This window comes from Zingiber officinale, chromosome 6B, assembly GCF_018446385.1.
Source record: "Zingiber officinale cultivar Zhangliang chromosome 6B, Zo_v1.1, whole genome shotgun sequence".
NCBI lineage: Eukaryota > Viridiplantae > Streptophyta > Magnoliopsida > Zingiberales > Zingiberaceae > Zingiber > Zingiber officinale.
The window spans coordinates 17,103,661-17,175,749 of record NC_055996.1 but is presented as its reverse complement, the minus strand read 5'-3'; the positions used below and the strand labels follow the sequence as shown (position 1 = coordinate 17,175,749).

The 72,089-nt window shown below is 40.8% G+C and overlaps 1 protein-coding gene across 1 annotated transcript; it reads right to left on the bottom strand.

The window, feature by feature from the left end:
- Positions 1 to 41,069: 41,069 nt before the first annotated feature.
- On the bottom strand, positions 41,070 to 42,781 carry LOC121992155 (fasciclin-like arabinogalactan protein 8). Its single transcript, XM_042546327.1, has one exon. The coding sequence runs from the start codon at positions 42,623 to 42,625 to the stop codon at positions 41,336 to 41,338; it is 1,290 nt and encodes a 429-aa protein (XP_042402261.1). The 5' UTR covers positions 42,626 to 42,781; the 3' UTR covers positions 41,070 to 41,335.
- Positions 42,782 to 72,089: the final 29,308 nt, after the last annotated feature.

Below are 72,089 nucleotides of genomic sequence, written 5' to 3'. Positions count from 1 at the left end.
TAAAGTCTTGTAAATTTGTTTTCAACTCTAACTAAGTTATGACTTAAACAAAATGAGTGTTGTTATGCTTGAAAAATAAAATAGGACAGCAGTTATTGTTCATTGATTACAAATCAGGTGCATTGTTCTATGCCAACTGGTACAGCACAAGAACTTCATAGTTAAAATTAAATTTTGATATTATATCTAGCTTCTCCTCTCTCAAACCTTCCTAGGAAACGTGAATTTGAACAAATCCAAATAGCCTAAGGTCATTAGTGGATTTCGGCTAAAATCCACTGACGGACCTAGAAAGATCCAATTGCATCCATTTTAAGTCTTATGAGTTTCTGGTATTGTGAGGACTCCAATGGTGATATATATTACTTATTTAAAACTCTCCAGAGGTGCTCCAACTTGACAATAAATTTCAGTATGATTATGGGCATGATATTAAAAAAGGAGTAATATATAAAATAAAATAAATAGATAAAATAGAAAATAAATAAATTAAAATTTTAAAAATTAATAAAAATTCAAATAAAATATGAATATATATATATATATATATATATATATATATTAAAAATAAAATTAAAGAAAAATAAAATAGAAAAAAAATAAAGTATATAGATTAAAAAAAATCATATAATGAAATGAAATATATCTATAAAATATAAAATGCATTTTTATAATTGATATGGCGGTAAAGGGGGGTCGTCCAATTCAAGTCAGAAGTGGGGTTAGCTACCAACATAGAGGTCAAAGTCAAGGTGATCAACGCTAGAGAGTCAACGAGCTCACCTATAGTGGCCGAGCGGAGATCGACTACAATTACCGACTAGGGCAGGCAATGTCCAATCTGTAGATGGCTTGTCCGAACGAAATGCTACGGCCAAATCGTCGGGCACTCAGTACGGATCGAGGAACGAGACCGTAGCGCTTGTCTGTTCGGGCGGAGACATTCTATTGAACCCAGTTACCGCAAGGAAGAGTAGCCGAGGCTGACCGAGTGGAGGGGTCCCCAGCCGAGCGACTACCCCGCTCGGCCAAGCAGAGGGATCATTGACGTATCTCTCAATATCCTTCTGGGAGATAGTATCGCTTACACAAGACATGGTCAACAGGAGGATCATACGGCGGAAGCTTCCACTGTCTCATCAGAAATTTGCATGTCTTGTTAAGGTATGGTGTCAAAAATACTTTTCTGACATGTCCTTTTATGAGATGGTTGGGAAAGCGTGCATGTGCCTTGGGGAGCGTGTGCGTCACCCGCTAGGGCACTATATAAAGGGGGGTCCATGCACCGATGGAGGTACGCGTTATTCACTATTCATGAAAATATGTACATATATATATATAAATCAGTTTGAGAGGTAAGACTCTCAAACCGCATGTCAAAACCATACAAACATCAAGAGTTTAACCCTCAACATCTGAGGTAAACTCCACAATCAGCCCTCTCTCTTGTCACAAGACCAACACCACATGAGCACATGACACCCAATGTGGTGGACACACATCACACTTGCATGTAATCAAAAACAAACCACACATGACATGTCGTACACGTTCTTAAGCCCACAATCGGACTTTGCATTCACACTTTCATCAAGAAAAACTACAAAATCAAGTACCATGTAGTTACCAAGCCATGCACGGATGCAAGCCAAAGCCTCAAGCAAAGTTTGGACAACAAGCCAAAGCCATGGATGAAAGCCAAATCCAAATGCAATCTCCGGACAGCAAGCACAATTAGCTCTAAAACAACAACATCAACATTGTAGCTTCCGTTTCCTTCATGTTCAATCAACATTATACCTTCAAACACCATCCAACAGCGGCCTACAACCTGCAAATGAAGAGCTTTGAGGAGGTTTCAAGTCCACAAACTGATGGGTATATATTTGGACCTTTCGAAATAGCCAATCCACACCTGGTGTAATGCCTTGGTACATGCACCTATTTCTAGCTTCCCATATATAATAGATTGAGCTAGAGATGGCTAGATGTCGGGCTTTCATCTTTCTACCACCACCCTTGTAATGTCTTCTAAAAATTTGATGCAACTCCTCAAAGGATTTGAAGTTGTGCTTGATCTCCAACCATCGCTTCACCTTGCACCAAAGTTCACAAACCACCGGGCATTCAAAGAAGACATGTTAATTTGATTCTTCTTGTTGTTGGCACATGACACAATCCTTGTTTGGCTCATACTCCATTCTATCTATGGTCCTCAACCTCCCATGAGCTAGCATCCATAGTGTGAAGTGATATTTTGGCATGATTTCCGACTTTCACACCATAGATTTCCATGCAACTTCTGGCCTCCTTGGCATGAAGAAATTGTATGCATTTTTAACTCTATTTTCTATCCCAATAAACCAATCCATCATTCTCATATTTGCACTTCCAACACCATTTGAGGTTCTTAAGACCTTATTCCGAATTTCTATAAGCCTCTTGATCAAAGGGGAGTCCGAAGCTTTGCTTTCCCATGCCCAAAAATCTGTATCTTTCATATAATGATGGTGTACCCACTTAATCCATATAGATTCTATTTTGGACTTGATATCCCATAAGATTTTGCTCAACAAAGCCTCATTCTATGCAAGTAGATCTCTAAGGCCATATCCCCCTTCTTGCTTTGGTAGATAAATTTTTTTCCAAGATATAGGAGGGTATTTGGAGGACCAAACAAATGTACGACAAATGGCTTTAATCTTATCTACAACTCCACTAGGAATTAGAAACATTAAAATCCAAAAGCATTCCATTCCTTGTAGAACTGTACCTATCAATTCCAATCTTCAAGCATATGACAGAATATGTTTGGGCCAAGCATTTATCTTTCTTGTAATAGCATCTAGGAGTAGCTCATAATTAGCAATCCTCAATTTTTCCTCCACCAATGGAATACCCAAATATCGGAAAGGGAAGAAACCTTCTTGAAAACCCAAAAGATCAAGAATTTGGGCCTTCACTCTTGCATCTACACCTGTCATAAAAATCTACATTTTTTGTGGATTTGCTTTTAGTTCTGAGGTCCTTCCAAAGCAATCCAAGCAATCCACTAAATGTTGTGTAAAAGATATATCCGCTCGGCAAAATAACATAAGATCATCCACATAAACAAGGTGTGTGATGCCCACCTCCTTGCACATTGGGTGGAAGTGAAAGGATGGCAATTTGGAAGTGGCTTTGAGTTTCCTTGATAACACCTCAATACATAATCCAAACAATAGGGGAGAAAGGGGATCCCCTTGCCTAACTCCTCTCCACTATTAAGAGATAAAGTAAGAGACCGTTGTGACACATTCCTTGATCCAATTGCAATATCGTTGGGGAAAATCAAAATCAACGAGTGTCGATATAAGGAAATCTCAATCCACCATGTCAAAAGCTTTTTTCAAATCCACTTTGATCATGCATCTAGGAGAAACTCTTTTCCTTGCATATTTCCGGAGCAATTCATGAGTCAAATATATGTTGTCACCTATGGAACACCCCTTTATAAACGCTACTTGAGCCGGATCCAATAAGAAATCCATAACTTCCGATAATCGACCAGCAAGTATCTTCAACATAACTTTGTAGAATACATTTCAACATAAAATTGATCTATAGTCCGCTACCCCCACTACATGGTCTCCTTTTAGCACAAGTGAGATTAAGGAGTGATTCCATTGTTTTAGTAACTTGCCACTTTGAAAAAAATTCCTGCACAACTGCAATAAAATTGTTACCAATAATATCCCAAGATAAAGTAAAGAATTTCAAACCGTAGCCATCCGACCCCAGAGCTTTTCCACACCCAATATCATGCAAATACGACTTTTATTTCTTCTATCATGATCGACTTGCTTAGATTCTTAGTTTGCCCCAAGGTAAGCTTCCTTCCGGTGATTTCATTGTTGTCCAAAAATCTGTACACCTCTTTTTGACCAAGTAAGCCATGAAAGTAGTCAACAAATTCCTCCGCTACTTCACCTATACTTATGGTTTGATCCCCATTTCATTTCTTGAGCGTGATGATTGCATTCCTCTTGTTGTTTCTTTTCACCACATCATGAAAAAACTTTGTGCATTTATCCGTACTCTTCAAGTATACATTCTTGTCTCTTTGTTGGTAGAATTATCTTTCCGCTTCGGTTAATAGATTTGCTTTCTTCCTTATGTGAGTGAACTCTATAGGAGTTGGGCCACCATCTAGAATGTCTCTTTAGACCTCCTCTAATTCTTCTTTTGCTCTTTTTGCCTTCTTTGAGATATGTCCAAAGTTATTCTTGTTTAGCTCCTTTAAGCATCTTTTCAAGCGGAACATCTTTGCCTTGAGAGCATATTGAGCATTTCCTTGTATAGGGGCTGCCCATGAGTCCTTCACAATCTTCTCAAAGTCTTCATGCAATGCCCACATGTTAATAAATTTAAAAGCTCTATTTGGAGGTCTATCTTTGGACAATGTGTGCACAATAGTATATGAATGGTCTGAGAGACAACCCGTTGCCGTAAACTCTACATATGCATCAAAATCTGTTGTCAACCAAAAAGAATTAACCAAAGCTCTATCTAGCTTGCAAGAAACGTTACCATTAGACCATGTAAAGCGGCATCCAATGGAACAGAGATCCACCAACCCATAAGCTTGTGTAAAAATTTGCATAACTCTCATTTCATGATTTGTGACTGGAGAACTATCTTTCTTTTCATTAATAGACAAGAATGAGTTGAAATCACTCATAACCATCGAAGCATAAGTAATATTATCTCCCAAATCTGCAAGTGCCTCCCATAAAGGTCTTCTTGTGACAATTGAATAAAACCCATAGACAAAAGTTATAAAGAAGCTCCTGCTAGAGATGCGACATCGAATATGACAATGTATATATTGATTGGTAGTCATAACAATATCCAAATCAACCTTATGCAAATTCCAAAGAAGTAGTATGTGGCCATGATTAGAAAGATTGAAATTATGTGCATGCGTCATACCTGAGAACCTCCTTTATAATATAGGACTTAGTGACTCTTCCTTGAGTTTTATTTCCATCGATGTCATGACTTGAATGTCTTTTTGTTGAAGGAGATGTTGTACCCCTCCATGCTTTAGGGGTTTGTGAAAGACCCTAATATTCCAAGAGGCAACCTTCGTTTTTTACCATTGCGGGCTGCTCGCACCCGTAGTCTTGTACCAATTGTAGGGGCAGGCATACTACTTTCCGTATCCCCACTTGCAAATGATGTAGCAGTAGGCAATGAGGAAGATGTTGATGCCTCCAATACCGTATGAATGGTCTCACTTGCTGCCCCATCTTCTTGTGATGCCGTGGAGGAAGTAGAGGAGGATGAGCTCCCTTCACTTGAAAGTGGCGACTGTTGGACTACTTTCGATGGCTTCCCTTGCTCGGTTTCTCTAGGTACCTCTTCATTTTTTTCCACCTCTTGAGGGGATTGTTGTTGTGGCATTTGATCCTCTCCTTGGTGGCCTTCATTCTTACAATTTGGAGGAATTATATCCACCGGTATAGGACTGTTCACAACGATGATTGCAAGCTCTTGTTGATCAACCGACCCCTCAACATTTGGTCCTTGTTGCATTGGTCGACATTGTTGTCTTGTACGATTCCTATACCTCATTCTTGTCCTCCCACGACCTCTAGCTGATTAAGATCTTGGTCTCCCATATCCTTGCACATTTGGATCATTTGCTGTTCTCCAACCGGTGTAGCCTTTCCATGACAATTCTCCAATTGATTACCCAATTTGTTACATATTTGGCAAAAGCCCGGAACCATTTCATATATGATTTTCAAATCCACTTGAACACCAGTAGGGAGGGTGATAGGGACTTCACGAACACGTTCACCAATAGCTGGAATCTCCACCATAAGCCTTGCATACTCCAATCGTTCCCTTGTCCTTGTCAAATTGTCGGTGTATAATGACTTGCCAACTTCCAATCCAATCTTGCTTAGGATAAGTTGACTCCAACAATCTAGTGGGAGGCCATGAATTTGTATCCACGCTGGCATAAATTGTCCATCTTCATCAAACAGAAAACACTTGGTCATTATCTTCAAGAATATCGGAACACCGAAGATAAAGTAAGGTCCTCCTTGAAGAACTCTTTGACGGTCTTCATCTTTATCAAACTTATAAACCACCAAACCACTCTTGTGTAGGAAGAATTTGTGAGGGGTCTTCCATTGAGAACCAATGTATCAGACTCCATATCTGCCCAGATGATGACCCATGAAGCATCTAACCAAACAAAACCCCATTGCATCCTCCACATTGTCTATGTCTTCAAAACGGAAGGCTAACCTTTCTCCTTTTGCTTCGTATTGATCTAGGTCCATAGAAAGCTTAGTTTTGTGATTGTTTTTGAAAAGCCTAGCCCAATCTTGCTTCTTTGGTGGCTGATCGGTCCTCACATTGTTCACAACATCATTCCTTCGGTCCGGCAGAGTGTTAGGCGCCGGAGCTTGCTGTTCTTCCACCTCCGACAAGGTCTCCACCTCCACCGGTGGTGGTGGTGGTGGTGGAGGGCTTCCTTGGGCGTGTGATGGTTGAGGAGAAGCCCCTACACATTGTGGGATGGCCACCTCATCAGATTCCTTAGCCACATCAACATGATCATCCAACTCAGCAATGCCCAATTTGTCCACTTGGCCACTTGTGCTTGCCACATAGGATGTTTCATTTGCCACCTCCCTAGGCCCCTTTTGACCAGAGTGTCTCTTGCTCTTCCCCTTGCCTTTAACCATGAAGAAGAGAAGACCAGCTGTACCTTGGAAATGCTTCACCACCCAAGTTGGCCAATGAGAGCCCTTGGCATTTGTTGTCTTTGACCAAACCTTAGGTGAGTTGGTAGCCTCCAAACCTCCCCCAACCATTTGGCAGCACAAGAGTGGAGGGGAGGGCCGGCCCTGGCTGGAGAAGATGGCCAGAGCTGGAGCAGTTTGTCGGAAATTCGCTGGAGATGCAAAAATCTACCGTATGACACTAGAGTGAGGGAAAATCAACTATAGGGGCACTTACCTTGATGTTTTAGCCTCAAAACGTCCACAAGAAAACCCTCCACAGGTTGTGGAAGACACCCACAGTGAGAACGAGCCCTCGTCCTACCAGTGAGGAGGAAGGAAACCTACTCCGATCATGATGGAGTGTTGTCCACGCAAAGAAACCACCGGAGCACCAAGAATCCTAGAGAGAAGTTGGAGCTTCTCTCACTAAAACCTCCCGACCCTCCCGCTTGCGCTTATTGTTGCTCCATTTTCTTCCATCTTTTCAGTGACTAACTTAAGTGTCGGAGGGCCAACGCAGAGACCCCTTCCCTGGCTCGGCACTGACATTTCTTATTTTGTAGAGCGGAGCGAGGTCTACATGCGGTCAACCCAGAAGCCACATCCCCAGTTAGTCTTCTTCATGATTTTTGGATAGGATCATATTGGCGTCATCTGTGAGAACATAGCCTACATTCGATACGTGAAGATGGAGGACGCTGAATGACTCACCACGGTGATCCTAACAAAGGAGGAGCTAGATATGTTGATACAAGCTCGAGCAGCAAAAATGGTGGAGCAACAACAGCAACAAGTGTTGTCCGAGCGCTAGGTACATGAGCCCACGACATCAGCAGTGGGTCAGTAAGCCGGATACGAGGACCGAGCATATCATGTGTCCGTTCGGGGATAGAATAAAAAGTCGATCGGCACATACGAGGAAGCGCCCAATGTGTCGATCCCCTTTCATCACGCGTTGTTTCAGACTCCCTCAGAGGAACAGTGTCGTATGGAGAGAGAACCGGGATCCTCTTCAAACGACAAGCTCGTTTGAGATTCAAGGAAAGGGAAAGCACCCAGAAATGATGATTCGCCCAAACGGATCAACTAACAATTCTCTCAGGAGATTCTTGACGGCCCCTTGCCCTGACATTAGACCCCGTTGATGATCGAGAAATACAATGGAACGACTGATTCGAATGACCACCTGGCGAAGTTCGATAATGCGGCCATGCTCTATCAGTACACCGAAGGAGTAAAGTGCCAGATCTTCCTTAACACTCTTTCCGGATCAGCGCAACGCTGGTTCAGACTCCTATCGATCAGATCAATTCACAGTTTTAAAGATTTTCGAGCGACGTTCTTGCACCACTTCGCCAGCAGTCGCCACTACTAGAAGACAAGTGTTAATTGTTAGGACCAAAAGTAGCTAGAGGGGGGGTGAATAGCTCGTCGCGTTCGCTCGTTGCTCGGCGTTGCTTGTTTCTTCAAAGATATGCAGCGGAAATACAAAGAAACAATCACACAACACTAACACGGTTGGTTTACTTGGTATCCACCTCACAAGAGGTGACTAATCCAAGGATCCACACCAACACACACACCCTCCACTAAATAAAACTCTCCTTTATGGTAACTACCAAGGGCGGAGAAGCCCTACAAGACTCAATACAAGTAGAGAGGGAAAGGATACAAGAAAAATAAGCTTACAAGCTTACATTGAGTATAAACCCTAACCCTAGCTTCTCTTCTTGGCTTTGATCCGCCTCTTGACTTGGAGAACTTCCAAGATCCTTCAAGAACTGGCGATCTGAGCTTTGTGAGTGCTGTGGAGGAGCTGGCGAGAAATTTGGAGTGAATCGGAGAAGAGATGCAGAAGGAATCGTGCGCCTGCGGCCTTTATCGACGCCAACGGTCGGATCCCGATCGATTCGAATGTTCCCAATCGATCGGGGAGGCTTTGGATCGATCCACGGATCGATCCAGAGCGCCTCTGTGCTCTGGAAAAAACGCCTGGATCGATCCATGGATCGATCCAGCGCTTATCGCGCGAAACAGCCGCGTCCCAATCGATTGGGACATCTGGATCGATCCACGGATCGATCCAGAGGCTCTCTGTTCGCTAGGAAAGGCTTGGATCGATTCACTGATCGATCCAGCTCCTGGATCGATCCACTGATCGATCCAACACCTGGTTTTTGCCCAAAACCAAGTTCCAAGCCTCTCAAACCAACTTCCGGTCAACCTTGACCTGTTGGTACATCATGCCTAGCATCTGGTCACTCCTTTGACCTGCTAGGACTTCCCACCAAGTGTCTGGTCAATCCCTTTGACCTATCTGTATTTCCTCGTGCCAAGTATCCAGTCAATCCTTTGACCTACTTGGACTTCCCAACGCCAGATGTCCGATCATCCTTGATCCATCTGGATTTTCCCTTGCCTGGCTTCACTCACCAGGACTTTCACCTAGCTTCACTCACTAGGGTTTTCCATCTGCCTAGCTTCACTCACTAGGGCTTTCACCTGGCTTCACTCACCAGGACTTTCACCTAGCTTCACTCACTAGGGTTTTCCATCTGCCTAGCTTCACTCACTAGGGCTTTCACCTGGCTTCACTCACCAGGACTTTCACCTAGCTTCACTCACTAGGATTTTCCATCTGCCTAGCTTCACTCACTAGGACTTCCATTCTACCTAACATCCTAGTTAGGACTTCCCAGTCAAGTATCCGGTCAACCTTGACCTACTTGACTCTTCTTCAATCAATTTCTTATTGTCAAACATTTAAACTCAAACCAAGACTCAGCTTGGTCAACCAGGTCAACCTTGACCTGAGGGATGTTGCACCAACAATCTCCCCCTTTTTGATGTTTGACAATACCACAATAACACTTATAATACCACATGTAAGTTAGGCTAATCCTATAGCCTCAAACTTTATGCCACTAGGTAATGAACACATAAATTAAGCTCTTCATTCTCCTCCTAAAAGGGCACACTCCCTCTAGGTAATGAAAGTCTAACTTACACCCATTCACAGGTCCTTTCATTCTCCCCCTATTGGCACACATCAACCCATCTTTGGGCACATATCAACCCATGTCCCAATTTTGGGTACACATCAACGAATCCATTTGTTGACGACTCTCCCCCTTAAGAGTTGCTCCTCGTTGTTCACAACATCACTCGTTGTGATCAACACGATAATGAAGGTCTCATACCCTTCATTTATCCTTAACTTCTCCCTCAATGTAGACAAATACCCAACCTTGAGCATTTTCTAACCACTTGAGTTCCCACTTGAAATAATGAGGATATCCACTCCCCATTTCAAGTTCAAAAGCTCATACATGAGCATTTTCTTTAAAGAAGGTTAACCACCTTCCAATGGTTCATGAAAAATAATTTTTCATGTCTTTAAAGAGTCCCTCCCCCTAAAGACATGGTGGTAGCTTCTGTCATTGCACCAACAATGACTTGGAATCCCTAAACCTTTAGGAAACCCAAATTTAGAAGTTTTGAGGTTCAAATACTCAAAAATTGAAACAAACCTCAACCTAAACTTCAATGAAGCCTTCCTTAACCAATCCATCCTTGTTTTCACATGAAAACACCCTTGTATGTATACAAATGTATTTTGGGGGGTTTGGAATGGTTACCTAGACTCAAAGGGGTTCAAAGATGCTGAAATCAGGCCTTCCCAGCCAAAATCAGCAACTTGGATCGATTGGAGTTGGGTTCCAATCGATTGAACCTTTCTGAATCGATCCACTGATCGATTCAGACTACCTGGATCGATGGGCTGATCGATCCAGCGAGCTTCTGCTCGCGGGGGACTTGCCTTCTGAATCGATCCACGGATCGATTCAGGCACTCCAATCGATCCATGGATCGATCGGAGCTCTGATAGTTGCTGAAATTCCATTTCAGTCAACTTCAGAAACCCCTAGAAAATTCTACAAAAATCCAAAAATCATGAAATTTCGTGTGACATTATTTAGGGCATACTTAATCATGGAAAAATAGTTTTCTATGAAAATACATCATATTTTCAAAGATTGACACAAGCTTGAAAACTTGCTAAAACTTTAGCGTTTTCTTCAAGTTTGTGTCTAACTATTCAATGGTGATTACTATCAAAAGATAGCCTTCACCAAGGTTTTCCAAAATCACTTTGAAAACATTTTCAAAACCAATATTCCATCATGTTCCTTGGGCATAATGCACATGACTTGTACATTAGCTTTCCCAATGATGGGAAAAACACATAACTATGTGTTTTGATGAACCTAAAAACTCAAAAGAATGCACTAAATCAACATCTTAAGCTTTGTTCATCATCCTAACATCTCACTTGTATCTAATGTGCACTAAACCACATACAAGTCACCTTATAGTCTTTGTGAGATGTAGATTTTGGTTTTGCCCTAATCTAGGGATCATGCATATCTATCTAGGCATTTTAAAGATATTAGACATCCACCTAGGATGTCACTTGTTAATAAGTGTTGCTAAAATGTCATTTGTCCTTAATTACAAGGAATTAAACTAATGCATGATAATGTTATGGCATACATCAAAACAAAATAACTTTCAAAAGAAAGATTCCTATAACTACATGATGTATGAATGTCATGACATGGTATTTTTGGATTTTGCATAATAAAACATAAATGCAAAAATAGACATGATGTCATGGCATATAATGGGCAAACAATCATGGCAAGATTTAGCATAAATAAAATATACCTAGATTAACTATCTAAGTATCCTTAAAATCTTAGCTAAACTTACAACTTAAACCTAGATTGCCCTAAAGTGCTTCAAGAAAATGCCAAAGCCTAAATTGGCATTTCTAATTTCCTTGATTAATTTATGCCAGTCGAAATTAAGCATATCCTCAAATGTTGGCATATTTCATTTTTCACAAGAGTAGCACTTTTAAATTAAGGCCCGAATTGCCTTAAATTTCCTAAGAACATACCAAAATCCCAACTTGGTAGTTCTTCTGAATTTCCCAATATGTGCCATTTAAGATTAAAATCAATTCTTCCACCATTAGGCACATTTTACTCTTTCAAGGAGTAAATAAAACTTCCATTTCATTTTCAAAGTTTAACAAAACCTTGAAAATGCTCCTTGAGTGTCAATTTCCTCAAAGTTGGGTTAACTACCCTTCTAATCGGAGTTGACACTCTCTAACCCATTTATGGGGTAGAGAAAATGCTCCTAGGAACCCAACACCTATTGGTGCTCCTTGGATGCTCTAGGTACTCCCTAGGGATAACTTCCCTAGATACCTTCCTAGTGCCCTTGTTGGGCTTCTTAGAAGCCTTGGTCACATTTTCTAGGTCAACTCTAGGGATAGCCTCCCTAGTGACCCTGTTAGTGACTTTCTTAGACTTCTTAGAAGTCTTAGTCACTTTGGTTGCAAAGAGACTTCTAGGGATATCTTCCCTTGTATCTTTGACTTGACCTCTAGACTTAGGGTTTGTTCCATAGCTATATGGAACCCTATGATAACTAGGCACATCCCTTTTAGCTTTGGGTTTGTATCCCAAACCTAGGTTATGCTCATTTTGCCCTTTTAGGATATTTTCCATCCTTTTTAGGGTCTTTTCCATTTTATCAAGTCTTGATCTCAAGACTTGATTTTCTATCATTAAATCCTTAGATTTTGATTTTTCATTACACTCATGAGCATTTTTGTTTTTGGGCTTGTATCTATTATCCTTAGTGTTCTTGCCCAAGTGTCCATCTACCTTCATAACCTTAGGTTGGGTAGTTTTGGCATGTAGAGCCACATGCTTTTCCTTAAAGCCCTCATGCTTCCTATTCTTATGATAAATCGCATTAAAATGATAAAAATTTGAACTATGATGCTTTTTACCATAATGTAAAGGGGTAGGCTCAATAAAAGATACCTTCTTCTTTACCTTGGAGGCTTCCCCTTGACTAGTGCCTCCTTGAGCCTTGACCACCTTCTTCCCCTTGGGGCATTGACTTCGGTAATGCCCCTTTTGATTGCAAGAGAAGCATATAATATGCTCCTTGCTCTTCTTTGTGTTGGGGATGATCTCCTTGGGCTTCACCTTGTCTTTTTGTGCCACTTGGCCCTTTTTCTTGGCCAATTTAGGGCACTTGCTCTTGTAATGCCCATGCTCCCTACACTCAAAACATATAATATGATTTTTATTATTAATTGAAATATTTATACCTTTGCTTGTAGGGGTGGCATTTTCTTTGGATCCGGAGGTAGAAGCTTCCTCTTGATCGGACCTTGATTCTCCTCCATTTGATTTTTCTTGACTTGTGGAGGTAGAATCTTCTTCCTCCTCTTTGTCTCTTGACCCAGATGTAGAAGCTTCTCCTTCTTCTTGATCCGGCGTCACCAGGGATTGCTCCCCCTCAATCCTAGAGGTGGAGGCTTCACCATCTTGAATATGAAACAAGGAGTATGCTCCCTCCTTGTTCCCTTCGTTGCATTCCCTTGAGGATGAAGCTTCTTGGATTTCCTCTTCTTCGGAGGTTGAGCATCTCTCAACCTCGGAGTCCTCCTCTTGGTCTTGCTCCAAAGAGTCACCCTCTCTGGATACTTCTTGCTCTTGTACAGTGGAGGGTATCTCTTCATGAAGCTTGGCCAATTTGCTCCATAATTCCTTTGCATCTTCAAATTCTCCAATTTTGCAAAGGATGGTGCTTGGCAGTAAATTGACCAAAAGCTTGGTCACTTTGTCATTTGCATCGCACCTTTGGACTTGCTCCGAGCTCCATTTGCTTTTCTTGAGAAGCTTGCCCTTGGAGTTTGTTGGAGCTTCAAATCCTTCCATTAGAACAAACCATTGCTCTATCTCCATCATAAGAAAGTTTTCGATTCTTGATTTCCAAGAATCGAAGCTCGTGGAAGTGTATGGTGGAGCCACCCTTGTGTCAAATCCAAGTCCATCTTGGAGTTGCATCTTGAAGTTGAGCTTCTTGAAATCTTTGACTTTTGATGAATTTACTTCAACTTCTTCACCCTCTAGCTTTTCTTGTTATGCTTGACCCTTCCGGCGATGATTCCGGTGAAGAGCGGCCTCGCTCTGATACCACTTGTTAGGACCAAAAGTAGCTAGAGGGGGGGTGAATAGCTCGTCGCGTTCGCTCGTTGCTCGGCGTTGCTTGTTTCTTCAAAGATATGCAGCGGAAATACAAAGAAACAATCACACAATGCTAACACGGTTGGTTTACTTTGTATCCACCTCACAAGAGGTGACTAATCCAAGGATCCACACCAACACACACACCCTCCACTAAATAAAACTCTCCTTTATGGTAACTACCAAGGGCGGAGAAGCCCTACAAGACTCAATACAAGTAGAGAGGGAAAGGATACAAGAAAAATAAGCTTACAAGCTTACATTGAGTATAAACCCTAACCCTAGCTTCTCTTCTTGGCTTTGATCCGCCTCTTGACTTGGAGAACTTCCAAGATCCTTCAAGAACTGGCGATCTGAGCTTTGTGAGTGCTGTGGAGGAGCTGGCGAGAAATTTGGAGTGAATCGGTGAAGAGATACCGAAGGAATGTACGCCTGCGGCCTTTATCGACGCCAACGGTGATCCCGATCGATTCGAATGTTCCAATCGATCGGGAGGCTTTGGATCGATCCACGGATCGATCCGGAGCGCCTCGTGCTCGAAACGCTGGATCGATCCATGGATCGATCCAGCGCTTATCGCGCGAAACAGCCGCGTCCCAATCGATCCACTGATTGATTGGGACATCTGGATCGATCCACGGATCGATCCAGAGGCTCTCTGTTCGCTAGGAAAGGCTTGGATCGATTCACTGATCGATCCAGCTCCTGGATCGATCCACTGATCGATCCAACACTTGGTTTTTGCCCAAAACCAAGTTCCAAGCCTCTCAAACCAACATCCGGTCAACCTTGACCTGTTGGTACATCATGCCTAGCATCTGGTCACTCCTTTGACCTGCTAGGACTTCCCACCAAGTGTCTGGTCAATCCCTTTGACCTATCTGTATTTCCTCGTGCCAAGTATCCAGTCAATCCTTTGACCTACTTGGACTTCCCAACGCCAGATGTCCGATCATCCTTGATCCATCTGGATTTTCCCTTGCCTGGCTTCACTCACCAGGACTTTCACCTAGCTTCACTCACTAGGGTTTTCCATCTGCCTAGCTTCACTCACTAGGGCTTTCACCTGGCTTCACTCACCAGGACTTTCACCTAGCTTCACTCACTAGGGTTTTCCATCTGCCTAGCTTCACTCACTAGGGCTTTCACCTGGCTTCACTCACCAGGACTTTCACCTAGCTTCACTCACTAGGGTTTTCCATCTGCCTAGCTTCACTCACTAGGGCTTTCACCTGGCTTCACTCACCAGGACTTTCACCTAGCTTCACTCACTAGGGTTTTCCATCTGCCTAGCTTCACTCACTAGGGCTTTCACCTGGCTTCACTCACCAGGACTTTCACCTAGCTTCACTCACTAGTATTTTCCATCTGCCTAGCTTCACTCACTAGGACTTCCATTCTACCTAACATCCTAGTTAGGACTTCCCAGTCAAGTATCCGGTCAACCTTGACCTACTTGACTCTTCTTCAATCAATTTCTTATTGTCAAACATCTAAACTCAAACCAAGACTCAGCTTGGTCAACCAGGTCAACCTTGACCTGAGGGATGTTGCACCAAGGCATTGAGGGCTTACATTAAGCGGTTCAACCAGGTGGCCATGGATATTCCATCGGTCTCACTGGATATATTGATAAATTCCTTCGCCTAAAGGCTTACCAAGGGGGGATTCTTCCGATCCCTCATCCGTAGACCGCCAAAAGACTTCGACCACCTACTCAGGAGGGACACTAAATACATAAATGTGGAGAAAGCTCAAGTGGCACTGAGGAAGGAAGCACCTACCGAGCATACTGCTCCCACGGAACGACGGTCGATCGCCAATCATCAACCGTCGAAAGGCCCCCAATCGGAAGCAACATTGTCACACCAGGAGGCAAGAACACATGTTGTGTAGCATGTAGAAGCAAGTCGCCCGAAAGTTACAAAAGGCAAGTCATGGATGTCATTGTTTTTCTCCTTCCATCAATCAGCGACACACAACACGTGTGACTGCTATAACCTGACACTAATTTCAAGCAGACCGACTCCACAGGGATATCATCGTCGGTCACCATCTCTCGATCGGCATCATCGACGCCGATCAACTGAGCAATGGGATGAAGACAGGCTGGAGGACAAATAACACCATCGTCAGCCTCAAAGAAGAAATAACATAAGTCTGGTCCGAGCTTCTGCTGAACGGAATAGACCCTCGACTCGAGAGGAAGAAAACATGAGCAATGCCACTCAGGGTGAAATTGGAATGATTGCCAATGGGCCTACCAACAGTTATTCCAACTGAGCGAGAAAGTCACACAGCCAGCGGCTGGAGATACATGTTGTTTAATGCAGCAAGGAGAAGGCCGAGGGACCCGAGGTCAACTTCGACCCACGAGACTTAGAGGGAGTGGAGATCCCTCATGATGATGCCTTGATCATCCGAATGGTAATAGCTAACTATACCATTCACCAAACTTTTATTGATACAGGTAGCTCGGTGAATATAATCTTCAAGAAGGCGTTTGATCAGCTGCAAATCGACAGGAGCGAACTGTAGCCCATGACGATCCCGCTCTATGGTTTCACAAGCAATGAAGTGTTGTCGATCGGCCAGGCTTAGGGATAACAATGGGGCAAGGTAGGGCCGGATTTACCATCCCCATCCCCGTCCCCGAATTCCATCCTCACCCCCATCCCCACTTTTTCGGGTTTGGGGAATCCTCGAACCCGAGAACCAACGGGGATCAAATCCCTATCCCCGCCCCCATCCCCGCTCTCATCCTAAAAATAATTTTATATTATTATTATTTTACTATTAATATTAATATTAATATTAATATTAATTTTATTATTAATATTTTAAAAAATATTAATATTAATATTATTATCAATATTATTTAATGACACTATTATTATTATTATTATTATTATTATTATTATTATTATTATTATTATTAGGGCGGGTTCGGAGATGAGGACAATATCCTCATACCTGCCTCGAACCCGCCCCCATCCCCGAATAAATCGAGGATCCCCGTCCTCGTTTCGAGTTTTCCCAGCGGGGCCCGAACCCGTGAGGAAAATTATCATCCCTAGCCAAGCTCGACTGGTCATATCACTAGGAGAGGAACCTCTCAAGAGGATCAGAACTACCAACTTTACTGTGGTGGACGCGTCGTCGGCCTACAATGTCATATTGGGTCGATCGGCCCTTAATGAGTTCCGAGTGGTGGTGTCAACCTTCTACTAGAAGATGAAGTTTCCGATGGACAACGAAGTGGGCGAAGTTAAAGGCGACCAGTTGGTCGCTCGGCTATGCTATGTCGAGATGGTGAAATCCGAAGCAAGGGCCCCACGGAAAGTCCCGCGTCTGGAAGTGAACAACATTATGGAAGAAACTCCCACGTTGGTCTATGAGGAAAAGAAGGAGGTTCAGATCCATCCCATTCGATCGGAAGCCACTACATTTGTCACCACCGACCTGACAGATGAAAAGAAGGCAGAGCTGGTCGCCTGCTTTAGGCACAACCACGATGTGTTCGCCTGGTCGATACACAAGCTCTCAAGTATTTCACCAAGCGTAGCTCAGCACGAGCTTCACGTCCGACCAGACACTCGGCCAGTGAATCAAGGGAAGATGGACTTCAGCTCGGAGTAGAATCAGATTATCCGAGCGGAGATAGAAAAGTTGCTGGAAGCAGGCAACATCCGCGAGGTATAATTCCCGAGCTAGTTGGCCAACATCGTGCTAGTTTCCAAAATGGGAAACAAGTGGCGAGTCTGCATTGACTTCTGCGATCTGAACAAAGCTTGCCCAAAGGACTTCTATCCATTGCTTCGAATTGATCAAATGGTGGACTCCATAGCGAGCTGTGAACTAATCTGCATGCTCAACACGTACCAGGGTTACCACCAGGTGCCACTCACTCATGAAGATCAGGAGAAGGTTAACTTTATTACGACCGATGGGACACATTACTACAACATCATGCCATTTGGATTGAAGAATGTCGGCGCCACCTATCAAAGATTGATGAACAAGGAGTTCCGGTGGTAGATTGGCTGCAACAAAGAGGAATATGTTGATGACATATTAATAAAGTCTCTTCGAGCCATTGACCTTTGAGCAGATATTGAAGAAACTTGCCAAAACCTTAGGGCATATGGAATAAAGCTGAACCTGAATAAATGCCTGTTCGGAGCAAGGAGTGGGCGCTTCTTGGGCTACATCATCACTGAGCGGGGGATCGAGACGAATCCAAGCAAGGTTAAGGAATTGTAGGCAATATCCCCATCCTACAACTTGAAGGAGGCCTAATAGCTGACCGGACGGATCACCGCATTATCACGGTTCATCTCTAAATCGTCAAACCGAAGTCACCCATTCTTCAAGATACTGCGTCGAGCGATGAAGTTCCAATGGGAGACGGAGTGCGACAAGGCGCTGGAAGAACTCAAGGAGTACCTTACCTCTTTACTTGTATTGGTCAAGCTCAGCACTGCCGAGCCGCTCTGGATTTACTTGTCATCCACCGAACATGTGGTTGGCTTGGCGTTAGTATTGCAGAACATCTCTGAGCAACAACTGGTGCACTTTCTATATCATATATTAAAAGATGCAGAATCCCGTTACACCAGTCTCGAAAAATTAGCGTACGCGCTAGTGCTCACCGCTCGGAGGCTTCATCTATATTTCCTCTCACATCCAATCGTTGTGATGACCAATAGCGCATTAGAGAGAGTCCTCCTTAACCTAGAAATGTCCGAACAGCTGATTAAATGGACCATTGAGCTGAGCTAATTCGACATACAGCATCAACAGTGAATGGCGATCAAGGCCTTGCCCTTAGCTTATTCTGTGACCGAGGTCCAGAATGCTGAGCTGGATGCGACTTGGAAGATCTACGTAGATGGTTCATCCACCCGACAAGGAAGCAGGATTGGCATCCTCTTGATTTCTTCTCGAGAGGACAGGATGTAGTTGTCTGTGTGCTGGATTATTGGGCTACAAATAATGAAGCTGAGTATGAGGCCTTGATAGTCGGCTTACAGGCAGCTCGGTATGTAAGAGCCACGAGAATCGGCTATATAAAAAAACTTTCTCAAGGTTGTTGCTCAAGTGTGTCGGATCGGAGGACGTTGAATACATCCTTCAAGAAGTGCATCAGGACTCTTGCAGAAGTCATCCGGGCGGAAGATCACTGGCCTGAAAGATCCTATTGGCAGGATATTTTTGGCCCACATTGCAAAAAGACGTTGTTTAGACGGTGGTCACTTGCTTGTCGTGTCAAAAGTATCATAGCATCCCGCACTGACCCACCGAGGAGATGAAAGCATCCACGGTGTCTTGTCCATTCGACTAGTGGGGCATGGATATCGTCATGTTATTTCCAATAGCATCTGGTCAACGAAGATTTCTACTCGTCACAGTAAATTATTTCTCAAAATGGGTGGAGGCTGAGCTTCTAACCAAGATAACCGAGCATATGGTCATCAAATTTATATGGCAAAATATCTTATATCAGTTTGGCATCCCTCGCCAGCTTGTCTCGGACAAAAAAAGGCAGTTCGCAGGATGGAGGCTCAACGAGTGGTGCGAAGGCTATGGCATTGTGCAAGCTTTCACCTCAGTGGCTTACCCCTAGAGTAACGGTCAGGCGAAAGTCACCAATAGGAAATCCTCAGAGGTTTACGGGCTCGGCTCGACCATGCTGGAGACAGTTGAGTCGATGAACTCCCCAGTATATTATAGGTCCATCGCACCACACCAAGAGAGGTGACCGACGTCACCTCGTTCCATCTGGTGTACGGAGGTGAAGCGGTGGTTCCAGTGGAAGTGGGAGTAGAGTCTGACCATGTGCAGCTCTACGACGAGGGAAATGCCGAATGGAGACTCATGGAGCTTGATTTGGTAGATGAAGCATGGGATAAGGCCGTTGTCCGGTTCATGGTGTACATGCAACATATGAAGCAGAACAACAACCAGAGGGTAATCCCACGGTCATTCCAAGTCGACGACTTGGTATGGAAAAGGGTGAAGTTGGTCGACGACATCACTAAGCTAGAAGTCTCATAGGGAGGACCCTATAGAGTCATTCAGAAGCTCCGCTCAGGAGTCTACTATCTGTAAGATGAACATGGGAGAAAGCTAGAGCAGCCTTAGAGCGCAAACCATCTCTAGCCCTATAGGGCCGGGTGAGAGGTGCATAGTTAAATTCGGATAAGATTGTATAAGCATATGTCCTGTAAATATAGGAAAACAATGAATAAAATTCACAAGTGTCCCAGACTCTTGCACCGATCGACCAAGTTAAAAGTCGAACGGTGACTATAAACCCCTATCTAAGTCAACAGTCGAGTGGCTACTATAAACCCCTGTCTATGTCAACAGTCGAGCAACAACTATATGTTGGTGCAACCTTAGGTCAAGGTTGACCTGGTTGACCTGACTCGAGTTGACCTGACTCGAGTTGTGCTTTGATGTTTGACGATGTTTGACGAGAAGAGAAGTTCTATTCTTGATGTTTGACAAGAATAGATGTTTGGGAGATTGTTGGTGCAACCGTAGGTCAAGGTTGACCTGGTTGACCTAATTCGGTGAAAAGTCCAAGTATGGAGACTTGGCACTGGAAAAGTCCAAGTATGGAGACTTGGCACAGGAAAAGTCTAAACAGGGAGTTTAGCGCAGGGAAGAGTCCTGGTGAGTGAAGCCAGGCAGTCGGGAAATCCTGGTGAGTGAAGCCAGGTGAAAATCCTAGTGAGTGAAGCTAGGTGAAGGTGAAAGTCCTGGTGAGTGAAGCCAGGCATTCGGGAAAGTCCTGGTGAGTGAAGCCAGGCAGATTGGAAATCCTGGTGAGTGAAGCCAGGTGAAAACCCTAGTGAGTGAAGCTAGGTGAAAGTCCTGGTGAGTTAAGCCGGGCAAGGGAAAATCCAGATGGATCAAGGGTGATCGGACATCTGGTGTTGAGAAGTCCAAGTAGATCAAGGGAGTGATCGGATACTTGGCACGAAGAGGAAAGTCCAAGTGGGTCAAAGGGATTGACCGGACACTTGGTGGGGAGTCTTAGCAGGTCAAGGGAGTGACCGGATGCTAAGCATGATGTACCAATAGGTCAAGGTTGACCGGATATTGGTTTGGAAGGTTTGGGACTTGGTTTGGGTAAAAACCAAGCTCTGGATCGGTCTGCAGACCGATCCAGCGATACGTTTGTGTATCTGATCGGTCTGGTGACCGATCAGATGACAAACAGAAGGCGATCATGGTTCTGTGGGCTTACTGATCGGTCCCCGGGACCGATCAGCATGGAGCCTGATCGGTCCCCGGGACCGATCAGGGACGCTACCACCTGAGGTGGGATCGGTCCGAGGACCGATCAGATTCCACACAGAGAGTTGGGCAACTCTCTGTGAAGCCTTCTGATCGGTCTGGGGACCGATCAGCACAGGGCCTGATCGGTCCCCACGACCGATCAGGAGGTTCCCTGATCGGTCTGTGGACCGATCAGAGACGGAACAGAAGCGAAGGCTAGGGAATGGATCGGTCGGTGGACCGATCCACATGGAGCCTGATCGGTCCACGCCGATCTGTGCACTAGCCGCGGCCAGATTTCTTCATGTTTCTTCGCTTTCTTGCAGTTATAAAAGGAGGGCTGCTTCAGCCTCCACTCTTCCGCTTCTTCTTCTTCCTTGGATTGAAGCTTCTGTGCTCGAGGTTCGAGCTTTGTTGAGCTCGCTCAAGCTTCGCGTGAGCTTCTCATCAGCTACTGCAGTTGGGTTGTGAAGTTGCTTCATCGCCTCCGGCAGAGAAGGCAAGCGAGTGTTGCATTCATATTGTTGTTTGTATTTGCTTCTTGCTTTCCTTGTACTCCTTTCTTGTTGTTACAAGTATTGTGGCGAGGTTTCTCCACCCACAAGGAGCATTTATTAGCCGGTTCTCCGGGGACTCATCCACCGACGGATTGATAGGCTTCGTCCACCTTACGGACACGCCGAGGAGTAGGAGTTTATCTCCGAACCTCGTTACATCGGTTTGTTTGAGGTTTGTCTTCTTTCCCTTTCGTTTCTGTGTTTATTTTCCGCTGCGCTAACACGTTTTGTAGAAACGCGACGATTTGGGGTCGGCTATTCACACCCCCCTCTCTAGCCTCCGTAAGAATGATCCTAACAAGTGGTATCAGAGCGAGGCGCGCTCTTCGTCGGATTAACACCCGTGGGAGCACAAGCTAGAGAATGGATCGACTCGGAGAAGACATCACGTTTCCACCCTTCTACGAGTGCTGCGACTTCGCGTATTGGAAGGTAAGAATGAGGTATTTTCTTATGACTAACCTTGAAAATTGGAGTTGTGTTCAATTAGGTTTCATGCCTCCTATGGACAAGAAAGGAGAAACCCTAGAGAAGAAGGAGTGGACCAAGGAGCAAATCCACCAATCAACCATCAATGATGAGGTAACGAAAATCATTGAATTCTCTTTACCTAATGATGTTTTGTGTAGGATAGGTGGATATAACGATGCCAAGGAGTTGTGGAATAACTTGGCAAAGTTCCATTAGGAGAACTCCACTTCAAGTCATGAAGAGGAGTCAAGTGAGCCAAGGAGTTCACATCATGGAGGAATGGATTTAGAAGTTGAGGGCCACTCAACATCTAAAGAAGAAGAGGAGAGTTCTTCTTCAAGTTCGGAGCAAGAAGAAGAAGCTTCTACCTCCGGAAGGGATGAAGGAGAGAGCGTTCATCCATCCTCAAACCTAGGTAACTCAAGCATTTTAATTTCTAGCAAATTACACATAATGTGCTTTGAGTGTAGGGAATTTGGGCACTACAAGAGTAAGTGTCCAAAGAGGGTTAGGAAGACTCCACCGGCGCCAAAGGTCAAGAAAGTCGGAGTCCCGATACGCAAAGGCAAAGAGCACGTGGTGTGCTTTCAATGCAAGCGAAGGGGACATTATCGGAGTCAATGTCCGAGGGGGAGGCAATCTCACAAGGACAAGAGACCGAGCACGTCGATAGGGGAGCTAAGGCAAACCCTAAGGTAACATTTAAGGCACATTCTTGCAATAATAATAAGACTCATGCTAGTAGTTTTATTGCAATTGTCAAGAATGATAAGCATGATAATCTTAGGAATCAATATATGTGCTTAGGAGCCAAACATGTAAGCCTAGATAAGGATAACACTAGGAAAGCCAACCCTAGAATTAACTCATCTAAGGCTAAGGAAAACCTAGGTAGGAATCCCAAATCAACTAGACATATGCCTAGGAATGCCTCAAAGAACAATGACAAATTAAAACTTGAGGTATTAGAGAAGGAGAATCAAGTCTTGAGGTCAAGACTTGATACTTTGGAAAAGGCTCTTAAGAACTTGGAGAAGTCATCTCTAGGGTTTAAGGGTCAAAAACCAATGTCCAAGGACAAGAAAGGTTTGGGTCACAAACCTAAGTCCCAAGTGGTCAAGCCCACTTATCATAATGTTCCATTCGATTATGGAACAAAATCTAGGGCTAGGAAGACCATCACCAAGGTCACAAGGGGAGTCACCCCTAGAGTTGATCTTGATGAGTCCCAAATGACCAAGGCTTTAAAGCCTAAGAGGGTCATTAGGAGGGTTGCTAGGGAAGTTATCCCTAGTGAATATTTAGTGAACCCAATGAGCTCAAATAGGTATTGGGTTCCTAGGAGCATCTTCTCTACCCCATAGATGGGTTAGAGAGTGTCAACTCCGATTAGAAGGGTAGTTAACCCAACTTTGAGGAAATTGACGCTCAAGGAGCATTTTCAAGGTTTTTGGGAACCTTTGAAAATGAAATGGAATATTTACTCCTTGGAAGAATAAAATGTGTCATCATGGAAAATGATGATGTTAATTTCAATTGCCACAATTTGGGAAAATCTAGAGAACTCTTGAGGAAAAATGAAACATGCCAAGATTTGAGGATAAATTTGATCTTTAAGTGGCATGGATGAATCTAGAGTTCAAGAAGTGTCAAAATTAGGATTTTGGCATATTAGGGCAATCAAGGGTTAAAGCTTAAGTATTAGCTAAGGCTAAGGATACTTAGATAGGTAATCTAGGTATGTCTTATTCATGCTAAATCTTGCCATGATTATTTGCCATCACATGTCATGACATCATGTTTAATTTTATCATTTGATATGTCATGATAAAGCTTAGGTTCTTTATATGTCATGCTTTAGTTAAGTTTCATACTTTATGCCATGACATCATGACATTGGCACATGTTTTTATTTATGATATTATTTCATGCCATGTCATCATCTCTTGCATTAATAATCAATGAAATTGATTTAAGGGTAAAAGCACATTTTGATATTGAGATCAAATTGGTGTTTAGAAAATGCATGAGAACTTAGCCTAAGTTGACCTAAACTCATATCTCACATCAAAATTGACTTGAATGTATTTGATACACCTTAGATGTGTGTGAGATATTAGGATGATGAGTTAGGATCAAGGTGCATAGTTCTTGTACCTAGATGAACCTAATTCAAAATTGGGGGATCATAGGGAAAGCTTATGTACAAGTCATGTACATTTAGCCCTAAGATTATGGTCCTAAATTAAAAGGTTTAAAATCATTTTGAAATTGATTTGAAAAACCTTGATGAAGCTTTTCTAGTGATAGCATTCATCATTGAACAAAGTGATACAAAGTTTTTTGAAACTTTGAGCTATTTCAAAACTTTTCAAACTTTGTATCAAGATTTGAAAATGGAAGTTATTTTCATAGAAAACTATTTTTCCTTGATAGTATATGTTATGAGGAATATATCCTCAAAATTTTATAATTTTTGGAATTTTCTGGAATTTGTTGTGAGTTTCTGAATTTCGGGAGAAAGAAATCAGAACTCGAGTTTGGATCGGTCACTGGACCGATCCAGGGAAGGCTGGATCGGTCTGGGGACCGATCCAGAGGGGTCCTGATCGGTCCGGTGACCGATCAGGCGTGCTGAATTTGCTGAATTTCGACTGTGGTCTGAAATTTCAGCTGTGGGAGTTGAGTTTCGGGTTTCTAAAGGTTTGAAACTCTCCAAGACATTGTTGGTGCAATGGTCAAGGGGGAGTTGACCTTTAGGGGAGTCTTAACTAATTGTCAAGGGGGAGTTGACTTTTAGGGGGAGTCTTTTTTTTACTCCTTAAGACTTTTGAGGATTAGTGATATGGGATTGTCACTAAGTTGAGTATTGAGTTTAGTATCAATGGGGAAATTAAGGATTTCAATGAAAGGTATGGGACTTTCATTAGGAAGAAACTCTTGACCTTGATTTCCTCTTTTTGATGTGTGTCAAAAAGGGGGAGAGATGTCCCAAGGTGGAGAGTGTAGGTTTTGGAAGAATGTTCAAGGAAGAACATTGGAAAACCTAAGTTAGGTTATCGGGTTAACGGGTTAACCTAACTTGATTTTGGATTTTGTCAAACATCAAAAAGGGGGAGATTGTTGGTGCAACCTTAGTTCAAGGTTGACCTGGTTGACCTGACTCGAGTTGTGTTTTGATGTTTGACGATGTTTGACGAGAAGAGAAGTTCTATTCTTAATGTTTGACAAGAATAGATGTTTGGGAGATTGTTGGTGCAACCGTAGGTCAAGGTTGACCTGGTTGACCTAATTCGGTGAAAAGTCCAAGTATGGAGACTTGGCACTGGAAAAGTCCAAGTATGGAGACTTGGCACGGGAAAAGTCCAAACAGGGAGTTTGGCGCAGGGAAGAGTCCTGGTGAGTGAAGCCAGGCAGTCGGGAAATCCTGGTGAGTGAAGCCAGGTGAAAATCCTAGTGAGTGAAGCTAGGTGAAGGTGAAAGTCCTGGTGAGTGAAGCCAGGCATTCGGGAAAGTCCTGGTGAGTAAAGCCAGGCATTCGGGAAAGTCCTGGTGAGTGAAGCCAGGCAAGGGAAAGTCCTGGTGAGTGAAGCCAGGCAGATTGGAAATCCTGGTGAGTGAAACCAGGTGAAAACCCTAGTGAGTGAAGCTAGGTGAAAGTCCGGTGAGTTGACACAAGGAAAATCCAGATGGATCAAGGGTAATCGGACATCGGTGTTGAGAAGTCCAAGTAGATCAAGGGTGATCGGATACTTGGAACAAGAGGAAAGTCCAAGTGGGTGAAGGGATTGACCGGACACTGGTGGGGATTTTTAGCGGTCAAGGGAGTGACCGGATGCTAAGCATGATGTACCAATAGGTCAAGGTTGACGGATATTGGTTTGGAAGGTTTGGGACTTGGTTTGGGTAAAACCAAGCTGCGGATCGATGCAGACCGATCCGTGATCGTTGTATCGGTCGGTGCGGTGACCGATCGGATGACAAACAAGGCGATCATGGTTCGTGGGCTTATCGACGGGGACCGATCGCTTGGATCAGCTGATCGGTCCGGGACCGATCAGGGACCTTCCCTGGTGGGATCGGTCCGGGGACCGATCAGATTCCACGCAGTGGCAACTGTGGAGTTCCTGATCGGTGCACGGACCGACCGATCAGAGAGCCTGATCGGTCCCCACGACCGATCGGGGTCTGATCGGTCCTTGGACCGATCAGACAGAAGCGAAGGCTAGGGAATGGATCGGTCTGTGGACCGATCCACATGGAGCCTGATCGGTCCACAGACCGATCCAGGCACTAGCCGTTGCGACGCAACGGCTAGATTTCTTCTGTGTTTCTTCGCTTTCTTCGCAGGTTATAAAAGGAGGGCTGCTGCTACGAGCCTCCACTCTTCTGGCTTCTTCTTCTTCCTTGGATTGAAGCTTCTGCTTCTGTGCTCTGAGGTTCTGAGCTTTGTTGAGCTCGCTTCCGAAGCTTCGCGTGAGCTTCCAGTCGTCGATCAGCTGCTGCAGTTGGGTTGTGAAGTTGCTGCTTCATCGCCTCCGGTCGACAGAGAAGGCAAGCGAGTGTTGCATTCATATTGTTGTTTGTATTTGCTTCTTGCTTTCCTTGTACTCCTTTCTTGTTGTTACAAGTATTGTGGCGAGGTTTCTCCACCCACAAGGAGCATTTATTAGCCGGTTCTCCGGGGACTCATCCACCGATGGATTGATAGGCTTCGTCCACCTTACGGACACGCCGAGGAGTAGGAGTTTATCTTCGAACCTCGTTACATCGGTTTGTTTGAGGTTTGTCTTCTTTCCCTTTCGTTTCTGTGTTTATTTTCCGCTGCGCTAACACGTTTTGTAGAAACGCGACGATTTGGGGTCGGCTATTCACACCCCCCTCTCTAGCCTCCGTAAGAAGGATCCTAACACTATAAACCCCTGTCTATGTCATCAATAGTCGAGCGACGACTATAAACCCCTATCTACGCCATTAATAGTCGAGCGGCAACTATAAACCCCTGTCTATGTTAACAGTTGAGTGGCATCTATAAACCCCTGTCTACGCCATCAACAGTCGAGCGACGACTATAAATCATTATCTACACCATTAATAGTCGAGCGGCAATTATAAACACATATCTATGCCATCAACAGTCGAGCGGTGGCTATACACCCGAGCGTACAACAAATAAAGTCGAGCAACGGCTACAAAACCCGAGAGTAAATTTAATAAGGAGCCAAGTAGCAGTAGTTCTTTGCTAAAATGAGGTCGTTTGAGCCATGCTAAAGTGATCACTTGGACGTCTTAGCGACTAGTTACATAGACGATCGGCAAATCGGGGAATCATACTTAGAAAATTTTCACAAAAATGCTAAAATGGTATATAGCCCCACGGGGCCGAACGACGATGCATGAAGGAGCACTTGCAAAATTTAACAAAGTGAAGAAGCACCGGACGAGCATTCATTTATTGACACTTAGAAAATTTTTAACAAAAAAATCTGGAGTACAAAAGGCGGTCTGCAAAATAAGGAGGGGAGCTACTCGAGATAGTTTAACACGTTGTCTGGTAACAACTCGGTCAGCTTCTTCCGGTTGATGATTTTGCTGGTCAGTGTAGTAGGGAGATAGCTGTCATCCTTCAACTAGTCGAGGGTCCCATCAATGTCGAAATTGAAGAGGCGAAGCGCCCAGTCTTTGAACCGATCGTTGAAGGAGTCTGAGAGGAGGTAATCCCGCTTGAAAACCTCAAACTGTTGGTGCAATCAACCCCTACGGTTTCGATGTTTGACAATATGACTAAGGGTTGACCCAAACAGAACTTGATGTTTGGGAGAGAGAAGTCTAGTCAAGACTAGATGACTAGCAAAAGTAAGTTATAACCAAAGGTTAGGCAAAGTAGAAGTCTCAGTGAGTGAAGTCAGGCCCTAGTGAGTGAAGCTAGGTGGTGGAAGTCCCAGTGAGTGAAGTCGGACCCTAGTGAGTGAAGCTAGGTGGTGGAAGTCCCGATGAGTGAAGCTGGAAGTCCCGGCAAAGTTGAAGTCCCGGCGAGTGAAGTCGGGCCCTAGTGAGTGAAGCTAGGTGGTGGAAGTCCCAGTGAGTGAAGTCGGGCCCTAGTGAGTGAAGTCGGGCCCTAGTGAGTGAAGCTAGTTGGTGGAAGTCCCGGTGAGTGAAGTTGGGTCCTAGTGAGTGAAGCTAGGTGGTGGAAGTCTCGGTGAGTGAAGTCGGGCCCTAGTGAGTAAAGCTAGGTGATGGAAGTCTAGGTGAGTGAAGTCAGGCAATAGAAGTCCTAGTGAGTGAAGCTATGCAACCCTAGGGAGGCAGCCCTAAGTTTACTGTACTATTTTTATCTATTGTGCTAACTCAGTGTTGCTAGGTCGACGGGCTGATCGGATAGCTGGTACAAAGTCCAGACGGGTTGATGGGTTGACCGGATGTCTGGCAGGTAAGTTAAGGTAAGTCACTGGAGGAGAGTGACTTGGTGAGGACGCGTTCCTCATTTGAGGGAATAGCAGACGTCGATCCAACTTAGAACCATTTCGGGAATCTAAGTTGAGATCGTGACTAGATTCTAGTCTCGGTGACACAGAATCTAATTACTACTCTTTTACTTTAATTGTGCTAACTTTTGTTTTGCAAGGTTGTTTAACTGGTATTTTGTCTCGGACTAACTCTTTCTTGCAGGAGAAGGACTTTCTGGAGAAAGGTGGTCTGGGCACTCGAAAGGGATCCGAGCGCCTGGAATCAGTCCGGGCGCCCGAAGGTAAAAATTCTATCCTGTCGTCACGAGGAGCGCGCTGATTGATCGTACCTACGTCACAGTCCGGGCGCTCAGAAGGGATCCGAGTGCCCGGAACATCCTATATAAGGAAGTCTCGCCCTGGAGAAAAATAAAACAACATCTTCCAACGACTGCTCTACTGCGTTGTGCTCTTGCGACGCTGCCTCTCCGACAACCTACGGCTCAAGTTCTATGTATTATTGTCGGTATTGTTCATTTTTTTATAGTTCTTGTACTCAACTTTGTAAACCTGTTTGCGAACTATTAGTAATTGCCCAACAAAAGCACTCGACGAATGCGGGCCTTGGAGTAGGAGTCGACCAAGGCTCCGAACCAAGTAAATTGGTTCTTGTTAGCGTTTGTATTCTCTGTTACTTTTTCGCTGCGTACTCGCTACGAATTTTTCGATCGATATTCACCCCCCCCCTCTATCGACTTTCACGATCCAACACGAACCGACTAGGCTCTCCCTCTTGATAAATCTTTAAGGTTGTTCGAGATGACTCCAACTCGGCCTTCGACAAGGCTAGTTTAGTATCCTTGTCGACGAGTTGGACTCACTCCCCGGCTTGCTCAGTCGGTCAGCTCTCCCGCTCGGCATATAAAGTTACCTCCACTTCCTTGATATTCTGAGCCAAGACCCGAGCCTCTTTATTCTTAATATCCAAGTCTTCAATGACTTAGAGCTTCCTAGTGTTGGCAGAATTGATCTTCGCCTCAAAGGAGTTAGTTTGCTTGTTGAGTCGTTCCAGTTGTATGGCCTGCTCAGCGCTCTTGCTCCTCTCCGCCTGTAGTCGTTCGGAGCTCCTCTCTAGATTGGCCTTCAGTTGGGCAACCTCGCCAGTCAACTGCCCCAGACACGCCCGAGAAGCCTCTAATTGGCCGCTCGGGGCTTGTAGCTGCTGGATTTCGTGTTCTAGGAAAGTCAGCCTCTGGCACATGGCCAGGCTTTCGACCCAAAACTACAATAAAGTGGGTTAGTCATTGCCGATCGGCAGATAGACAAACAAAAAATGAGGATAAGGTACTTGCCCCAATAGCCTTTTGGGTATGACCGTCCGTGAGCTCCTATGGGGAGATGGTCGCCACACAGGCCCTAGCATCGGCCCAGACTTGTGCAAGCGGTCCTTGTATGCTGATCTTGTGCTTGGGGGAGCGGGGATTGGTGCCGTCCAGATGGTGCCACTCATCCGTGGATAAGTGAATGATGGTCGTTATATGCCTCCGGCTACTCGGATCTGAAGGATTAGATGTTGCTTGGCCTGTGGACCTTAGCAAGGGAGAGGATCATATGTGGATACTTGTGCCGCTGACAAGGAGTGTGGTGGCATGTACATGATGGGCAAGGCACAAATAGTCCTTGAAGGTAGACCAGACATCGAGGGCATTTGGTCAGATGATAGTGAAGTAGGGAGCGCGACGACTCCTTGCTCGAGAAGGGCGGGCGATGTCTCACTCCGTTCATAGGGAGGGTGAGAGCCAGCACGAGCGAAGGTCTATGGCGCGGAGGTTGCCGAGAGGGATGAACCTTCCCCACGATGCCTCTTGCGACGGACTAAAGGCTCGTCAGATGTACCTGCAGCAGATTCTGATGGCACAATGATCGGCGCCAGAGATGGCCGTTCGGGAGGAAGATTGGTTGTAGTAACAGCAGCATTACTTGTCGCCGTATGGCCTCCTTCGCTGGCCGCAGCTATATTTTCTCCCACCTCGCAGAGCGGATCGTCGAATTAGGTGACTGGCTGTAGGCCATGACTCTCCAACTCGGCGATGCCCAAGGTGTTAATTTCTGCATCCACAAGTCTACTCATGCTAGCCAGATGTGCCCTCAACATGATTTTAGCTGCAAAAAACGAAGACAAATCAGTTAGATTTGAAGATAAGGAAAAGAAAGAGCATACCTAGGGTGAGTAGTAGCCTCGTGCAGATCGGGCTCAGGCCAAACATGTATAGGACACTCTCCAACAACAGTCGATGGATATGATACTTTTGACAGGCCAAACTAGATACTACTTGGAGATAGTCTGATCCGCTTCAATATCGGTTGAGCGACGGAGGCTTCATCACTTCCATCTGCCAACTGGTCAGGAAGTTGGGGCCGATCGGGAAAACAAATGAAAAAATAATATTCTCTCCAGTGCTTATTAGAGGACGACATCTTATCAAAAAAGACGGAGCCGACTCGGGCTTGGAATAAAAAGGTCCCCGACTCGGACAATTTAGGATAGTAAAAGTAATGGAAGACTCGGGGCACTAGAGGGATGCCTTAGAGATGAAACAGCACGACGACCCCGCACAATAGCCTAAATGAGGAAGACATTAATTGGTACAAAGAGATACGAAAGTTTTTACAAACGACCGAGAAGAAAGGATGAATTGGAAAACGAAGACCGGCGCAAAATTGTTCCTTAAAAAAGGGTAAGAGGCTAATTGGGGGTAAATGGGGTCGATCATAGGCTGAAGGGATTGCAATTTGGTAGTCGAAGGGGAAGCGGTATGTAAGTTTCATTTGGTCTATCTCATCCTCGTTAAACTTAGCCCCGGTAGAAGTATACTAGAGCCTGGGAATGGGCGTAGGGGGTTGCAAAGGGTCGGCCAATGAAATAAAGAAGAAGCAAATCACAAATTCAACGGAAGAAGGAAGGGAAGGCTTACTGAGAAAGGTCGCCGGCAAGACGAAGAAAGAACGTCGAGGAACGTGCGCGAGGAAGAAAACTCAAGGAAGTTTGAAGGGGACGGCGAGCAAATGAGGGTTTATAAGCCTCGCGAGCAATCGCTCCTAGTCATCCGATCAAGGGATGGGTAAAACCTAGATAAGATCTGGCCATGAAATTTGAAAAGACGCCTGCCACATCATCAGTAGATATCTGCCTGTCACGTCGAGCGTGTGGCGGGAGAAAGTGGGACACATGGCAACAGAAAGTGGGGCAGTGGCAACCGATTACAGCAAAGCATTAGTGGGGCTTAATTAAAAGGCATGGGCAGTGTGCTCGGCCATAATGATCAAAGATTTGCACAATCTTCCATAAATTTAGATGACATCAGCCATTATAAAGGGGCGTTCATCTGAAAAATGTAGAGAAATGAAAAAATTCGCTTAGTGTTGTTGTTAACCATCCTAATCGGCACAAAACTCAGATTAAGAAATGGTTGAGCGGTGAATCCAAACACAGGTCAGCAAGAAAGCTTCGATGCTCATTGTAGTTGAACGGATCATCAAGCTCAAGTTAATAACAAGAGGCAAAGCGGTAATTTTGAAGCTATGAGCCGATCGGCGGCCCAAGTATAGAGAATGCCCGATCAGCGGAAGATCACATGAGACACTGCTCGTCCAATCAGTTGAACTTACAGCCTCCTTCTACTAGACTTAAGGGGAAGGCTTGTGATGCGGTGGTAAAGGGGGGCGTCCAATTTGGGTCAGAAGCAGGGTTAGCTGCCAACGTGGAGGTCAAAATGGTCAATACCAGGGAGTCAATGAGCTCACCCATAGTGGCTAAGCAGAGGTCGACTACAATTGCCAATTGAGACAGGCAATGTCCCATCGGCAGATGGCTTGTCCGAGTGGAATGCTAAGGCTAAATCGTTGGGCGCTCAGTACGGATTGAGGAACAAGACCAGTGCGCTTGTCCGGTCGGGCGGAGACAGTCTACTGAACCTAGTTACCGCAGGGAAGAGCAAACGAGGTCGACCAAGTAGAGGGGTCCCCAGCCGAGCAAAGGGATCATTAACGTATCTCTTAATATCCTTTTGGGAGATAGTGCCGCTGACACAAGACATGGTCAACAGGCAGATCGTACGGCGGAAGCTTCCACTGTCTCATCAGAGATTTACATGTCTTGTTAAGGTACAGTGTCAGAGACACTTTTCTGACATGTCCTTTCATGAGATGGTTGGGAAAGTGTGTCTGTGCCTTAGGGAGCGTGCACGTGGCCCGCTAGGGCTCTATATAAAGGGGGGGTCTATGCACTAGCGGAGATATGCATTATTCACTATTCATGCTTACGTTTACTGTTACTCCATTTTCTTCCATATTTCTGATGACTAACCTGAACGTCGGAGGGTCAACATCGGGTGCCCCTTTTCTTGCTCGGCACTAACATTTTTTGTATTGTAGAGCGGAGTGAGGTCTACACGCGGTCAACCCAGAAGCCACATCCCCAGCTAGCCTTTTTCATAATTTTCAAACAGGATCAATAATATTAAAAAAGGAGTAATATATAGAATAAAATAAATAGATAAAATTAAAAATTAATTAATTAAAATTAAAAAAAAGAAAATAAATAAAAATATATGTAATAATATTAAAATTAAAAATAAAGAAAAATAAAATGAGAAAAATAGAGTATATAGATTAGATTTAAAAAATCATATAATGAAATGAAATATATAAATAAAATATAAAATACATTTTTATAATAAAGGATTAATATATAGAATAATTTAAAAAGATTAAATAGAAAATAAATAACTTAAAAGTTAACAAATTAAAATAAATTATTTTCCAACGTTGGGTCTGATATTGGGAGATATCAGGTCAATGTTTGAATCATAGCACAAGCTCACACTCTCCTGCTTCGGTTGTCGTCGTCTTCTCAAAGGTAACCTACGTAGCTCCATTCGAGGAGTGCCTCTAGCATCCCCGACATTCCACCATTGGTTTTGTACGTAGCTCTGTTGTTTATTTAGTGGTTATTTCTATAATAGTTTCACCTAGGGTTTATGTTATTGTTAAGGGTATGTTAGAATAAGACCATAGCCATTATTACGAAATCTAAGAGTTTTTTCTGTGTGCGGTTGTTGATTTATGGTTGCTAAGTTCGGAATGGTTACAAAAGGAGCGTCGACAAGTGGAAGTGTTGCTCGACCCAATTATCAAAGTTATGTCAACGGAGGAAGAACTAAAAGAATGAACTGGAAAAGTATTGCCATTTCAGGAAATTTATTTCTTCTATTAAACTGATTGTAGAATAAGAACAGATAATTCAAGGCACACCCTTTTCATAGATCCTCGACCTCCCTATTAGTTCTTTTATAAAACCTCAGGTCCAGAATATGTTTGATAATTAGGATAAGGAGGAACAAAACTTCATCTTCCATGGGAACAAATTGAAATTTACAAATGTAGATATTGCACTGATTCTAGGCCTACCCAACAATGGAGAGATAGTTCGTCTCGATTTAAATGACGCCTCTAGCCCACTATATATAGAGTTTTTCCAAGAGTCTGATTATTCTTCCAAACATTTAGAGAAACATATAAGAAAGTCAAGATCAAATGACAAGTTGTACTGTCAGCTGTATATCCTGTATTTTTTTTTTGGCAAATGTTCTGTTTTGTGGTAGTAGAAACATTCTTAGAATACTTGTACTATCCCTAATTGACTGTGTAGATCATTTTAACAACTTAGCTAGATTTAACTGGTGCAATGTGATATACAGTTTCATGACTCCTCAATTAGAAGTCATTAGCTTGGAGCTTACATTGAGACCAAAACCACTTGTTGTTGATTCACCACCCAAGGCCCCTTTGCTCAAGGGATTTCCAAATATTTTGACTGTAAGTTAGATTATATTTAGCTCACGATATTTGTTATGAATATTATATATTTTTATAATCACATTATAGGTATAGGTGTGTGAGTACATTAGTATCATTGATCTAGACCTTCCTATACACTTTCCTAGAATCCTACGGTGGAGTTGGCCTAGCTATCATGTTGGCATAGTCAAAAAGTTGATAGACCGTGTGACTACAAATAAAATTATTATAGATTTAATTCCGGCAAAGTCAGAGTTAGATTTAGTACAATACTAGGCTCCTCCAACTCAAGCCCTTGAGTTGGTTGGCCAAGGATCTTCACATCAATCCCAAGAAGGTATACTGCAGTGCCTAGAGATGGTGATTGTAGTCAGCGCAAGAAAAAGGGAGAACAAATTGAAATTTTAAAGCAACAATTACATAGAGTTGTTAAAAGTTTGGAGGATACTAATAGCAACATGGTAACAATCATAAATAAAAAGGATAATCTCTTAACAACAAAGGATATTTTAATTGCTGAGATGGAGTGTATGCTTAAAGAAAAATATCTACAAATAAGCGAACTTCGTGAGTTACGGGATACAAGTTCCAAAATGGCTGACACTAGCAATGTTGTTGTGGACAACAGAATTTTAATTGTAAAAAGCAAAATTATGGCTGATGCCAAAAATAAAATCAAAGAGCTCCAAAAAGTCTTGCAAAGCAAGGTCTCAGCAGAACCACGAGCATCCCCTACTATGGATAAAAAGGGCATAGAACTTAATCCGTCAAGACTACCAACTAATTTTGGACTAGGCCCCAGAAGAAAGAGAACTCAGAAAAAATATATATCAGATTGTAAAAAAAAAAAAAATGAAACAGATTGTTTAGGATGTAGAACCAGAAGCTCCTGGCCCCATCAAAGGTTGAAGACACATGTTCATCAAATATAGAAATAAATGTGATGAACTTAAGAAGCTCAAGACCAAAATATTGAAGGTAGGTTCGATTGTAGGTAATTTGTTCTTTTGTAAACCTTAATGACATATTAGTATTTGAATTTTTTCAACAAGCGAAGACATTTTTAAGAAGAATAAAGATGGTGTGATAGTAGATACATTATTGAAGTTGAGCTAATTAATGTAAGTTGGTAGCATAATTGCATGATCATGTAAACCAATGATGGTTATTAGAGTTGAATAATAATTATTAGTGCTATTTTTTTATTTTTGACTGATTATGTAGGGTTACGGTGCTTCCAATATGGTCCAATGATACTTTCTCATTAGATATACAATCTTTTATGACAATATTTGATTGGACTCAATACACCAATAGGGATTGCATAAATGCTTATTGGACTATTCTAACTAATGAAGCCAAAACCTCTAACTCTGACCATACTACCCATCCATATTTTGTGAGGTTAGATTTAAAGTAAGTATTTGATCACCTGATCTTGTTTTTATATATATTGGATGTAGTCGACTAAAATTTTATCTTATTTACATAGAAAATATTTAGAATGATGCACGTGAACGCATTGAAACAAAGTGCTAAAATTGATGAAGATAAGTCCATTAGATATATTTTTGTCCTCTAAATAATGAAGATAATCATTGGCATCTAATGGTCATAGACCCGGAGGAAGGTCATATAATTCATTATAACTTTCTCAGCGTCACAGAAAATTATACTGCTATTTTTGATAAAACTGTAATTATTACGTTTTATATATATATAAATACAATAAGCGTTGGATATGTATTAATTACTAATGTCATTTATGTGTAGTGTTATTTTTTAATGAGCTAAACTTGTCATACTATCACATATGGCATCATGGATTAGCATCTTTCTCCAAGAGAAACTTTAAGTTAATTCAAGTAAATGTCCCCACACAAAGTAAATCGTAAGTATTTGTTTATGTTCCATTATCTTTACCTCAAAATAAACTCTTACAAGTTTAATATTATTTTCTTATAGGTTAGATTGTGTTTTTTTTATGATGCGCTATGCAAAGAATTTGATGTTTCAGAGATCAATGGACTTTATACAAGATGAAATAAGAGCTTATAGATTTAGTCTTGTACATAAAATAATGACCGATAAAAATTTAAATTATAAATTATATATTTATAATTAAAAATATGTGTAATATGTTGTTCTTGTAATGATATACTGTTTGTTTAAAGTCAAATTATGTTGTATCACATTTTAGATGAATGGTTGTAAAAATTTTAAACTACATTTTTGTGTTTTAAAGTTTGATAGTTTTAATTTACCCTGCCAAATTTTAATTTACAAAAACATCAACCACCAATTTAAATTATCCCATATCTAGTGTTGGACCTAGCCTATTTGAATTTCTATACAAATTCACAATCCGTAGTAAGTTTTTAGTTTATCAAATGACAAGATAGTCTCAAGTTTTAGATATCGGGATCAAAAACTTGGTAGTGATCGGTTGAACAAAAAGGCCAAGGTCCCAACCTATCAGGCCAACATTGGGCCTGATATGATACCATATCAGGCCCACAATCAGGCTGAAATTTTTCATAATGTTCGATCACCTCTAGAGAGCTTTAAATCAGTAATGTATAGAACCATTGGAGTCATTGCAATACTACAAACTCACAAGACTTGAGATGGGTGCAATCAGATATGTATAGGTCCATCAGTGGATTTTGACCAAAACCCACAAATGACCCTATGGTACTTAGATTTCATTAAATTCACGTTCCCTATGAAGGTTTGAGAGAGGAGAAGCTATATATGATGTTAAAACTTAGTTTTAACCACTACAAATGAAGTTCTTGCTCTGTATTAGTTGGCACGGAACATGTGAACCTTATGGATTTTAATGATCAACATTTAATTTACAAAAATAACAACCACCAATTTATTTTTAAGTCAAAACTTAGCTAGATATTAAGGTATATTACAATACTATTAGAAATTTTCAATTACACGCTGTAGACTTCAAACCCACTATTAGTCCTAACCTATTTGAATTTATATACTAATGCACAATCCATAGCAAGTTTTTAGTTTATCAAATGATAAGATGGTCTCAAGTTTTAGATATCGAGATCATAAACTTGGTAGTGATCGGTTGAACAAAGTGGCCAAGGTCCCAACCTATCAGGCCAATGTTAGGCATGATATGATACCATATCAGGCCAACGTTGGGCCTAATATGATACAATATCAGGGCTAATGTGGGTCTGATATTATACCATATCAGGCCTACATTGGACTTGATAGTATTTTATATCAAGCCTACAATTAGGATGAAATTTTTCATAATATTCGATCACTTCTAGAGAGCTTTAAATCAGTAATGGATAACACCGTTGGAGTCCTTGCAATATTAGAAATTCACAAGACTTGAAAAGAGTGTAATTAGAGATATCTAGGTCCAGCAGTGGGTTTTGACCAAAAACCCACAAATAGCCCTACGGTACTTGGATTTCTTTAAATTCACGTTCCCTTTGAAGGTTTGAGAGAGGAGAAGCAATATATGGTATAGATGGAAGCATGCCTTTAGATGCCATACTACACGAACTAGAGTACATATCATGCATGGATCTCAGCACCTAAATTTAAGTAACTGAAGAATTCTGTTAACATATCTGGTCTCCCTAAATTTTTAGTCAATGTCGCTAAACAGAATCTACCAACAATCCTTCATTCCCTCACTAGCTTCCTTGCTACAGCCTATATGACGTACAAGCAAGTAGCAGTACCAAAACTAGTAAAGGTGTTTCTTTCTTCCTCTTTCATCAGGTGAATTGGTTGAGGCTGCAATTTGTTATTGCTTTATTTGAAAGGACGAGTTGAATCATTTAAAAACATTCTACTTAGGCCTGATGGAACTGTGCCATTCGATTCAGGTCAATCAGGATGTGAATCTCATAATCACATCAGGCCCACGTTGGGCCTGATATGAATCATATCAGGCCCAACGTGGGCCTGATATGATTCATATCAGGCCCAACGTGGAGCCTTTTTGCTGATTCTTTCTTCTTATATTTTAACACCTTTTAAAAGTCAAAATAAACAATGGATAGCAAATTTGAACTCCTTGCAACACCAGGAATCTATAGAAACTGAAATGGGTGCAATCGGAGCTCTCTAGGTCCATCAGTGGGTTTTGACCGAAACCCACTGATGGACCTAGAGACCTCAGATTACACTCATTTCAGTTCCTATAGATTCCTGATGTTGCAAGGAGTTCAAATTTACTATCCATTATTTATTTTGACTTTTAGAAGGTATTAAAATATAAGAAGAAAGAATCAGCAAAAAGGCTCCACGTTAGGCCTGATATGATTCCATATCAGGCCCAATGTGGATCTCACTCTATTAGGAATGCTCAATTGTTTTAGGAACTCTTCATTTCCAATGTAGCATTTTATTTTGACTTAAATCTCAGTTCATGATGTATGTCTTTGTTGGAGGTTTGAAAAATTATGCGGAAAAACCTTAACTGCTAAATACCTCTTCAAATATGCTGGATTGGATATTTAAAAGTAACGATTTTTGCAATTCCTCTACCTTTTGCTTGGTATCTTTTTCCCATTTAAATAATTGACACACTTTTCTTTCAGCCTTCAGAATTTGGAGTGGTGTCTCTTTGTCCTTTTCCCTTATTTCTCGTAAGTGATCTCATTTTCTGGATTAATTTTCTTTTACAAAGAAAGAAGAAATAAGTGAGTCATGACTTATTTGCAGTTACATGCTAATAGAAGAATTAGGTCTATCTGGTATTGTGTCAATTCTATTTATTGGAATTATACGTATCTTCTCTTTTTTCAATAACTATACTATGACTATTTGTTCTAAGTGTTTGCATATGTATTTCTTATAGGTAATGAAACATTATACATTCTCTAATTTGTCAGAGAACTCTCAACGTTTTGCTACTACCTTTTTCCACTTGATTTCATCACTAGCTGAAACATTTATGTAGGAGGATATGCATTGATGCCCTTATCTATTTTTCTACTTAGAGCAATCATAAACACATCATTATGAAATGAAGAGTTCCTAAAACAGTTGAGCATTCCTAATAGAGTGAGATCCACATTGGGCCTGATATGGAATCATATCAAGCCTAACGTAGAGCATTTTTGCTGATTCTTTCTTCTTATATTTTAACACCTTCTAAAAGTCAAAATAAACAATGGATAGCAAATTTGAACTCCTTGCAACATCAGGAATCTACAGGAACTGAAATGGGTGTAATCTGAGGTCTCTAGGTCCATCAGTGGGTTTCGGTCAAAACCCACTGATGGACCTAGAGAGCTCCGATTGCACCCATTTCAGTTTCTATAGATTTGAGTTCAAATAGCTATTATCCATTATTTATTTTGACTTTTAAAATGTTAAAATATAAGAAGAAAGAATCGACAAACCACGTTAAGCTCGATATGAATCATATCAGCCCACGCGTGGCTTGATATGATCATATCAGGCCCACGGTGGCTCGATACTTATGTATATCAAGCCTAACGTGTAGGTTTTTGTTGATTCTTTCTTCTTGTATTTTAGCACCTTAAAAGTCGAAATAAATAATGAATAGCAAATTTGAACTCATGAACTAAAATGGGTGTAATCTGAGTTGGTTTCGGCCAAACCCACCACGGGCCTCAGACTTACATTTTAATTCTCGAGATTCTGATGAAAGTTGCTATTCATAGTTTATTTTAGCTTATATTAATGTATTAAAATGTTATCAAAAATTACCTAAATTTTAAATGTCGTTGATGAAAGAGGAGATAGGAAAGAGAAGAGAGAGAAAAGAAAAATGACAAAGAAAAAGTTTGATTGGTCAGAATGATAAAAAGGGAAGTGCACTTGAAAAAGTACGTCCTTTGGTAAATATCAAAGTAGCATACGTCTTTTGGTCAATTAAGATATTTAAGTGCATGATTTGATAAATTACCGAAGATACTTAAGTAGAATTTTAATGGAGAGATAATTTTACCATTAAAATACAACTGTTATCAAAGAGTTATGAAAAACGGTAAAACATGTGCGAATTACGAGAGGGACAGAAAAAAATAATTTTTAAATTGAAATAATTTAAAATATAATTCGGATGTATAAAACATGTCGATCGAGGAGAAGTTGGCGGAAGGATTAAAATAAAAGCTTTACATTTTTTTATGTATTTTTTAATAAATACACAAATAATTTTTGTATTCTAAGTGCTCCTTGCAATAAATTGGCGAAGAAACAGACAACTTTTTATTTGAACCCAATGATGCGCTGCAGCAGTCGCCCGTTCATGACTTGAGCCACGTCTCTCCTCTCTCCTCTCTCCTCTCTCCGTCGTGGCGCCACTGTCCCACCGATATTGACAGCGCCAAGAAAAACATAGACAAAGCCAAGCATCCATGAATACGCACACCAACCACAGCAAAGGCGACCAGGAGCCAGAGCCAAATCCATTCCCAGCAATGCTGCAAACCCACGCGCACTCTCAAAGGATCTTCCGGCCATCTTCCCACCGCACTCTCTCTCACTCTTGCCTCCACCAAACAGAACCATCAAGTGTTACAGTGACGAAAATCGAACTTCGTTTTCACTAGACACAAGTGAACACAAATGAACAATAAGAGAACCAAAACAAAAATGAAGGAAAAAAAACAACACATCCACGGCTCAAAGTGAGCTCCAAACGAAGAGTTTCGTTTTAGAGCTAGCACGAACAGCATAACGATCCCAGGCTGGAAATCAGATCAACTAAAAGAAAAGGAGAGAGCATGCGCAGCGGGCACATGAGGAATAAATCAAAGAGAGGTAGATGCAGCAATATCCTATCATGGAAGAGAAGCCATGACCGAGGTAGCCAAAACCACTACAGCGACGGTAGCCAGTGTCCAGATCTGCATCGTCGACGAGGACGACGCTTTAACCTCCGCCTTGTCTGCGGCCGCTGAAGGAGCGTCCGACGGCGCTACATCCGGTGACGAAGTTGGGGGAGCCGGAGGGGAATGATGCTTCTTGTGTGACTTCGTCGACGGGGCTTTAGCCGACGGTGCGGGAGCAAGGGTTGGCGCCTCGACGGGGGTGGCTGATGGGGTGGGAGCCGGGGAGGGTGCCGCGCCGAAGAGCTCGCTGGGAAGGAGAATGTTACTGACCGTGAGGATGCAGACGGGGGTGTCGTCGAGAACCGTGCTGGCGATGCGGGAAGAGTCAACCCCGGTGTCCAGCGACACGTCGTCGCCGTGAGAGACGACAGAGAGATCGTACTTTCCGGCGGCGCTTGACGCGAGGGTGGTGAGACGGCCGGCGACGGACTTGAGCGACGCCTTGGGGGTGTAGCTCGGGATCGCGTGGTACTGAAGGAGCGTCACCAGCTCTGCGCTGCTGAGGGAGTTCAGATCCGGCGATCCGGGCGCTTTGAACGCGTCGTCGTTGGGCGCGAAGAGAGTGAGGCCCTTGCCCATGGCGTCCTGGAAAATCTTAAGCACGCCGGAGGTGACCAGCAGCCTTGCGAAGTTCTTGCAACCGGCCTTCTCGAGCAGGCCGGTGAGGTTGGAGGAGGCGGCAGTGGGCGCGTCGAGCAGGCCCGGGAAGACGATGGGAGCGGAGACGGCGAGGACGGATAGATTGTAGGGTATCTGCTGGATGGACTTGGCGTAGGTGCAGTCAAACTTGGAGCCAGGGGAGGTGGAAGCGAAGCCAACGCGGCCTCCACGGAGGTCGGTGACGTTGACGGCGCCAAGGTTTCCGGCCGCGTTGCCGGTGGTCTGTAGGAGGGTGGTGGAGAGGGTGGAACCGCTGGGGAGGGCGTGGAGTTTGACGGGGTCGAAGTAGTCCAGCAGCGTGAGTAGGCGGAGGGCGTTCTTGATGGCGGCGAGAGGGCGCTTGGCGACGAGGGCGGACATGGCGGCGTTGTCAAGGACGAGGCAGGTGACCGTCTCGTGGTCGTTGATCTCATCGCACACCTTCGTCTGGGTCAGGTAGTTGTTGTATTGCGAGTACTCCGGATATCCTTCGAGGATAGCGGTGATATTATGGGCGGTGCAGACAGCCGTCGTCCAGGAGAGCAGCAAGAGGGCGTAGGGGAGAGCTGCGAGCTTCTTCGTCGCCACGGTGCTTGCCATTGCCGAGGAGATCTGCGCGCTGGACGGGCAGTGGTGTCGGTGACAGTGAACGAGTGAGAGTAAAGAAAAGAGATGCGGGATGGCGAAAAAGAAGAGCGTGCTGTGGAGGAGGAGGGACGTTGGAGTGGGGTTACGCTAACTGTGGTTGAGTTGCGGGGTAGGTTTTTTGTGCGGCCGACCTTTTTCAGATTTGCCCATCACGTGATTGCCGCCGAAAGACTGGAGGAACGAAGGGTAAGTTCTTTTTTCAAATAATTAAATAAAAAAAATATAGATTATAGTACACACGTACTGGTAATAAAAAAAATTAGAAGTTAGGAGGGAATGAGTATTTAAATGTGGGTGGTTATTCGGTTGAAATTTAATTTAATTTAATTAAATTAAATTAATCTAACTGAATCTATTTTTTTAATAAATTGAATTGAAATAATTTTTGATAAAAATTGAATTAAGTCGAATCGAATTTTTAATAAAATTAAATAAATCGAATTGATTTGATTTTTTTCTATAAATTTAATTTGATTTAATAAAAAATTAATTTGTTTTAAAATTTATAATTAAAAAAATAATTTATCTAAAAATTCAATGTCTATTCGATTTAATCGAATAAAAAATTTAAAATCGAAATTGAATCGAATTAATTGATATTTTGAAAAAAAAATATTTATGAATAAATTGAACTAAATTTTAAAATTCTATCAATTTAATTGATTTATTCAAATTAACCGAATTTTTACACATGAAGATTTTTTACTTACATTTTTTTTTAAAATAAGTACTAAATTTAAATGAAAATCGAGGAAGACATACTGATAGTTAGCTTATGATGTCAAATATTTAAATCAATTGAAATTAGATTGGATTGACTAAATTATTCATTATCAAAACAGAAAGACTAAAAACAGGCTAAATCAACTAGAATTACAAAAATTAATTATCTTCGACAATTTATCAAAAACGTACTTAGAGTTATGAATTAATCAAAAGACATATCATACTTTGATATTTACCAAATAATACACTCAATTTTCTATTTTTTTCATTTTATCCCTCAATCATTTGTCAATCTCTTTCTTTTTTTTTTGCATGTAATTTTTTTTCTCTTCCCTCTCTTCAATGCACGCATCCTCTCTTCTCTTTCCTCTCATCTTCTCCTTCCTCACTCTTTTGAAGATATGCTTGCATGTAAAGCATAATATGGGGCCTGATATTATTTTATATCAGGCCCACAGGATTAAAGTTTAACGTACTTTTTTAATAACATTTTAACACCTTCGGAGAAGTCGAAATATGAAATGGATAACACCGTTGGACTCCTTGCAGTCTCAGAAATCTATAGGACCTGAAATGAATACAATCCGAGATATCTAGGTCCATCAGTGGGTTTTGACCAAAATCCACTGATGGACCTAGAGACCTCAGATTGCACTCATTTCAAGTCCTGTGAATTTCTGAGGTTACAAGGAGTCCAACGGTGCTGTCCATTTCATATTTCGACTTCTCCGAAGGTGTTAAAATATGATCAAAAGAATCACCCAAAACAACCTAATGTGGACCTGATATGAACGTTGGGCCTGATATGGTTCCATATTAGGCCCACGTTGGGCCTGATATGAACCATATCATGTCTATGTTGGGTTGTTTTAGCTAATTTTTTCTATAACATTTTAACACCTCCGAATCAGTCAAAATATGCAATGGATGGCACCATTCGATTCCTTGCAACCTCAAAAATTCACAGGACTTAAAATGGGTGCAATCTGATGTCTCTAGGTCCATCAGTGGGTTTTGATCGAAACTCACTGATGGCCCTAGAGACCTCATATTGCACATATTTTAGTTCTTATGGATTTATGAGGTTTCAAGGAGTTAAAATATGCTATCAATTATTTATTTCGACTTCTAAGAGGTGATATAATATAATAAGAAAGAATCTGTAAAAATTTTCACGTTGGACCTTAAACATGTATCAGAAGTTAATTCTTTTCCCCTATCAAATATCGACAACTAGTCAATGCTTATTTACTAGGGTTGTACATCAATTATCAGTCTTCATGTTCATCTTTCAATAACATATTGATTATTACTTTAACTCGGGATGAAAGTGAACAGATCTATTATGCGACACAATTTTTTAGCAACACAACTAAAGCAGCATTTGCTAAGTTAGCAGGCATAGGTGAGGAGCATAAGATATTGATCCTCTTTCACTAACGAACTTTGAGGAAGAATTATAATATAGTAAAATGTATCAGCAAGGATAAAAATCACAACACAATAATCATGGAGATTTTTCCATATTACATTATATCACCTCCAAGAAGCCGAAATAAACAATTGATAGCATATTTTAACTCCTTGAAACCTCATAAATACATAGGAACTGAAATGGGTGCAATCTGAGGTCTCTAGGTCCATAAGTGGGTTTCGGTCAAAACCCACTAATGGACCTAGAGACCTCAGATTGCACCCATTTCAAGTCCTGTGAATTTCTGAAGTTGCAAGGAATCGAATGGTGCCGTCCATTGCATATTTTGACTGATCTAGAGGTATTAAAGTGTTATAGAAAAAATCAGCTAAAACAATCCAACATGAGTCTGATATGGTTTATATCAAGCCCAATATCAGGCCCACGTTGGGCCTGATATGAAACCATATCAGGCCCAACGTGGGCCTGATATGGAACTATATCAGGTCCATTGATGCTGCACACCTACAAAAACTGCAAAGGGTTTGCCAAAAACTATGCTAACAGGATTGGTGTGCAGCACAATAAAACCAGCTCTTGTATAATCTTTTAATGACACCAACCTCTCTTTCTGTTGGAGTAAATTTTCATGGCATTCCATCAGCAACATGAGCATTAAACTAAACAATCACATCCCTGTCAACTTAACTATTTCTTTTACATTTAAGTTTTCATGTACAACACTGTTGCATGTCCAACTTAACTATTTCTTTTTTCTTATCATTAATGTTTGACTAAATAAATCCCCATTCTAATTAACTTAAATCTTTAATTTCCTATGGTCTGAGTTTACTTCAATTAAATTCACCGATTAGCAAAATATGCTCAGCAGATGATACACATCAAGGGGTTTAACATTAACAATCTAGTAAATCTGCTTAGTACTAATGTAAAGAACTAAAAGAAAAATGACATAAGCATACAGTTGGAAGCACTCAACAATTCACTTTTTTTTTTGAAGTTTTAACACCAGTAACATACAAGTGAAGCATACTCTACTGGACACAAGCATACAGTTGAAGCATACATCACTGATCCAAAGGTGTTAAAATATTATAAAAAAATAAATTAAAACAATCCAACGTGGACCTGATATGGAACCATATAGAACAATTCTCCTTGGTTCTGAATAAGTTTGGAAAGCATAGTAGATCAAGTTAGTTTTGTTAATTAATTTTTTTTCCAAAATTTTGGTGATTAATAAAATGTCTAATGATTGGAAGAAATTCTTCTTATATGAATAAAATACACAAATTGTTTAATAATAGATCAAATGAATGATTCATTATCAAAATTCAAGAGTTAATTTTAGAGGAAAATAAGCAGGGGAACAAAGATTTCTGAAATAAATTAAGATTTTATAATAGAGAATTAACCAGATATGCTATTTATTTAATTTGGCAACTCATCAAGAAATGCCAAGAAAATGATAGTATTGGGATATCTGCACATGGTTTATTTTGTTTACAAAGAATTTATTTGTGTTGGATCTGATTAAAGGAATATGTGTTAAAACTTCAAAAAAAAAAAAGTGAATTGGTGAGTGCTTCCAAAAATGTATGCTTATGTCATTTTTCTTTTAGTTCTTTACATTAGTATTAAGCAGACTTACTAGATTGTTAATGTTAAACCCCTTGATGTGTATCATCTGCTGAGCATATTTTGCAAATCGATGAATTTAGTTAAAGTAAACTCAGACCATAGGAAATTAAAGATTTTAAGTTAATTAGAATGGGGATTTATTTAGGCAAACATTAATGATAAGAAAAAAAGAAATAGTTAAGTTGGACTTGCAACAATGTTGTAAATGAAAGCTTAAATGTAAAAGAAATAGTTAAGTTGGCAGGGATGTGATTGTTCAGTTTAATGCTGATGTTGTTGATGGAATGCCATGGAAATTTACTCCAACAGAAAGAGAGGTTGGTGTCATTAAAAGATTATATAAGAGCTGGTTTTATTGTGTTGCACACCAATCCTATTAGCATAGTTTTTGGCAAACCCTCTGTAGTTTTTGTAGTTGTGCAGCATCAATGGGTTTGATATGGTTCCATATCAAGCCTACGTTGGGCCTGATATGGTTCCATATCAGGCCTAACATGAGCCTGATATAAACCATATCAAACCCATGTTGGATTATTTTAGCTGATTTTTTTATAATACTTTAACACCTTCGGATCAATCAAAATATGCAATGGACGGCACCATTCGATTCCTTGCAACCTCAGAAATTCACAGGACTTGAAATGAGTGCAATCTGAGGTCTCTAGGTCCATTAGTGGATTTTGACCGAAACCTACTTATGGACCTAGAGACCTCAGATTACACTCATTTTAGTTCATATGGATTTCTGAGGTTTCAAGGAGTTAAAATATTCTATCAATTGTTTATTTCAGCTTCTCAGAGGTGATATAATGTAATATGGAAAATCTCTATGATTACTGTGTTGTGATTTTTATCCTTGCTGATACATGTTTACTGTATTATGATTCTTCCTCAAAGCTCGTTAGTGAAAGAGGATCAGTATCTTATGCTCCTCACCTATGCCTGCTAACTTAGCAAATGATGCTTTAGTTGTGTTGCTAAAAAATTATGTAGCATAATAGATTTGTTCACTTTCATCCCGAGTTAAAGTAATAATCAATATGTTATTGAAAGATGAACATGAAGACTGATAATTGATGTACAACCCTAGTAAATAAGCATTGACTAGTTGTCGATATTTGATAGGGTAAAAAGAATTAACTTCTGATACATGTTTAAGGTCCAATGTGAAAATTTTTATAGATTCTTTCTTATTATATTATATCACCTCCGAGAAGCCGAAATAAATAATTGATAGCATATTTTAACTCCTTGAAACCTCATAAATCCATAGGAACTGAAATGGGTGCAATCCGAGGTCTCTAGGTCCATCAGTGAGTTTCAGTCAAAACCCACTGATGAATCTAGAGACCTCAGATTGCACTCATTTCAAGTCCTGTGGATTTCTGGGGTTGCAAAGAATCGAATGGTGCCGTCCATTGCATATTTTGACTGATTTGGAGGTGTTAAAATGTTATAAAAAATCAGCTAAAACAACCCAACGTAGGCATGATATGAACCATATCAGGCCCAACGTTCATATCAGGTCCACATTAGGTTGTTTTAGTCGATTCTTTTGATCATATTTTAACACATTCGGAGAAGTCAAAATATGAAATGGACAGCATCGTTGGACTCCTTGCAGTCTCAGAAATCTATAGGACCTGAAATTAGTACAATCCGAGATATCTAGGTCCATCAATGGATTTTGGTCAAAACCCAATGATGAACCTAGATACCTCGGATTGTACTAATTTCAGGTCCTATAGATTTCTGAGACTACAAGGAGTCCAACGGTGATGTCCATTTCATATTTTGACTTCTCCGAATGTGTTAAAATATTATTAAAGAAAGCACGTTAAACTCTAATCCCGTGGGCCTGATATAAAATAATATCAGGCCCATATTATGCTTTACATGCATGCATATCTCTAAAAGAGTGAGGAAAGAGAAGATGGGAGGAAAGAGAAGAGAGGATGCGTGCATTGAAGAGAGGGAGAGAAAAAAAAATTGCATGAAAAAAAAAAGGAAAGAGATTGACATATGATTGAGGGGTAGAATGGGAAGAATAGAAAATTGAGTATGTTATTTGATAAATATCAAAGTATGGTATATCTTTTGATTAATTCATAACTTTAAGTACGTCTTTTCGTAAATTGTCGAATTATCTTTGATATATATTACAAGTTATAAAATTATAATCAGTAGCTACGTATATGTATTTAAATATATATATATATATTATAAGGATGAATGAGATAGAATGGGATGGGTCATTGGTCCATTGGATTAGTATGTCTCATCAAATAATTTAAATGGATTATATTAAAATTTTATCAATTCATTTTAAGATAGGTCTAAATGAATTGATTCGTCTGTACACTCGCACAGATCAATTTGTGGTAAGCTTGTACTGATATGCGGATTGAGAAAAAATTATTTAAAATTTTAAATGAAAATAAAAAATTCAATAGGTCTATGGACTTAAATGTCTAATTTATAACCCAAACTTAAAATTGTCGATCTTTTTTATATATATTTTTTAATATATATAATTTTTATTGGCTTATGGGTTGGTCGGTAGGAGTTACAAAGATGAAAGAGTGTCTCTTTCCCTTCACCTTCCTCCTTTATGAGTGGCCCTTCATCTTCCTCGCCTTTATATATAAGGCGTCTAAGGAATCGAAAGGGTAAAAGATAGTGAGCAAGTAATTGGCAAGGAGAACATCTAGTAGAGAGAGATTTGGCTCGTGGAATCATGAAGAACTTTCTGATTCATTCATGATCCTTTTTCTGACGACAAGTTATTATTCAATATCTACTTCGATTTTCTTCTCCGAGCATCATTGTGAGTTTTTCATTTTGTACGAAAAATGAAAATCAAGATCTACTACGGGAAATCACTATGAGTTTTACCGATTTTGTATTTCTGTATTTTTTATGCATTTAGAATCAACAATGGTATCATAGCAAGGTTGAATGCATGATAGATCTTTTTGCTTGCTATATGATTATGTTGCCGTTAAAGCATAAGATCTCTTATGCTTGTAGATCATGTTACTATAAAAGGATATGTGCAAGATATGTCAGTAGATATATTCAAATGGTATGCACTTGTTCATCGCCCGTGGAATCGTCGATGAAGTTTGCTCTATCGGATTCCTCCATCGCTGGGCTTGTCCTTGGACACAATTGCGATATGCAACATCACCGAAGCCCGAGCGCAGCAAATGATAACCATGGAGTTTGTCTTCGTTTATGACCTCTGACCGGTGGACAATTAGGAGGTCAGTCCTCCGATTATAATCAACGAGCGAAGAGGGTCGGAGGTGATGGCTATGTGGGTGCTGGTGACGAAGAAGAGAAAAGCGGCGTGGGTGATAGCGAACAAAAATCGAAGCATTAGGTTTCGTACCAAGTATTAAGTTTCATGCATATGTTTCGGCAAAGTTTTTTTTGGCAACCATTAAGTTTATTTTTAATGCATTATACTAAGGTTTATTAATGCATAAAAAAACTTTTGAAACTCATGCCGGTTGAAATTAATGTCAACACTAGTAACGTTAGTGTAATTTTTTAATTAATGCATGTTGCAATTAATTAAAAAATAGTTTAATTAATTTACGGTTCAATTAAATTGGAAATTGAATTTTATTTTTTAATATTTTAATTAATTGGGCATAGACTTGAATAATTAGGTCATTGAGACCCTGGTCGAGGTCAAACTATTGGTTAGTTAAACCAGATTAGTTTGGTCCAGTTAGATCGAGGTAAGGTTTAAATCATTGGTTGATTTAACTAGATCAGGTTAGTCCTTTTAAACCCCTATGTAGTTCAAATAATTGGTTGGTTTAACCAACACTACAACAAAAATATTAAAAGACAACGGTTAAAAACCGTTGTCGTAGGCTCTTTAAAACCGTTGTAACTGGCAGTGTTGTTAAATGTGCGGTAAAAGACAACGGTTTAAAACCGTTGTCTTTGATCACATTAGACAACAGTCATGCAACGGATTTAAAGCGTTGTCTTTTAATACTAATGACAACAGTTCTGCAACATATAAAACCGTTGTAATTGCCAGTTTTACAATAATTTTGATCACAGATATGCTTTTGACAACAAATACACTGTTGTCTTTCTTCCAAATTTTGTTTTAAACCATTGTCTTTGCATACTTTTCACAACGGTTAAAAAATTGTTGTCTATGTTGATTAGAAAATGCATCACGAATAGATAAAATATTTTTTTTGCACACAAACCTGTACAACATATATACATTCACAAAACCATTGTCAACATATATGCATTCAGTTGCGTTTTATACATCTTGTCTCAACCAAAAACTGGTACAACATATATGTACATTCACTTAAGTTAAGTTTACAAACTTCTACAATTACTACAAGCTAAGCTATCCAAACATGACTATAAGTTCATGACAACCACAAAATTAAGTTTATCAAACCACAACCATGCAAATTAACTTATCCGTTTCTGAATAGATCAAGTGATCAGGATGTGCAACAATCTTCACGTACTGGTCCTTTTTCTGCATACAAAACTTCATAGACTTAGCTTGCAAACCCAACTTTATCCCTTTTCTGAAAATAAACGTCCTGGAGATTACTTTCCTTCAGGATGAAAAGAAGAAAAAAAATATTAATATGATGTGCTAGATTTCTAAAGAAGAAAGAGGGGTCATTTCTTACCTTCTAATAAGTTGAGACTTAGCCAATATCCATGATCATGATAGAGGTTTGAATACTTAAATTTAGTCCCTCAAGTTTCATTTAAATCAATGAAACCTTTGGTATTTGGTTAAGTACTCACTATGGTCCTTCTCCAGACCGAACCTGGATTCGGAAGCTTGCCCCATTATTTCATTGAACTACATGAGTTAAAAAAACAAAAAACACAATAGAAGCTAAAATGTTAAAAGACAACATATTTTATTTATGAATATGCAAAAATATGATAATTTAGATTTTACCTTTATGTTTTGCATCAGTCGTTGACCTTATGTAGGGCAACACCGAAACAACTTCCAAGTAAATTGCAAGTGCTAACAATGGACAAGGCACAATCTACAATTATAGAAAAAAAAATCATTAGATCTTGTAAAAACAATCATATAAATAAAAGAAATGTTTATTAGATCTTGTAAAAACATGCAAGTTATTTATGATCAAAGGAGACAAGTTTCAAAATCTTAGACAATTCACTTCAGCAGGTTAAAACTGGAACCAGTCACTAATCTTGTCTGGTAGGATTGGATGGACTCTAGTTAACCTAAAATTTTCACAAGTTTAACTTGGAAAGAATAGTCAAACCTTCAAATGAAACCACAGTCCAGATTTTTCAATACAGGGGTCCTAACAATTTATAAGGTATGGCACAAATCACGAAAAAATTTAAGAGCACTGCCTAACTTACCCACAGATATCGCAGTTGTACTCCTCTTATATTTGTACATTTGGACATAGAATAGGATATCTCAATTACAATATTAATCATTGGAGAACTAAAATATTAGTTACGTATATATAAACAAGTACTTACACATGAGAAAGGGAATGAATAAGCTCCTGTAGGAAATCAGTAATAAATCCATTCTCATCCATTAGCACATGGTAATGAGTGGGTCGGGTTGTACCCTATGAAATTACAAACACCAATATAAGAAAAACTTGAATTACTTATAGCTCTTGAAATATTGAATTTATTTAGACAAATGGCAGAATTTAATCCACAAAGCAAGTTCCTGTCAAGAACATTGATAATTTAATTTTGAAAATATACCTAGTAATTCACAAAGCAGGTACTTGTAAAAAAGAAAGCACCCAAATAAAATCCACACCGACCAAGAATGCTAAAAATTTATAAATGTAAAGGCTTTAAATAGAGTACAACTTTTGAAACACAGAGCTTACAATCATGCCAGCATTAGAGCACATGTAGAAGTCATAATTCCTTGGATGACAAATTTGGTTAAAAATAATTGTCCCTGCATTTAAAACTCCATGGGGAAAAAGTAATGTCAAAACATACAATGCGCTTCATATTTGTGCATTTGCGCATGTCATGTATGAGGCTTGAAACATCACGTCGAGCTAAAAAATTAACAACAACCCAACGGGTGATTTGAGACGACTCCATCAATTTCTGAAAAAGGTATATATTTTAACTACAATAATAAACTCATTGAAAGAAAAAAAAAAACACCTTTTGGTTAAAATTCCATCTCCCCCTTGATGGAATAAAATCCTCTCCATTGCCAACTCTGAGCTACAGCATTTGCTTTTGTCATAAATAACCTCAAATAATACATAAAAATATAAATACAAAACATAAAACCATACCCGGGGAGGTTACAATACTATGCCTTCTATTTGAGTAAAAGCAGTGGCAATGCTAACGCTACATGCATGTAGGAGTGGGTGAGCATCATAATTATTGAATCTCAAAGCCTATCTATCATCCAAGGATAAGCATGAAAAAACAACATACATGTCATACCAACAAAACCAATCTTAAAGATCGATACATACCTCACTGAGGACACTTATTCATTCATAAGGCTTCAGCCTTGACTTTTCCACCAGGGAAGCTTGTTGAAATGTTGACAGTGATTTGGTATATCTTTGTAGTGAAACTAAGGAGCAGAATTGAATAGTTTGCCAAATTTGTCAGGATAAAAATAAAGGTTCTTTCAAAAAAAATTTAAAAAAAGTGAAGTAGAATGAGCTCAAAAACCTCAAGGGGCACATATGATGGTCCTTTTGGTTTTCCAACATTTAAGCAAGGAAAATCAGCAGAGTAACACAATTGAATTCTCTGTTGTCACAGAAAATAATCATAAACAATTACTTCAATTGTATATGAATTTTCATTTCCATTTCTCAAAGGAAGGAAGCAAGACCAATTCCAACCTTGAGGTAGATACAACACCATTATACAAACACTAATGGTTTTCAGAAAGCAAGATTAGTTCCAAACATAAGCAGAGAAAAAGGAGAATTCTGTAGTTCCAAGCAATAAATTCTTATCGCCAAAGGAAGAAACACAGAAGTTGTACAAACTCACATTTATATAAAAGCAGCTTCTCCTAGTTCTTAAAATAATGCTTCATTACATATGCTTCAAAAATTCAAAGATTCTTATAAACCAATTGATTGCAAAATGCTGACAAATAATGAAACAACACAATCTGGAAAAACTCACATTTCATCTTTGCAAGCCTTGTCACTTACCCCAATGATTTTAAATATGTTTAATAAAATTATTTTTTTTAAAAAAATCACTTTTCCAAATAAAACCTAGGTGAGACATACCTTTCGCTCATCCTCACTGCCTCCATGTTCTTACTCATAATTGCTGCCATCCTCACTACCTCCATGTCCTAACTCAAGGAAGTAGGAAGCTGGTACACTTTTTAAGGTTAGATGAGACAGGAAGGTTTATTCATTTGTTACAAAGTTGTTCAGCTGTTCCTCTAAAGGAAGGTGAAGCGAAACCATCACAATCAAATGCTTCCTCCGTTTGCATCTATGAATTAATTGTAACAACTTGAGTAAAAACCTTTCTTTAAAAAAACCAAAGAGTTGCTAATCAATTCACAGATCAAATAGAGATCCAAGAAATCTCAGAACTTCTTGTTTTTAAAGCAAACAGAACAAGAAGTCAAAGGTTTTCTTTAGTTTTGATTGCAATCTTAGATTAATACGATTGCCTAAGGAAAAGGGAAAACAAAATTGAAATAGGAAAAGGTTGTTTGGCGAGATCAAAGATTATTCGATCTGTGAACATGTACAAAGAACAACAATAAAGCAATTTGGGGTAGAAAATTTGAGATCGGCATATAATCAAACACCTTTGATGCATCTTGTTAGTTACCAGCACTGGTCCATCTCCCACGTCCGCGGCTGGCGTCGGCCGGTGTAGAAGGAATACGATGATCAGGAAGAATGGAACGACCTCCATCTCCGATCGGCGACGAGGACCCCTCGATCATACTCGGTGCGCTTGTCCGCGTCGGAGAGCGTCTCGTAGGCCGCGTGGATCCACATGAACTCGTCAGCCGGTCCGCCGCGACCACCGCGTCCGGGTGGCATGCGCCGGCGAGACTCCAGTAAGCCACCATGATCTCGAGCCCCGATGTGGCAGCGGCGACGCCGAGCACGTCGTACAACGTGCCGGGGCTGAGGGTGAAGTCGGGGGCACCGAAACGGCAGTGTGAACGGGAATCTGGCGATAGCGATGAGCAGAGGGGGAAAGAGGAGGAGGGAGCCCCTAAAATCCCTCCTCTCACCCCTTCTGAAGGTTTCGGTAGGAAGGTCGGGGGGGGGTAAGAGAGATCGTATGAGGAGAGGGGTTTAGGGTTCAGGAAGGTTAAGGGGGAAAATAATGCCAAAATATTTTCGGAGGGAATGGAAAACACTGCCACAACAAAAACTGTGAAGGGAAAAAACGGCGAAAGAAAAAAGTCAAAGACAACAGTTTTAATAAACCGTTGTCTTTGACCCCATAAGAAAGCGCTTAAAGACAACAGTTTTAGAAAACCGTTGTAAAATGTGTTGTTGATTTTACAAAAAGTCGCTCAACGACAACAGTTTTTACAAAACTGTTGTCTTTTGTTTTTTTTTTGAAAGCTCAAAGACAACGGTTTTGTCAAAAACTGTTGTCTTTAACCAAATTAACAACACTTCCTTCTAAAACCGTTGTCGTAGGGGTGTTGTCTTTTAACATTTTTGTTGTAGTGCAAATTAGTTTGGTTCAATCAAACCGCATTGAATCTAATTGGATTGAACCTTTCCAAATTTGATCAAGTGGACTAGATTTGTTCTAATAATCCAGATTTGATCAAACATGATCAAATTATCCAATGGGCTAGGATTGATTAAATAAACATTGATTTGATCAATAAGTCTGGTTTAGACTTAAATGAACTTAGGTTAAACAATAACAACTAAAGATCCCAATTAGATTAGTTTTAATGAGGGAAGGGGACTTACGATCTAATTACCCAATCGGCTAGTCCAATATGTTAGTCAATTGGAGCTCCTCAAATAAAGAAAATTTATTTTTCTTATTTGCTTAGTTATTCTATGTATTGGTTCTATGCATATATGTCAATTAAAATAAACTAGTTTTGTTATTGGTTTGTTAATTTTGTACTGACATTATTATTTTCAATTCTAGATGTACACGATGACCCATCGCGACATGCAATGCAATGAGCTGAGAGAGGAGATTGAGGAGATTAAGTATGATCCGGTTCACGGAGTCAAACGGCTTATTGGATGACTTGATCAATTGTCTTGAAAACTCGAACAAGAAGAGTTTCCAATCCTAGATAATTATAGAATCTAGGTTTTGACCTGATTGCTGCCAATATACCTCAATGAAGTAGCACACCATTTATGGAGACTCTTCGAAGGGTGAATCTCATATGCACAGTTGTGTATGGAACTACGTCACCATGTGGATCAAGAGAATCTCGAAGAGTTTGAGGAAGATCCACAAGAGGATCTGAATGTAGATCAAATAGAGAATCCTAAAATTGGTCTACCTGAGATTGCTCTTATTGAGTCTAGGATGAAAGGGATAGTATTGGCCTCTGTACTAGCGTTTGTCTTAGTGGCAGTGGTATTAACTTATCTAGTTTATTAGAGTATTGTTGTTATTACTGTTGGTGCAACATCCCTCAGGTCAAGGTTGACCTGGTTAACCAAGCTGAGTCTTGGTTTGGGTTTAGATGTTTGACAATAAGATATTGATCGAAGAAGAGTCAAGTAGGTCAAGGTTGACCGGATACTTGACTGGGAAGTCCTAACTGGCAAGTTAGGCAGAAGGAAGTCCTAGTGAGTGAAGCTAGGCAGAAGGAAATCCTAGTGAGTGAAGCTAGGTGAAAGTCCTGGTGAGTGAAGCCAGGTGAAAGTCCTAGTGAGTGAAGCTAGGCAGATGGAAAGTCCTAGTGAGTGAAGCTAGGCAGATGGAAAACCCTAGTGAGTGAAGCTAGGTGAAAGTCCTGGTGAGTGAAGCCAGGCAAGGAAGGAAATCCAGATGGATCAAGGATGATCGGACATCTGGTGTTGGGAAGTCCAAGTAGGTCAAAGGATTGACTGGATACTTGGCAAGGAAGGAAGTCCAGATGAGTCAAGGTTGACCAGACATCTGGTGGAAGTCCAAGTAGGCCAATGGAGTGACCGGATACTTGGCACGACGAGTAAAAGTCCAAGTGGGTCAAAGGTATTGACCGGACACTTGGTGGGGAGTCCTAGCAGGTCAAGGGAGTGACCAGATGCGAGGCATGATGTACCAACAGGTCAAGGTTGACCGGATGTTGGTTAGGGAGGTTTGGGACTTGGTTTTGGGCAAAAACCAAGTGCTGGATCGATCCGTGGATCGATCCAAGATGTGGATCGATCAGTGGATCGATCCAGATTCTTCCCAGCGAACAGAAAGCTTCTGGATCGATCCGTGGATCGATCCAGAGGTCCCGATCGATCAGCCGATCGATCGGGCGAGTCTTCGCGATAGCGATGGATCGATCCGTGGATCGATCCAGCGCTTCTCGAGCAGGCGCTCTGGATCGATCCGTGGATCGATCCAAAGCCTCCCCAATCGATTCGGAACATTCGAATCGATCGGGATCCGACCGTTGCGTCGGGTTTAAAGCCGCAGGCGAGCGTGGTCTTCGGTATCGCTTTACGAGCTCTTCTTAGATTCATTCCAGCTCCTCCACAGCTCTCTACAAGCACGTGATCGCTAGTTCTTGAAGGTTCTTGGAGGCTTTCCAAGTCAAGAGGCGGATCTATTGCAAGAGGAAGAAGTTAGGGTTAGGGTTTTTACTGCACATCTTGTAAGCTTTTGCTTAACTTGTATTTCCCTTTCTTCTTCTTGTACTGAGAGTCTTGTAGGGCTTCTCCGCCCTCGGTAGTTACCGAAAAGGAGTGTTTCATAGTGGAGGGTGCGTGCGTGGTGTGGATCCTTGGATTAGTCACCTCCTTTGGAGGTGGATACCAAGTAAAATCCTAGTGTTAGCGTGGTTGTATTTGTTTCTATATTTTCCGCTGCATATCCTTGAAGAAACAAGCAACGCCAAGCGACGAGCACGCGACGAGCTATTCACCCCCCCTCTAGCTACTTTTGGTCCTAACAAGTGGTATCAGAGCGAGGCCGCTCTTCACCGGAATCATCGCCGGAAGGGTCAAGCATAACAAGAAAAGCTAGAGGGTGAAGAAGTTGGAGCAAATTCTTCAAGTTCAAGACTTTATCAAGCTCAACTTCAAGATGCAATTCCAAGATGGACTTGGATTTGACACAAGGGTGGCTCCACCATACACTTCTACGAGTTTCGATTCATGGAAATCAAGAATCGAAAATTTTCTTATGATGGAGATAGAGCAATGGTTTGCTCTAATGGAAGGCTTCAAGGCTCCAAGAAATTCAAAGGGTAAAGTTCTCAAGAGGAGCAAGTGGAGCCAAGAGCAAGTCCAAAGGTGCGAGGCTAATGACAAAGTGACCAAGCTTTTGGTCAATTTATTGCCAAGCACCATCCTTTGCAAAATTGGAGAATTTGAAGATGCAAAGGAATTATGGAGCAAATTGGACAAGCTTCATGAAGAGATCCCCTCCACTGTACAAGATCATGAAGAATCTAGAGAGGGTGACTCTTTGGAGCAAGACCAAGAGGAGGACTCCGAGGTTGAGAGATGCTCAACCTCCGAAGAAGAGGAAATCCAAGAAGCTTCATCCTCAAGGGAATGCAACGAAGGGAACAAGGAGGGAGCATACTCCTTGTTTCATGTTCAAGATGATGAAGCCTCCACCTCTAGGATTGAGGGGGAGCAATCCTTGGTGACGCCGGATCAAGAAGAAGGAGAAGCTTCTACATCCGGTTCAAGTGAAGAAGAAGAAGATGGTGCCACCTCCGAAATTCAAAGAATAGCAAATGGAGGAGCAAGTGCCATCCCTACACAAGAAGGTATAAATGTTTCAATTAAAAATAAAAATCATATAATATGTTTTGAGTGTAGGGAAAGTGGGCACTACAAGAGCAAGTGCCCTAAATTAGCCAAGAAGAAGGGCCAAGTGGCACAAAAGGGCAAGGTGAAGCCCAAGGAGACCATCCCCAACACAAAGAAGAGCAAGGAGCATATTATATGCTTCTCTTGCAATCAAAAGGGGCATTATCGTAGTCAATGCCCCAAGGGGAAGAAGAGGGTCAAGGCTCAAGGAGGCACTAGTCAAGGGGGAGCCTCCAAGGTAAAGAAGAAGGTAACATTTATTGAGCCTACTCCTTTACATTATGGTAAAAAGCATGATAGGTCTAACTTTTATCATTTTAATGCAATTTACCATAAGAATAGAAAGCATGAGGGCTTTAAGGAAAAGCATGTGGCCCTACATGCTAAGACTATCACTCCTAGGGTTAGGAATGTAGGTAAAAGTCTAGGCAATAACTCTAAGGATTTTAGATACAAGCCTAGAAACCAAAATGCTCATGGACTTAATGAAAAACCAAATTCTAAGGATTTAATGATAGAAAATCAAGTCTTGAGATCAAGACTTGATAAAATGGAAAAGACCCTAAAAAGGATGGAAAATATCCTAAAAGGGCAAAGTGAGCAAAACCTAGGGCTAGGAAAGTCAAAGCCATCAAATAGCCATAGAGGTTTGGGATACAAACCAAAGGCTAAGAAGGATGTGCCTAGTTATCATAGGGTTCCATATAGTTATGGAATAAACCCTAGGTTTAGTGGTCAAGTCAAGAATACTAGGAAGTCATCCCTAAGAGTATTTTTGCAACAAAGTGACTAAGACTTCTAAGAAGTCTAAGAAAGTCACTAACAAGGTCACAAGGGAGGCTATCCCTAGGGTTGACCTAGAAAATGTGACCAAGGCTTCTAAGAAGCCCAACAAGGTCACTAGGAAGGTATCTAGGGAAGTTATCCCTAGTGAGTACCTAGAGCATCCAAGGAGCACCAATAGGTGTTGGGTTCCTAGGAGCATCTTCTCTATCCCATAAATGGGTTAGAGAGTGTCAACTCCAATTAGAAGGGTAGTTAACCCAACTTTGAGGAAATTGACACTCAAGGAGCATTTTCAAGGTTTTTGTTAACCTTTGAAAATGAAATGGAACTATTATTTACTCCTTGAAAGAGTAAAATGTGCCTAGTGGTGAAAATTTGATTTTAATCTTAAAAGGCACATATTGGGAAATTCATAAGAGCTACCAAGTTGGGATTTTGGTATGTTCTTAGAAAATTAAAGGAAATTGAAGCCTTATGTTGAAGTGCTACTCTTGTGGAAAAATGAAATATGCCAACATTTGAGGATATGCTTAATTTCGACTGGCATAAATTAATCAAGGGAATTAGAAATGCCAATTTAGGCTTTGACATTTTCTTGAAGCACTTTAGGGCAATCTAGGTTTAAGTTGTAAGTTTAGCTAAGGTTTTAAGGATACTTAGATAGTTAATCTAGGTATATTTTATTTATGCTAAATCTTGCCATGATTGTTTGCCCATCATATGTCATGACATCATGTCTATTTTTGCGTTCATGTTTTATTATGAAAAATCCAAAAATACCATGTCATGACATTCATACATCATGTAATTATAGGATATTTTCTTTTGAAAATTATTTCTTTTTGATGTATGTCATAACATTATCATGCCTTAAGTTTAATTCCTTGTAATTAAGGACAAAAGGCATTTAACAACACTTATTAACAAGTGACATCCTAGGTGGGTGTCTAATATCTCCAAAATGCCTAGATAGATATGCATGATCCCTAGATTAGGGCAAAACCAAAATCTACATCTCACAAAGACCTATAAGATGACTTGTATGTGTTTTAGTGCACATTAGATACAAGTGAGATGTTAGGATGATGAACAAAACTCAAGATGTTGATTTAGTGCATTCTTTTGAGTTTTAGTTTCATCAAAACACATAGATATGTGTTTTCCCATCATTGGGAAAGCTAATGTACAAGTCATGTGCATTATGCCCAAGGAACATGGTGGGATATTGGTTTTGAAAAAGTTTTCAAAATGATTTTGGAAAACCTTGGTGAAGGCTATCTTTTGATAGTAATCACCATTGTATAGTTAGACACAAACTTGAAGAAAACACTAAAGTTTGTGCAAGTTTTCAAGTTTGTGTCAATCTTTGAAAAGATGATGTATTTTCATAGAAAACTATTTTTCCTTGATAATATATGCCCTAAACAATGTCTACACGAAATTTCATAATTTTTTGGATTTTTGTAGAATTTTCTAGGAGTTTCTGAAGTTGGTAGAATTTCAAGCACTATCGAGTCTCGATCGATCCATGGATCGATTGGGTGCTGAATCGATCCATGGATCGATTCAAAAGCAAATCTCGCGAGCGAACATTTGGATCGATCGACCGATCGATTCAGTATTCGAATCGATCAGTGGATCGATTCAGAAAGGTTCAATCGATTGGAACCCAACTCCAATCGATCCAAGTTGCTGATTTTGGCTGGGAAAGCCTGATTTCAGCACTTTGAACCTATTTTAGTCTAGGTAACCATTCCAAACCCTTAAAATACATTTGTATACATAAAAAGGGTGTTTTCGTGTTGAAAACAAGGATGGAATGGTTAAGGAAGACTTCATTGAAGTTTAGGTTGAGGTTTGTTTCAAATTTTGAACATTTGAACCTCAAAACTTCTAAATCTGGGTTTCCTAAAGGTTTAGGGATTCCAAGTCATTGTTGGTGCAATGACAGAAGTTACCACCATGTCTTTAGGGGAGGGACTCTTTAAAGACATGAAAATTATTTTTCATAAACCTTGGAAGGTGGTTAACCTTCTGTTAAGAGAATGCTCATGGATGAGCAGTTGAACTTGAAATGGGGAGTGGATATCCTCATTATTTCAAGTGGGAACTCAAGATGTTAGAAAATGCTCAAGGTTGGGTATTTGTCTACATTGAGGAAGAAGTTAAGGATAAATGAAGGGTATGGGACCTTCATTATTGTGTTGATCACAATGAGTGAAGTTGTGATCACGATGAGCAACTCTTCAGGGGGAGAGTCTTCAACGGATGAAGTTGTTGAAGTGTGCCCAAAATTGGAGCATAGGTTGATGTGTGTCCAAAGACGGGTTGATGTGTTTTATTAGTAGGGGGTTGATGTGTGCCAATAGGGGGAGAATGAAAGGAAGTAAGTTAGGTTTTCATTACCTAGAGGGAGTTTGCCCTCTTAGGGGGAGAATGAAAAGCTTAACTTATGTGTTCATTACCTAGTGGCATGAAGAATGAGGCTATAGGATTAGCCTAACTTACATGTGGGATTGTAAGTGTTATTGTGGTATTGTCAAACATCAAAAAGGGGGAGATTGTTGGTGCAACATCCCTCAGGTCAAGGTTGACCTGGTTAACCAAGCTGAGTCTTGGTTTGGGTTTAGATGTTTGACAATAAGATATTGATCGAAGAAGAGTCAAGTAGGTCAAGGTTGACCGGATACTTGACTGGGAAGTCCTAACTGGCAAGTTAGGCAGAAGGAAGTCCTAGTGAGTGAAGCTAGGCAGAAGGAAATCCTAGTGAGTGAAGCTAGGTGAAAGTCCTGGTGAGTGAAGCCAGGTGAAAGTCCTAGTGAGTGAAGCTAGGCAGATGGAAAGTCCTAGTGAGTGAAGCTAGGCAGATGGAAAACCCTAGTGAGTGAAGCTAGGTGAAAGTCCTGGTGAGTGAAGCCAGGCAAGGAAGGAAATCCAGATGGATCAAGGATGATCGGACATCTGGTGTTGGGAAGTCCAAGTAGGTCAAAGGGATTGACTGGATACTTGGCAAGGAAGGAAGTCCAGATGGGTCAAGGTTGGCCAGACATCTGGGGGAAGTCCAAGTAGGTCAAAGGGATTGACTGGATACTTGGCAAGGAAGTAAAAGTCTAAGTGGGTCAAAGGGATTGACCGGACACTTGGTGGGGAGTCCTGGCAGGTCAAGGGAGTGACCAGATGCTAGGCATGATGTACCAACAGGTCAAGGTTGACCGGATGTTGGTTAGGGAGGTTTGGGACTTGGTTTTGGGCAAAAACCAAGTGCTGGATCGATCCGTGGATCGATCCAGGCTGTGGATCGATCAGTGGATCGATCCAGATTCTTCCCAGCGAACAGAAAGCTTCTGGATCGATCCGTGGATCGATCCAGAGGTCCCGATCGATCAGCCGATCGATCGGGACGATGCTGCTTCGCGCGATAAGCGCTGGATCGATCCGTGGATCGATCCAGGCGCGCTTCCAGAGGCGCTCTGGATCGATCCGTGGATCGATCCAAAGCCTCCCCGATCGATTCGGAACATTCGAATCGATCGGGATCCGACCGTTGCGTCGGGTTTAAAGCCGCAGGCGAGCGTGGTCTTCGGTATCGCTTTACGAGCTCTTCTCAGATTCATTCCAGCTCCTCCACAGCTCTCTACAAGCACGTGATCGCCAGTTCTTGAAGGTTCTTGGAGGCTTTCCAAGTCAAGAGGCGGATCTATTGCAAGAGGAAGAAGTTAGGGTTAGGGTTTTTACTGCACATCTTGTAAGCTTTTGCTTAACTTGTATTTCCCTTTCTTCTTCTTGTACTGAGAGTCTTGTAGGGCTTCTCCGCCCTCGGTAGTTACCGAAAAGGAGTGTTTCATAGTGGAGGGTGCGTGCGTGGTGTGGATCCTTGGATTAGTCACCTCCTTTGGAGGTGGATACCAAGTAAAATCCTAGTGTTAGCGTGGTTGTATTTGTTTCTGTATTTTCCGCTGCATATCCTTGAAGAAACAAGCAACGCCAAGCGACGAGCACGCGACGAGCTATTCACCCCCCCCCCCCCTCTAGCTACTTTTGGTCCTAACAATTACTGTCATTTTGTATGAGCATATTAGCTCATTAAGTTTAATAAAATCGTGTAGTCACTACTACAAAAAAAGTTAAAAGATAATGGATAAAATTCATTGTCGTTGACACTCTAAAACCGTTATAACTAATGGTGTTGTTAAAGGTACTCTCAATAATAACGAATTTTAAATCGTTGTCTTTTAATACCAACAATAACAGTTTCACAACGTTTAAAAATTATTGTCATTTAAATACGATAGACAATAGTTCTGTAATGATTTTAAACTGTTGTCTTCTAATATCATAAACAAATAGAAGATGAATGAAAATCAAATCTACTTCAATAAACAACATATCTTACTATTTTATTAAAAATCTCCCTCCTTTACTAACTAACTTTGGTAAAGCCTAAAATGAATTTACGTTAATATCCTTTTTTCTATTCACACTAAAAATAATTCCAAGGTTTATTAGTAATTCCACAAGCGAAACAATAAGTGATCTAGAGTTCGAGACTCTACTGCGGCATATTAATATGAATTTTTCTCATCATTAATTTTCTCTGGTTATTTTATATAAAAAAAATATAGTTCTCTTTAGTCCCACATCTTAGAATTGACAACACTATGATAAAAAAAACCTTCTATAAATATTTTAGGCCAACAATATTAAAAAATATATTTTTCTTAATTTTTTTACTAAGATAAGTATAATATTAAATTAAATTAATTTTTTTTCATCGGGAAGCTATAAGGATGACACTTGAAAATCTAAACAATTCTAATTTTCAAAGACCCAAATAATTTAGATTTTCAAAAGTTACTTTACCCTAATGACTGTACTACTCTACTTTAGTATTTTAATGTTAAAATATTTTAATTAATATAATTTCATTATAAAGAGTCAATATGATTTCAATGTATTATATTATATGATTTCAATGTATTATATTACACACGCGACGCGTGTGCACGATCACTAGTTATTAAATAAACAACCAATATAAGTATGTAAATTATCATCTTTACACTTCTATAACAAACATAATTACTCGTGCACAAAGAAATTTTAATTAGAAGACACTCAAAACTACTTCTCTCAACTATATCTTATTGCATGAACTTAAAGGATTTTGGTAGATGCTACTTATCCTCTTGCCTTGAATGTTCTTTGTTCATTGGCTTAACCATCTTCTCTCTTAAATCCCAAAGCTTTCTTGCTAGTTCTTCATACTTGGCGTGGTTACTCGTATCCTCATCATTGCAATCGTCGAAGTACTTATCAGTCACACCCTTGAGGTTAGATGCAATCCTTCATGTCAACTCCATTATAGCAATGCACTCAGTAAGTTTCATACTCTGCAAATTAAAGAGAGTTTAGTTCTTAACATAATATAGTTATAACATAGATCTATCTCAAGTAGTTATCTTACCCAAGGATGATTTTTTGCATCAATGGTGTATCTAGAAACAAAGACAACTGAAGCAACAACTAGAGATGGCAAGAATTTGAGGCATCCATAATCCAGCGACTCAACTAGAAAATGTCCTAAAACAAGGAACTAGATGATTGTTACAGTCAACTAGCTGTGAATCAAAAGTATTAAAAGAAATGCAATGTAAATCAAGCATTTGTATCCATAAATATTAATTATTAATAATAAAAATACACATCACACCTCAACCAATCAGAGAGTAACAAAGATCAAGTCCAACATAATATTAAGCATTAATGCGTGTTGGTCCGAGTCAGGCGGCTGGAGAAGGTTGAGTTGCCTAAAACACTTAAATCAATACCTTCTCAAACTTTTCAACTTAGGTTAGCAGCGATAGCAAATAAAATAAAACAATAAAAAACTAAAGAAAGAGGCCCCATAATTTACTTGGTTACAACCTAAGTGGTTGTTAATCCAAGCCAAATGAAAGCTCTTAAAAAGTCTCATTTACTGAAGGCGGAGAAGCCTCTTACACTCATTAATAGCTCAGACTATTGCTAGGAAATCAAATACATAAGTTGTTATTTCTTTCCTAGATCCAGGGGTCCTTTTATAACCCTTGGAAAAACTTATCCTTAGGCTAAAGGCGCCTTCCATAGGGCTGAAAGGCGCCTCCAGCGTGGCACAGGATAAAACTTTATCCTTTCCTCCAATTGCCAGATTGCCTGGTCGAAGGCGCCTTCTGCCTGAAGGTCACGGAGGCGCCTTCAACGCCTCTAGCAGCTCCATTACTCTACTTGAGCTCTTCCATTGCTCCGTTCGTCTGGGTGATTTCGGCCAAAGGAATAGGTCTCACCTGAACCCAATTTTTGGCATTCTCGTCGAGCAGACTTCCGCTCCGGCTTCTTGTCCCTCAAACGTCATGCACGTCCTTCTTGTCCACCGACGTACTCTTCCGCAGCGTCTCGTCCCTAGGACGCACCGAGTCCATCGACTCTCTCTCATGCCCTCCTTCTCGCTAGTCGCGTCTTCCGATCGACTTCTTGTGCTCCTAAGCTCCTGCACACTTAGACACAGGGATTAGAACATAACAGGACTTAATCTAACTTGGTTGATCACACCAAAAATAACCTTGAGATTCCAACAATGCAAACTTGTGGAATACATATTATTTGAAGAAATATATAATGAGTTAAAAATGCAAGTATTTTGAAAACATAATTTACCAAATAAAATCTAAAACATAAAAATCCATGATACCTTAAGTAGAATATTCTTCGTCAAATACTATCTTTCCAATCCTAGCCAAAGTCTCCTCTTCAAAGTATTCTTGTTCTTCCAGTAAAATACTTAGATATTTGTAAATATTACTTTGTATCATCAGTTTCATGTTTTCCAATTCATCTTGAGAAAACCTATTCCCATCCATAAACTTAGCTTGTTCAAATAATCAAGCCATTAAAAAGAAATTAAATTACCATCAATGATTTTAGGATTTTTCTAGAGTAGACTTTTCTAAGCCACTAGAATGTTGGCAGTAGCAGAATCAATGCAAAAGTAATCAAGCAAAAGTTAGAAAAACATAGAGAAAATTAAATAAACTACTTTTTTTTTGCACTTAAAAGATTGAAATGATTAATTTCTAAAATATATGTTGCTTCATTAAGATTTATACACTTCATCAATGTTAAAAAAAACATTTGTATTCCTACAAGAGTAGTTGCTTAAATAAAAGACATTCCTATTTCTGAACATTCCATATACTCTTCAAATGGATGAAGGATTAGAGTTGAACATAGAAACTTTATTGAAATTTATTGATTTAAAAATTATACAAAAGATTAATTAGGTTATATTGAGTTAGAATTATTATCAATCTTGTGAAAGATCAATTTATGCAGAGGCACCTAGAACATACATCTTATGGCATCAAAGTTGGCGAGAGGCGAGTAATCGCTTCCTCGACGGAGATGGCAAGCAGGGATGGCAAGGGAGAGGAGAGGTGGAGGGGCTTAGAGTTAGAGGAGTGAAGCATGCCATGGCGAGGAGCGTCATTAGGGCGAAACGAATAAAAGCGAAGGTAGATCAGTCTAACCGTGAGAGGAGTCTTGTCAGCGCGGGGCCACGAAGCTAAAGAATGTGAGGGGATCAGTGAAGGGTCAAACTTCTCACCGTCGAGTTGCAGGAGTTGAACGCCTCACCATCGAGTTGCCGGAGAAGCGTCAGGGCGATGGAGGTGAGTCTTTGATAAAGAAGGCGGGTCTTTGACGAAGGAAGGGAGGGTTTTTTGGTAATCGAGACTTTGTGAAATATTTAGGTTTAAGGAAATTAATATTTTAACTAAAATATTATTGTCTTGTAACCTAAGAAAGTGAAAAAGACAACAGTTAGAAAAATCATTGTCATAGCCCTTGCAATAACAATTAAACACAACGATTTTAAAAATCCATTGTCGTAGCCTCTCCAAACAACACTAAAAGACAAAAACCATTGTCTTTGTTAAAAAAACACAAAACAGATAACAGTTTTTGATAAAACCATTATTAAAAGCTCTAAAACAACGATTTCCCTCAAAATTATTTTCTTTTAACTGTTGTTGATTGTAGATTTTCTTATAGTGAGTAGAAACTGTTATTATGTATGAACAGTACTACTTAATGAAATGTTATGTTATATGTTTATAAACTAGAAAAAGAATGTTATATGTTTACAAATTAGAAAAAGAATGTTATATGTTAAAAGTCTTAAAATAATGATTAGTTCATTTAAATGATGAGTTAATTTCATGATTTGTTCACTTAATAATTAGTTCATTTGATGAGATGTGTGTTGGTGCAATTTCCAGTAGGTCAAGGTTGACCTAGTTGACCAAGCGTAAATCTTGGTCATGGTTTCGATGTTTGACAATACATAAAGACATGTAGACATGGACAATGCAGGTGCAGTTGTCCATGCGGAGAGATACTGATCAGGTTCTGATCAGGTTGAATGAAGAAGAGTCAAGTAGGTCAAGGTTGACCGGATACTTGACTGGAAAGTCCTGGTGAGTGAAGCCAGGCAGATTGGAAATCCTGGTGAGTGAAGCCAGGTGAAAATCCTAGTGAGTGAAGCTAGGTGAAAGTGAAAGTCCTGGTGAATGAAGCCAGGCAGTTGGAGAAAGTCCTGGTGAGTGAAGCTAGGCAGTTGGGAAAGACCTGGTGAGTGAAGCCAGGCAGGGGAAAGACCTAGTGAGTGAAGCTAGGCAGTTTGGAAGTCCTGGTGAGTGAAGCCAGGCAAGGGAAATCCAGATGGGTCAAGGTTGACCAGACATCTGGTGAAAAGTCCAAGCAGGGAGCTTGGCACGGGAAAAGTCCAAGTATGGAGACTTGGCACGGAGAAGACCAAGTTGGAGACTTGGCACGGAAAGTCGGAGAGGGCTCGGTAGCTCGTTCTCCGGACTGTGGTCAGAGAGGGCTCGGTAGCTCGTTCTCTGGACCGGACGAAGTCGGAGAGGGCTCGGTAGCTCGTTCTCCGGACTAGGTCAAGAGAGGGCTCGGTAGCTCATTCTCAGGACCACTTAGGGTTTAGGGCTGGAGCTCTAAACCTGGATCGGTCTGGTGACCGATCGATGTCTGCTGAGTATCGATCGGTGCAGTGACCGATCGGATAACAAACGAAGGGTTACGTAAGTTATCGATCGGTGCGGAGACCGATCGATGGGAGTCTGATCGGTCTCCACGATCGATCGAGAGACGAGCCTCTCTGAGAGGTGGGATGGTCCGGGGGACCGATCAGACTGATCGGTCACCAGGACCGATCAGAGGTGCCCTGGACCGATCAGGCTTCAGCCTGATCGGTCCAGAACTATCCGTTGGCTCACAATGGCTAGTCTTCTGTCTTCTGTTCTTCGCAGGTGCAGTGCAGGTTATAAAAGGAGATCGAGGGCTTCTACTGCTTCCTTCTTCCTCCTCTCTGTTTCTTCTTGCTGCTGCAAGTTCTTCTGCAAGCTTTGCTGAGCTCTTCGTTCCTGAAGCTTTTGGTGAGCTTCCACTTGGCTGGGACCAACTGATCAGTTGCTGTTGCTGTTGTGGTTGGATCCGAGAAGCTGCTGCTTCATCCAGTCGACGAGAAGGCAAGATTGTTTGTTTTTACATTCATATTGTTGCTTCTTCTTGTACTCCTATTCTTGCTGGTGCAAGAAAGATTGTGTCGATGTTTCTCCACCCAAAAGGAGTATATATATTAGCCGGTTCTCCGGGGACTCATCCACCGACGGATTGATAGGCTTCGTCCACCTTACGGACACGCCGAGGAGTAGGAGTATATCTCCGAACCTCGTTACATCGACGCGTGTTGAGGTTTGATCTTCTTGTCTTTGTTTCTTTGTTTTATTTTCCGCTGCGCTAACCCTAATTGTAGAAAGAAACGCGAAGATTTGGGGCGGCTATTCACACTCCCCCTCTCTAGCCGCGATCATCGATCCTAACAAGTGGTATCAGAGCGAGGTCGCTCTTCGCCGGATTAACACCCGAGGGAGCACAAGCTAGAGATGGATCAACTCGGGGAGGACATCACGATTCCACCCTTCTACGATCGCGACGACTTCGCGTTTTGGAAGGTAAGAAGGAAGTACTTTCTTATGACTAACCTTGAAAATTGGAGTTGTGTTCAATTAGGTTTCAAGCCTCCATTGGATAAAGAAGGAGAACTTTTGGAGAAGAAGAAGTGGACGAATGAGCAAATCCAACAATCAACCATCAACGATGAGGTATTGAAAATTTTTGAATTTTCTTTACCTAATGATGTTTTGTGTAGGATAGGTGGATATAACGATGCCAAGGAGTTGTAGAACAACTTGGCAAAGTTCCATGAGGGGAACTCCACTTCAAGCCATGAAGAGGAGTCAAGTGAGCCAAGGAGTTCACTTCATGGAGGAATGGATTTAGAAGTTGAGGGTCACTCAACATCTAAAGAAGAAGAGGAGGAGAGTTCTTCTTCAAGTTCGGAGCAAGAAGAAGAAGCTTCTACCTCCGGAAGGGATGAAGGAGAGAGCGTTCATCCATCCTCAACCCTAGGTAACTCAAGCCATTTAATTTCTAGCAAATTACACATAATGTGCTTTGAGTGTAGGGAATTTGGACATTACAAGAGTAAATGTCCAAAGAGGGTTAGAAAGACTCCACCGGCGCCAAAGGTCAAGGAAGCCGGAGTCCCAACACGCAAGGGCAAGGAGCACGTGGTGTGCAAGCGAAGGGGACATTATCGGAGCCAATGTCCAAGGGGGAGGCAATCTCACAAGGACAAGAGACCGAGCACATCGATAGGGGGAGCTAAGGCAAACCCTAAGGTAATCTCTAAGGCACATTATTGCAATAATAATAAGACACATGCTAGTAGCCTTATTGCTATTGTTAATAATGGTAAGTATGATAACATTAGAAATCGATACACATGCTTAGGTGCCAAACATGTGAGCCTAGATAAGGATAACACTAGGAAAGCCAACCCTAGAATTAACTCATCTAAGGCTAAGGAAAACCTAGGTAGGAATCCCAAATCAACTAAACACATGCCTAGGAATGCCTCAAAGAAAAATGACAAATCAAGTCTTGAGATATTAAAGAAGGAAAATCAAGTCTTGAGGTCAAGACTTGACACTTTAGAAAAGACCCTTAAAAATTTAGAGAAGTCAACTCTAGGGTCTAAGGGTCAAAAACCCAAGTCCAAGGACATGAAAGGTTTGGGTCACAAACCTAAGTCCCAAATGGTCAAGCCCACTTATCACAATGTTCCATTCGATTATGGAACAAAATCTAGGGCTAGGAAGACCATCACCAAGGTCACAAGGGGAGTCACCCCTAGAGTTGATCTTGATGAGTCCCAAATGACCAAGGCTTCAAAGCCTAGGAGGGTCATTAGAAGGGTTGCTAGGGAAGTCATCCCTAGTGAATACTTAGTGAACCCAATGAACTCAAATAGGTATTGGGTTCCTAGGAGCGTGATTTCATCACGCTAGATGAGTTAGGGTGTGCCAACCTTACTTGAATAGGTAGTTAACCTAATCATGGCAAAAGGTGGCACTTTAGGAATTTTCAAGGTGCAATCAAGCCTTGAAAATGAAATTGAAAATTATTCCTAAGGTGATTAGGATGTGCCAACCACATTTGAGGAATTTTCTAGAGTCAATCTAGTTGGCACATAGTGATCTAAAAATCTTTGGTATAAGATGCTAGGTCTATTACACTTAGGAATATAGAACCTATGGCAAAATGATCAAAACTATCAAAAATGGCAACTAAGGCTAGAATTAGGTATTTTCTATACCTTGACATGTTATTTGCCATATATTGTTTGCCATATGCCATGTCATGACATCATATTTAATCTATGATCATTTGAAATGTCATGATAATGCTTAGGTTATTTATATGTCATGCTTTATTTAAGTTTCATACTTTATGCCATGACATCATGACATTGGCACATGTTATTATGTATGATATCATTTTATGTCATGTCATCATTTCTTGCATTCATAATCAATGAAATTGATTTAAGGTTAAAAACACAATTTGATATGGAGATCAAATTGATGTTTAGAAAATGCATGAGACCTTAGCCTAAGATAACCTAAACCCATATCTCACATCAAAATTGACTTGGATGTGTTTGATACACCTTAGATGTGTGTGAGATATTAGGATGATGAGTTAGGAACAAGGTGCATAGTTCTTGTACCTAGATGAGCCTAATTCAAAATTGGGGATCATAGGGAAAGCTTATGTACAAGTCATGTACATTTAGCCCAAAGATTGTGGTCCTAAATTAAATGGTTTAAAATCATTTCAAAATTGATTTGAAAAACCTTGATGAAGCTTTTCTAGTGATAGCATTCATCATTGAGCAAAGTGATACAAAGATGAGTTAACTTTGAGCTATTTCAAAGACTTTTGAACTTTGTATCAAGATTTGAAAATGGAACTTATTTTCATAGAAAACTATTTTTCCATGATAGTATATGTTATGAGGAGTGTATCCTCAAAATTTTATAATTTTTAGAATTTTATGTGATTTTCTAGAGGTTTCTGAATTTCGGGAGGAGAAATCAAAAATCAGAAATCAGAGTTGTGGACCGATCAGAAGGAAGTCTGATCGGTCCAGGCAGTTGTGGATCGGTCACTGTGACCGATCCAGGGAAGACCTGATCGGTCTGGTGACCGATCAGGGCATGCCAGTTTCAACTGTGCTGTCTAAAATTTCTGAAATTTCAGCAATGAAGTTGGTGTTTTGGATTTCTAAAGGGTTGAAACTCTCCAAGACATTGTTGATGCAATGGTCAAGGGGGAGTTGACCTTTAGGGGGAGCTTTACCTAT

Bases quoted from the DNA above. Each gene is read 5' to 3' on its own strand.
- LOC121992155 (XM_042546327.1), bottom strand. From the start codon at position 42,625: ATGGCAAGCACCGTGGCGACGAAGAAGCTCGCAGCTCTCCCCTACGCC.